This window comes from Triturus cristatus, chromosome 7 (assembly GCF_964204655.1).
Source record: "Triturus cristatus chromosome 7, aTriCri1.1, whole genome shotgun sequence".
Classification (NCBI taxonomy): Eukaryota; Metazoa; Chordata; class Amphibia; order Caudata; family Salamandridae; genus Triturus; species Triturus cristatus.
This window is the reverse complement of record NC_140590.1, coordinates 1390584053-1390656141: the sequence shown is the minus strand read 5'-3', so window position 1 is coordinate 1390656141 and position 72089 is coordinate 1390584053.

The following is a 72089-nucleotide window of genomic DNA, read 5'->3' as shown; positions in this document are numbered from 1 at the left end:
TGATTCTCATTGGATTTCTATATTTTTCAAATTCAGTGTGTCAAATTCATTAATTAAGTTTTTTTGAAATTCTTTTTTATCACCATTTTTTACATTTTTTTTAATGAATTCTTTTAAAAATTAAAAAATAATATTTTTTTTTATTGGGTTTTTCAAACATATTTTTTATATTTTTAAAAATATTTCTTTAACTATATGTTCAAAACTTTATTTTATATATTTTTATTCCATGTTTTTGGATCCGCGCACCCTATGCGCACAGTTCTCGATCCCTACACGTTAGCATCCGCGCATTGTATGCATTGGGTACGTGTTTAGTGCGCGATCGCAATGCGACAGGTATGCGACTCCCAGCCTATACGCGACACGTCCGAAGTACGTAACGCGACGTTTACGTGCTTCCGCGATGCGTCATCTGCCTCTATGACACGGTGGGTGGGCGGATCCCGCAAAATATTTAACATTTAAAAAAACATATATATATATGTATTTCATGTGAATATTAATTGAAGACAAACTCTAAACTAGACTTAAAACTAATATATTTTTACATCTAATACTATAATTTTTTTAAATACAATTTCGTGGATGTGCGCTGGGTGTGTGCTGCGTATGCGCAGGGTGTGCGGATCCCATGTGACCTGCAAAAAAAGAGATTTGATTGGTTCATTACACTTCCTGTTCTAACTATTGAAAGACCCCACCCAATTCAATCATTCTTCTTTGACCTTCTTTGCAGGAGCATCTCTTTGCAGAGAAGATGTTTTAGACTAAGTTTACACTTAGCTCTAACTTTTTTCAACTAAAAATGGCTTCAGGGCAGCAGGTATCACCTGCATCTCCTCATACATCTGAGGATGAATTTTTGGAGGAGGCACCACGCAAAGAACGTTTTTCTTCAGTGGTGTGGAAATGTTTTACTTTTCCCGAGGGGCAGAATAAGACCAATGCCACCTTGGTCACATGCAAGATTTGCAAAAGAGTGCTGTCGCGAGGGGATCCTAACAAGAAATACTCGTGCGGCACGGCTAGTATGATGAAGCACCTAAGGACCCTTCATCCAAACAATCTTGCACGAGAAGAGTGCAAATGGATGAGAAACACTCCTACTCCTGCGCCTTCCAGCTCATCGCAGCCGAGCACTTCAAGAGTGCATCCATCAGCCCAAAACTTGGACATCCGTCCTCAATTTCAATTCTTAAAAGTGCTCTGCACTAAGTGCAATGCGACTTTGTGCTACGGTGAGCAGTCGATCGATCTGATCGGCCGCCGGCAAGAAAGTCACATATGCTAGCTTTTGAATTTTTTTTTTTTTTATTGTTCCCTGAAGTTCATTGTTTGGTTCCTCCTGTTTTGTTTTTTGGGGGGTTTTTTTCCCAAAAATCCACAAAAATCACAAAATTGTTGAAAAAAACAAATAAAAAACAAAAAACAAAAAAGAAGAAAAAAAAAAGTTCTTGTAAGAACTAACTTTCCTGGTTTAAAAAAAGAGCTACATTTCTTTGTTAGTGTGTGAAAGTTTAGATGAATGTATGTGTAGTATGTAATTGACTGAATGAATACATTAGTAGCGTATGGTGAATGTATAAGTGCAGAACTATGAGGAAGTGCTGCAGCATCACACAGTAACCTCTTTAACTGCAGTGTGCTGTAGTACTTCCAAAGCACAAGGATGCAACATATGTACATAAATATGTTGCAAATCTATACTTCTCTCTGCACGGCTGCTTAAACTGCAGCCATGTGGTGACACAGGCACCCTTGCACCATAGTGCAAGGATATCTGTGTCATGTGCTGTTTGTTTTTGTGAAGGAAGACACACCTTCCTGCACAAAAACAATCAGTAAAGGCATTTTTCTCTTTCAATGTATGATGAGCATTGTAGCATGCATTGAATATATAAAAATGTGGAGAAATGAAAACAATTCTCCTTGTTGTGCTTTCCTACACCAATTTTAGAATGGTGTAACATTCACACACATATCGAGATTTATGATTTCTGATAAATCTAGACATGTTTCTTGTTCTATGAGTATTCAGTGCAATCATGCACAACAACACTTATTGAACACCCTTTCAACGCAAAGTGGTGTGCATAATGAGATTGTATTTACATGGAGTATAAAAAGTGCACAGAGTGCCTTTTCCTGTCTTTGTAAATATGAAAGAGTGTCTTGCACAATAACTATGTTACAAAAAGTGACATATTTCCGGTTTTAAAATTCCTTGCGAATGATAGAAGGTAAGCACAGAGTTTTGTCTGCAAAGATGTTCAAAGAAGAATGATTGAAATGATTGTGGTCCTTCAATAGGTACAATGGGAAATATTATGAACCCCTCAAATCTCTTTTTTTGCAGGTCTCATGATATCTGATTATGGTCAGATTTCAAAACTACATAGGTATAAACAGAGTGTTTTTAGAAACGTGTTTCAACTTTGTAGCTTCTTGCAGACCGCCTTATTCTGCATATTGAGACTTAGTTAAACTTACCTTCACAGTAATAGGAATAAAAAATGGTATACATTTTTTTCAGATTTTCATTGCAATCTAAATTCATATAAATTGCTTATTTTAAAATTTGGATCTGTGAAAGAAAAGGAAAAATAAATTATAACATGTAATATTACATTTTTTACAACACAGCATAATTTCCACAAAGTAATTTGTTTGCCTTTTTTGCTGTTCCCAGAATATATTGAATTTCACTAAAAATAGTGATTTCAATCATACTCATCACTTAACAGCGGGCAAAAAAAAACAATCAGAAAGATTGTTAAAAAACAACAACATGCTATTCTCAGAAGAATACCACAAGATACAAATCACAGATATATAAAATGCTTACGGCTAACAAAATTTAATAAGTTTAACTTACAAAAACTGTAAATGTTGCCGCTTTAAAATATTCACCGAATCTGAGGATGCATTTTTGGAGAAGGCACCACGCCCACAACGTTTTTCTTCAGTGGTGTGGACATTTTTTACTTTTCCCGAGGGGCAAACAAAGACCAATGCCACCTTGGTCACGTGTAAGATTTGCAAAAGAGTTCTGTCGCAAGGGGATCCTAACAAGAAATACTCGTACAGCACGGCAAGTATGATGAAACACCTAAGGGCCCTTCATCCGAACAATCTTGCACGAGAAGAGTGCAAACGGATGAGAAACACTCCTGCGCCTTTCTGAGTTTCTTTTCTTTTTCTTTTTTTTCCTTGCATGATTTCTCTATTTTTACGTTGAAAAACAGTATCTGTAAAAAAGAATCACAAATCAATGTATATTAATAACTTTCAAATTTATACTATTCCATTACTGTACAAACACATTTTATATAAAAACTGACTAAAAAACTATAGCCCTGAACCACAAGTGTGACGATGGTTAAAACAGTACATGCATAGTGCATACTACTTTGAAGCAGTTCATGCCCTAAAGCCTACCTCACTAAAAGACTACATGCTAACTGACTGAATGATTACAGTACTATAAGGAGACACACTGGGTGAGTGACAGGGTGTTTGCTAGAAGTGTATGAATACTGATTGGGGAATTGAAGGTGTGAAAGACAGCTGTGTAGGTGATTAGAGGACTGCATCCATAGTGAATAGGCATTTGAAGCAGTCTATGTGCTAAGGCCTGGCTCACTGCATGAGTACTTGGGTACTGACGGAATGATTAGAATACAGCAAGGAGAGTGCCTGGGTGAATTTATAAGTGGTTGGCTTTTGACACAGTGAATGGATTAGTACTTGGTACTGAATGGGTCACTAGAGGAGTGCAAAAGGAGTGACGGGATGTTTGCTGGACTGTATGGATACTGACTAGGGAATTGAAGGTGTAAAAGACAAGTGTATAGTATGTTAGAAGACTGCATGCATACTGCATAGACATTTGAAGCAGTCTATGTGGTAATGTATGGTTCACAACATGAGTACTTGGAAACTGACTAAATCATCAGACTACTGCTAGGACAGTGCCTGGGTAAAACTTTTAAATTTTCAGTTCTGGCACAGTGAAGTGAATAGTACATGGTACTGCACTTTAGTGTCAAACCCTGACTCATTTTATCAATGCATAAGCAAAGAATAGCTTCTAAAGCTACTAAAACTTGACAACATGACCGTTTTTAAAACAGTTATCTGTCAGCAAATACACGATGTTACCAAATGCTTCTATCACAATCCTTACCCAAATGCACACAGGCTCATAGTGTGATTTTAGACAAGCAACACTATCCTAGGAGTTTATCAAATCTCATTCACTAGTCTAGAAGAGGTAAGGGTACTGCACACAATCTACATATTTAAGTACAGCACATTAGTGTCAAAGCATGACTTATTTAATCAACGCATAAGCAAAGACTGGCTTCTAATGCTACTAAAACTTGACAACATGACAGGTTTTAAAATAGTTATCTGCCAGAAAATACACAATGTTACCAAATGCTTCTCTCACAGTGGTTCCCAAATGCACACAGACTCACAGTGTGATTCTAGACAACAACCACTATACCTAGGAGTTTACCAAAAATCATTCACTACTGTGGAAGTGGTAAGGGAACTGCACACAATCTACATATTTCAGGACTGCACTTTTGTGTCAAAGCCTAACTCATTTATTTAACGCATAAGCAAAGACTGGCTTCTAATGCTACTAAAACTTGACAACATGACAGGTTTAAAAAAAGTTATCTCAGAAAATACACGATGTTACCAAATGCTTCTCTCACAGTGGTTCCCAAATGCACACATACTTACTGTGTGATTCTAGACAAACAACACTATCCCTTGCACTATACCAAAACACATTTCTTCATCTAGAAGGAGCACTACATTTTAGTATAGAAACATAACTCATTTCACAAATTCATAAACAAAGACTGGTTTCTAATTCTACCAAAATATAAAAACAGCACAGTTATCTGTCTGCAAACACATGAAAAACAAAATGCTTATCACAGAATGGTTTCTACATGCACACACACTGTCAATAAGATTGTAGAGAAAAAAAGTACTCCCTACACTTTAGCACGAGAAATACATTAGTCTGATTAAAATCAAAATAGTCTACATACATCCCCTCACAATTAAATAACTCACCTTTCAAGTTGTTTTGTAGATTAAGAAGTATATCAGTCACACACCAGATATCAGTCACACACCAGAGTTTCTTATATAGAATCTCTGCACTGTGCACCTCTCAGCAAAAACAAAGAATGGCAAAGTTTCCCTTTCATTTTCCACACATATACATGTAAACATCAAATCACAATCCTTCACACATAAATTCAAAAGCAAACACACATTTCTATTGGTTAAACATTTCAACCCTTTCCAAATGAGACACATTTCAACCCTTCCCCCAATCTGCCTTCTGCCTGTTACCATAGAAACAGGTCATGGAACACTGCACTGAGCACACAGGTCACAAGTTCAGCACACAATGTTGCTAAACAAGACAGCAAGTGTGCTTGACTTTTCAACATATCAGCTTATCATACATAATGTTCCTTACAATCAGTTTTTGTTAACCAATATGAATCATGCGTTTAAAAAACAGAAATATACACCCTACCTTTCAGTGTAGAAAGTTGCCATACAACCAATGATTTCTTGTCTTTTTTCAATTTTTTTTCCCTTGGATCCGTGCACCCAACACGAGAGGATCCGTGCAGCAAACGCAATAGGATGTGCGCACCCTGCGCGCATTTCGCTGTTTTTTGTTTTTTAAAGGGGGCCCCAGGGGGTCCTTCTGGGACCCCTAAGCACCTCTAGAGGGTCAGAGTATTTCCACTCTGCCCCCTTTATATGTTTTACACACTTATTCCCCTTGCTTCTTCAGCCTCGCTTCTAACGAGGCAGAAAATGGCCTCCAACAGTTCCTGTTTTCGGATGTAGACAGACACTCGACAGCCAAATAGCATTCAGTGCGCGATCGATTCAGGGAGGGTGCGCTTACGGTGCGGGTAGGGTCCGCGGATCCTCCCCGGCCATAGATATCACTAACTTTTTAAACCTAATTTTCTCAGGAACTAATGAACAGATTCACACCATTTATGCAAAAGGCACGAGTCTGAACTGAGGACTACCTCTTTGCCAAATTTGGTGTCATTACGTTCAGCGGTTCGGGCTGTAGCTGCGACAACAGATCCTATGGGATATTGCATGGGGAAAACGCGTTTTGGGACCCCCTTTTTTCTTGGCCCCCGCTTTACGAATCACCACGAAGCTTTCAGGGTAGGAGCGGAGCGGAGCTGGCCAAAGGTTTGGAAAATTTCGCGAGGAGGTAGGACCTAGTTTCCATAGGAAAAGCGTTTTTTGTTTTCGCAATAACCTAGGAAACTTTAGACACGGCTACAGCCCGAACTGCTGAACGGATATATATACTAATCAAAACTAATGGGGCTCTCCAGTCCGCTCCTGTATTGAAAGTTTCGGGGTGCTTCATCAAAAAATTTTAAAAATTCAAATATATGTATCTGCGCACCAAGGAGGAGTCGGGACTCCTCCCGAACACGAGCTGACTTCTAATTGGCTGCCAACACTCCAAATCAGGAAGTGTTGGCAGCCATCTTGTGACTCTGTAACTGAATCACAAGAAAACAGTGTAAAAAAGGTTGAAAAATAAGAAAAGGGGGCAGGGTAGAAACACCCTGATCCCCTAGGCCTGCTATCCAAAAAAGCATTTAAAAATAAATAAATCGGCCTAATTCGTGCTGGGTGCCTGAATCCAGCTGAGAAAACAAAAAAAAAACAAAGCACGGGCTCCCGCGCTTCGTTAATCTTAAGTCCCAGGGTGGGTCAGGTCCCAGGGGCAATGCTGCTTTATGTAGCGGCCCCAGGGACCGCCACCTCCCCGGGCTCAATAATTTATGCACGGGGATGTGGCCCCCGCAGCCCCGGGAACTGCCATCTCCCCGGGGCTTTATTAAGATACAGTAGGGGGCCTAGCAGGCCCCCGAAGCCCCGGAGACCACCACCTCCACAGGGCTGAAATAAATAATGTGTGTGGTGGGTTCAAGCCCCCCTACACTGGCCAGGGGACCACCACCTCCCCTGGGCACAGTTTATTTAAATTTGGGGGTCCGTTGCGGACCCCCGGCACCGGGGACTACCTCCTCCCCGGGGCTTTATTAAGATACAGTAGGGGGCCTCGCAGGCCCCCGAAGACCCGGGGACTGCCACCTCCCCAGGGCTGAAATAAATAATGTGTGTGGTGGGTTCAAGCCCCCCTACACTGGCCAGGGGACCACCACCTCTGCTGGGCACTGTTTATTTAAATTTGGGGGTCCGTTACGGACCCCCGGCACCGGGGACTACCACCTCCCCGGGGCTTTACAAATTATGGGAGGAGGCCTCGCGGCCCCCTTCCAGGGGCCCGTGATGGCCCGGGGGACCGCCACCCCCAAGGGCCGGCTCCTGCAATGTCCCGGGTTGCCCACCCCCAGGACTTTGCTGTTTGCTATGACAGGGCGGTAGCACGGCTCCCGCCCTATCATAGCAAACTCCTGCTTTGGTTTTTGGAAGCGAGAGCAGGAAACCTTCTCTCGCTTCTAAAAACCAAAGCAGATTGCTTTTGCACAAGGGGAGCTGCATGTAAGCAGCTCCCCTTGTGCAAAAGCAATGCCGGCTCCCGCAGGAGGCGGGGAGCCGGCTGGGACCGTGGGGGCATTGGGGCTCTCCCCACGGTCCCCAACGGTGTGGCCAGGCCCTAGAGGATGGGGTCCCCGGGGCCAGAAGTGGCCATGGAGAGGGGCCACGTGGCCACCCTCCCGGGGAAACGCTGGCCCCAGGGGATGTGGTTCCCGGGCCATAATTGGCCTCTGCCACAGAACATTTTAATAAAGAAAAATGAAACCGGCAACTCGCCGGAGGCCACACCCCTTCCCAGCAGCACTCTGCAAACGCGCCCCCTGGTGCATTCTAAGTTGGGGAATTAAGTCCCCTTGTATAGTGAGGGTCCCTGGAGGCCAACTAGCCCACCGGGTATCTCCAGTAAGCCCCACACAACTGGATTGCAGAGAGGTGGTCCAAGGCCATGCCTTTTTTACACCACACTGCTGTTGGGGCGATGAGGTCCTCTTGTGTCCTGAGCAGCAGTGCATCAGGAGCTGCGTTTGCAGATTGGTGTAAAAAGGGGGGGTGGCCTCTGACCACTCTCAGCAATCCAGCTGTATGGAGCTTACTGTAGAAAACAGGAGTGCTAGTTGGCCCCCAGGCACCATCAGGAGGAAAGGGGACTTCATTCCCCAAACAAGTGCGCACCAGGAGGTGCGTTTGCAGTGTGGTGGAGAAAGGGGGTGTGATCTGTGTCCACCTCTCAGCAATCCCCCTGTGTGGGGCTTACTGGAGGTAAGAGGTAGTCCAGTTGGCCGCTAAAGGACCCCCAGCAGTGAAGGGGACTTCAATCCCCATCGAAGAGCACATCAGGGAGCTCGTTTGCAGAGTAGTGGGCAAAGGGGATGTGGCCTGCTATGAAAATTTAGCAATCCCGCTGTGTGGGACTTACTGGAGGTAATAGGAGGGGTTTTTGGCCCCCAAGGATGTATTTAGGGGCCAACTACCCCTCTTGTTACCTCCAGTAAGTTCCACACAGTGGGATTGCTAAAACGACTTTGGAGGCCATGCTCCCATTTCTCCACCACTCTTCAAACGTGCCTCCTGGCAGACTACAGGATGGGGGATGAAGTCCAATTTACTCCTGAGGGACTTTGGGGGACAAGAAGCCCTCCTGGTAACTCCTGTAAATCCTATGCAGCAGAACTCCTGAGCACTGGTCGGAGGCCCAGCACCCTTTCTCCACCACTCTGCAAACGTGACTACTAGTTAAAGAAGTGCTTGCAATGTAATAGGTTTCGCAGTTGCGAGAGTTAGAGGTATTGGCGTTGTAAATGTAAAAGTTTTTTACTATTGTTTTTTGGAGTGGATGTACGTTGTGTCTAGTGGAATTATGTGGTATGTTGTGCAGTGAAATTATGTGGATAGAAAGTATGTGGTACTTAGTGTATAGGAATTATGTAGAGTGGGATTATGTGTTATGGAGAGTAATTATGTGGTATGGTAGTCAGTGTTGTGGAGTGGTAACCTCAGGTTTAGTCTTCCTCATTTTCATAGAAGCTCAACTATGAACTCAGTGAGACAAAAAAAGAAGGAATCACTTAGGAGCACTTGTGAACCTAGTCAGAGGTATGAGCAGGGCCACTGGAATTATGCAACTGTTTGGCTGCACCAACTTTCGCACAGTTACACATTATCTGCATTTGCCACATAATTCATCATCTGCTCCCTAATCTGCAGATTTGAAGAAAAAAAGCCTTGTTTCTATCTTAAACAGCTCAAAGGTTACCAAAAATTACAGCGTGGTGGAAGGCCCTTTGCAAACCTAGAATGGTCACCTGTTACTTATTGCTAAATGCTGGTGTTAAATTGATACTAATGGTGTGCAAGCCACTCTTGCTTCTTTTTCCACCTCTCTTGCCTCTTTCTGCATTTCTGTTGCTTCTTTCTGCACATTTCTTTATTTTCCTGCACTTCTCTTGACTCTTTCTGCAAATCTCTTCTACTTTCTGCACCTCTCTTCCCTCTTTCTGTACGTCTGTTGTCTCTTTCTGCAACTCGTTTGCTTCTTTCTGTACCCCCTTGCCTCTTTCTGCACCCTTCTTCCCTCTTTCTGCACCTCTCTTGCCTTTTGCTGTACCCCTCTTACATCTTTCTACACCTTTTTGCTTCTTTCTGCACCTCTGTTACATCTTTCTGCACTTCTCTTCCTTCTTTCTGCACCTCTCTTGCATGTTTCTGCACCTCATTTGCCTCTTTCAGCACCTCTGTTGCTTTTTACTGAAGATCTCTTGCCTCTTTCTGTACCTCACTTGCCTCTTTCAGCACGTCTGTTGGTTCTTTCTGCACTTCTCTTGCTTCTTTCTACACCTCTGTTGCTTCTTTCAGCAATTCACTTGCCTCTTTCTGCACTTTTCTTCCTTCTTTCTGCACCCCTCCTGCTTCTTTCTTTACCTATCTCGCCTCTTTGTGCACCTCTCCTATCGGTTTCTGCACCCCTCTTGCTTGATTCTGTACCTCACTTGTCTCTTTCTGCACTTCTCTTGCTTGTTTCTACAACTCTGTTGTTTCTTTCAGCAATTCTCTTGCCTCCGTCTGCACTTCTCTTCCTTTTTTTGCACACCTCCTGCCTCTTTCTGTACCTCTCTTGCATCATTCTTCACCTCTCCTACCTCTTTCTGCACCCTCTTCCATCTTATTGCACCTCCGTTGGTTCTTTCTGCACTGCTCTTGTTTCTTTCTGCACCTCACTTGCCTCTTTCTGCACTTCTCTTGCTTCTTTCTAAACCTCTGTTGCTTCTATGTGCAATTCTCTTAGCTCTTTCAGCACTTCTCTTGCTTGTTTCTGTACCTCTCTTGCATCTTTCTGCACCTCTCTTGCATCTTTCAGCACCTCTGTTGCCAATTTCTGCACCTCACTTGCTTCTTTCTGCACCTCTCTTGACTCTTTCGGCACCTCTGTTAATTGTTTCTGCACCTCTCCTACCTCTTTCTACACCCCTCTTCCCTATTTGTGCAACTCTCTTGCCTCTTCCTGCACCCTTCTTCCATCTTTCTGCAACTCTCTTGAGTTTTTCTGTACCCCTCTTTCTGCATGCTTTTTGCTTCTTTCTGCACCTCTGTTACTTCTTTCTGTACCTCTTTTGCTTCTTTCTGCACCCCTATTACGCCTTTTTGCACCTCTACTGCCTCTTTCTCCACATCACTTGCTTCATTCTGCACTTCTCTTGCCTCTTTTGGCACCTCTGTTGGTTCTTTCTGCACTGCTCTTGCTTCTTTCTGTACCTCATTTGCCTCTTTGGGCACTTCTCTTGCTTCTTTCTAAGCCTCTGTTGCTTCTTTCAGCAATTCCCTTGCCTCTTTCTGCACTTTTCTTGCTTATTTTTGCACCTCGCTTGCGTCTTTCTGCACCTCTGTTGCCTCTTTCTGCACTTCACTTCTTTCTTTCTGCACCTCTCTTGCCTCTTTTGGCACCACTGTTGCTTCTTTCTGCACCTCACTTGTCTCATTCTGTACTTCTCTTGCTTCTTTCTACAACTCTGATGCTTCTTTCACCAATTCTCTTACCTCTGTCTGCACTTCTCTTTCTTCTTTTTGCACCCCTCCTGCCTCTTTCTGTGCCTCTCTTGCCACTTTGTGCACCTCTCTTACCGCTTCCTGCACTCCCTTGCCTCTTTTTGCACCTCTTTTGGTTCTTCCTGCACTGCTCTTGCTTCTTTCTGTACCTCACTTTTCTTTTTCTGCACTTTTCTTGCTTCTTTCTAAACCAACGTTGCTTCTTTCAGCAATTCTCTTAGCTCTTTCTGCACTTCTCTTGCTTGTTTCTGCACCTCTCTTGCGTCTTTCTGCACCTCTGTTGCCTCTTTATGTACTTCACTTGCTTCTTTCTGCACCTCTCTTGCCTCTTTTGACACTTCTGTTAATTCTTTCGGCACCACTCCTACCTGTTTCTGCACCCCTCTTCCCTATTTGTGCAACTCTCTTGCCTCTTACTGCACCTCTCTGCCCTCTTTCTGCATGTCTGTTGCCTTTTTCTGCACCTCATTTGCTTCTTTCTGTACCCCTCTTGCCTCTTTCTGCTCCCTTCTTCCTTCTTTCTGCACCTCTCTTGCCTTTTTCTGTACCCCTTTTACGTCTTTCTACACCGTTTTGCCTCTTTCTGCACCTCTGTTACTTATTTCTGCACTTCTCTTCCTTCTTTCTGCACCTCTCTTGCGTCTTTCTGCACCTCTGTTGCCTCTTTATGTACTTCACTTGCTTCTTTCTGCACCTCTCTTGCCTCTCTTGACACTTCTGTTAATTCTTTCGGCACCCCTCCTACCTGTTTCTGCACCCCTCTTCCCTATTTGTGCAACTCTCTTGCCTCTTTCTGCACCTCTCTGCCCTCTTTCTGCACGTCTGTTGCCTTTTTCTGCACCTCATTTGCTTCTTTCTGTACCCCTCTTGCCTCTTTCTGCTCCCTTCTTCCTTCTTTCTGCACCTCTCTTGCCTTGTTCTGTACCCCTTTTACGTCTTTCTACACCCTTTTGCCTCTTTCTGCACCTCTGTTACTTCTTTCTGCACTTCTCGTCCTTCTTTCTGCACCTCTCATGCTTCTTTCTGCACTTCACTTGCCTCTTTCAGCACCTCCGTTGTTTTTTTTCCTGCAGATCTCTTGACTCTTTCTGCACCTCACTTGCCTCTTTCAGCACCTCTGTTGGCTCTTTCTACACTGCTCTTGCTTCTTTCTGCACCTCACTAGCCTCTTTCTATGCCTCTGTTGCTTCTTTCAGCAATTCTCTTGCCTCTTTATGCACCTTTCTTCCTTCTCTCTGTGCCCCTCCTACCTCTTTCTGCACCCCTCTTGCCTCTTTTTGCACCTCTGTTGGTTCTTTCTGCACTTTTCTTGCTTCTTTCTAAACCTCTGTTTCTTCTTTCAGCAATTTTCTTGCTTCTTTCTGCACTTCTCTTGCTTCTTTCTGTATCTCTTTTGCGTCTTTCTGCACCTCTGTTGCCTTTTTCTGTACTTCACTTGCTTTTTCTGCACTTTTCTTAACTCTTTCGGCACCTCTGTTTGTTCTTTCTACAATGCTCTTGCTTCTTTCTGCACCTCACTTGCCTCTTTCTGCACTTCTCTTGCTTTTTTCCAAAATTCTGTTGCTTCTTTCAGCAATTTTCTTGCCTCTGTCTGCACTTCTCCTGCTTCTTTCTACAACTCTGTTGCTTCTTTCAGCAATTCTCTAGCCTCTGTCTGCACTACTTTTCCTTATTTTTACACCCCTCCTGCCTCTTTCTGTACCTCTCTTGCCTCTTTGTGTACCTCTCCCACCTCTTCCTGCACCCCTCTTGCCTCTTTTTGCACCTCTGGTGTTTTTTTCTACACTGCTCTTGCTTCTTTTTAACCCTCCGTTGCTTCTTTCAGCAATTCTCTTAGCTCTTTCTGCACTTCTCTTGCTTGTTTCTGCACCTCTCTTGCGTCTTTCTGCACCTCTGTTGCCTCTTTATGCACTTCACTTGCTTCTTCCAGCACCTCTCTTGCCTCTTTCAGCACCTCTGTTAATTCTTTCTGCACCTCTCCTACCTCTTTCTGTACCCTTCCTGCCTCTTTCTGCACCCCTCTTTCCTACTTGTGCAACTCTCTTGACTCTTTCAATACCTCTCTTTCCTCTTTCTGCACCACTCTTGCCTCTTTCTGTACCTCTGTTGCCTCTTTCTGCACTTCTCCTGCCTCTTCCTGCACCATGCGTGCCTCTTTCAGCACCTCTGTTGCTTCTTTCTGCACTTCTCTTCATTCTTTCTGCACCCCTCGTGCCTCTTTGAGCTCCTCTGTTGCTTCTTTCTGCACTCTTCTTCCTTCTTTCTGTACCCCTCGTGCCTCCTTCTGCACCTCTGTTGCCTCTACCAGCACCTCTGTTTGTTCTTTCTGCACTGCTCTTGCTTCTTTCTGCACCCCACTTGCCTCTTTCTGCATTTCTCTTGCTTTTTTCTAAACCTCTTGCTTCTTTCAGCAATTCTCTTGCCTGCTTCTGTACTTCTCTTGCTTGTTTCTTCACCTCTTTTGTGTCTTTCTGCACCTCTGTTGCCTATTTCTGCACATCACTTGGTTCTTTCTGCACCTCTCTTGCCTTTTTCGGCACCTCTGTTGCATCTTTCTCCATCCTTCCTGCATCTTTCTGTACCCCTCTTCCCTACTTGTCCAACTCTCTTGCCTCTTTCTATACCTCTCTTCCCTCTTTCTGCACCACTCTTGCTCTTTCTGTACCTCTGTTGCTTCTTTCTGCACTTCTCTTGCCTCTTTCTGCACCCTTTGTGCCTTTTTCAGCACCTTTGTTGCTTCTTTCTGTACTTCTCTTCCTTCTTTCTGCACCCCTCGTGCCTCCTTCTGCACCTCTGTTGCTTCTTACTGCACTTCTCCTGGTTCTTTCTGCACTGCTCTTGCCTCTTTCTGCATCCCTCTTGCCTCTTTGCGCACCTCTTTTTCTTCTTTTTGCACTTCTCTTGCATCTTTCTGCACCCTCCGTGCCTCTTTCAGCACCTCTGTTGCTTCTTTCTGCACTTCTCTTCCTTCTTTTTGCACACCTCTTGCCTCTTTCTGAACCGCTATTGCTTCTTTCTGCACTTCCATTGCTTCTTCTGCACCTCTCTTGCTTCTTTCTGCACCTCACTTGCCTCTTTCAGCCCCTCTGTTGCTTTTTTCTGTAGATCTCTTGCCTCTTTCTGCACCTCACTTGCCTCTTTTAGCACCTGTTTCTTTTTTCTGCAGATCTCTTGCCTCTTTCTGCACCCCTCTTTTCTCTTTCTGCACCTCTCTTGCCTCTTTCTGTACCTGTTCCCTGTTTCTGCACCATTCCTGCCTGTTTCTGTACCTCTCTTGCCTCTTTCTGTACCTTTGTTACCTCCTTCTGCACTTCTCTTGCTCTTTCTGCCCCTTCATGCCTTTTTCAACACCTCTGTTGGTTCTTTCTGCACTGCTGTTGCTTCTTTCTACACCTCTGTTGCTTCTTTTAGCAATTCTCTTGCCTCTTTCTGCACTTCTCTTCTTTCCTTCTGCACCCCTCCTGCCTCTTTCTGTACCCATCTTGCCTCTTTGTGCACCCCTCCTACCTTTTCTGTAACTCACTTGCCTCTTTCTGCACCCCTGTTCCCTGTTTCTGCATCTTTCCTGCCTTTTTATGCGCCTCTCTTGTCTCTTTCTGCACCTCTGAGTTAGAGGTAGTTTTAATCCCCTGCCCTATTATGTACTAGGGCTTACAGGGGAGATCATGCCAATCACAGGGGTACACCAAGCCATAGTGTACCCTAGTGTATTTAGGTGTTTTTACTGTAGCATTGGCTCCGGGCCTGGTTATTCAGAGTCAGTTACCACCAGTACCAGTCAGTAAAAAGTTAGGGGCACACGATGACTTTGCAACAAGGCCTTTTTCTGCACCTCTGTTGGTTCTTTCTGCATATCTCTACCTTCTTTCTACACTTTTCTTCGTCTTTCTGGGCTTCTGTTGCCTCTTTCTGCATTTCTCTTGCTTCTTTCTGCGCCTTTCTTCCTCTTTCTTCACATTTCCTACCTCTGTAGGCATAGTTAGAAATTAGCATTTAAAAAAGCTTAGAAATTCACTGAAAAAAAATAGTTTTCAGGGATGTTATAGTTAGAAATTATCTTCAGTGTGTCTGTTGGATTCCTAGTTGAAATGTTGAAGGACTTGGTGGTGTGTCTGTGCAGCATTAAAGGAGTAATGGTGAAGTGAAAGTGGCTAATGCCATCCTTGGGATTGACAGAGGAGCAGCCCACAGGTATTTGTCCAACCAAGCACCACAGACAAGGAGCTTGTGTAATGGACGGGAATATAGGCAGCCATTGTAAATGAACTTAGGAGTCAGTTCAGCAGTGATGAAGAGAAAACTCACAGGCATAAACAGGAGAAATTCAGCTTTAGTTAATGTTCTAAATCTTCTTCAGATTCCACCCAGAAACGACACAGACACTGGTTACAGATAACCATGTCCTTAGATCACATTCCAGCGTGCAAGCCAGAAATAAAGTAATCTAGACAAAAAAAGATGATTAGTGGCAGATCTGGAGACGGAACAAATTCCCAGGTCATATGAATCACTATCACCTCTTTGCCCTTCAGAAAGGGTCAGTGACTGACAGATTTCAGACTTGTTTTCCTGGCGTCCCCCCATGAATGACAGAGAACCAACCCAAGTTTGCACTGGTTTCATGTGGCCCTGCTAAATACTCACATACTTATAGAACCCACCCAGGAGTGACAATGGAGCATTCCATAGGCATGCGCTGGGGACAGACAGCCATAGTAGGTGGCCTATGAGAGTTGTTTTTGGCAGCAGGATTGACAATGTTTAGAACTCTTCAGAGTACTAGAGCTGGTAATAAGGTAATGCTGAGGAAAGTATATTAAGAGAATTTTAGAGGAATTAGAGAGAAAGGGGGGAGGGCTGTATGGGTGTGAAAGGAAGCTCATTCTTAAATGTTCCATTCTTTACACAGATGCCTGAGCTGGATGCCCTGGGAGGAAGATCAGAATGAGGTCAGATTATGGGGATGGGTGAGGAGGGGGAGAAGGCAGTATAAAATGTCAAACATGGCGAGGCAGAGAATAAAAACCGATAATCAACAATCATAGTACATATGACCCTGGGAAATGGGCTCGCGTATATTTCACTTCCTGGAAGAAGTTCGATATTTGGTTACAATTAAAAATATGAGAAGAGCGGTTCACTGCGTGTTTTCAGGATGAACTTGGCCTAGAAATGTGAGGAAGACAGGTTCAGGAATCAGGTTGTGGTGTCTCCTCATAATGCGGACAGCAAAAGAGATAGGAAAAGGAATAAGCCAAGACGTATCACACCAATGGCTATGAGGTTTATCTTCCTGTCACTGCCAAAATGAGAGGAACAGGGCCCTAGTAACAATCTGCCTTGCAACATCAGATGAACAGGCCATACCTTTCACAACCTATTGGCATTCTTGATGCATTTTGCCAGAGAGTTTTGGGGAAGAGGGGAGCAGCGCAGACCACTGACTCCAGGTTTGTGTGACAAAGGCCAGTTTATTGAAACAGGTGAACATCACAAAACAACCTTGGCCTTTGCCTTACAAAACTACAACCTCACTATACAAAGTTAATCACCTATGTTAAGCTACAACCCACCCCTAAAATGTCCTCTCCACCCCAACTTAATTCAGCAATATCGTACAAGCTCCAGAGCTGGTCAACTGCAACTGAGACGTTTAAACTCCCTTCCCTCTTTACTACACCTATTAACCTCTTAACCAATGACACTTCCTACAGGACCTTAAACTTCCTGGCTTGTCCAGGCATAACCTTGCCTACCCGTTCCCTTTCAACCTGAATTACCACTGACAACAACAATAAACCTCGGTAAACCATAGCAGCTTCTCTGCCAACAGCCTAAGCACCTGCTTCAAACGACAACCTTTACAACATAACTCCTTTGCACACCTGTATGCAACAAAACTTGGGCAAGAGGACGATGTATGAGAAAAAAGGGGAACCCCCACCAGAAAACCAGAAGTATAGGGACAAGAGGGTGGGACAAAATTGCTATCTACCAGGTACCAGCCACCGTGTCACCATGATAAGATGGTAGCTGGGACCGTAAAAAGGCTGCATATATACCCCTGGGCTACATAAGTAGCCCAAAAATATCCAAACCCCGAGCAGTTGTCTGACTGCTCCACTTCCCCAAAATCGCCAGGGAGCAGATCTCCCTGTGGTTGGCTGCCCCCCACCAGTTCCCTTTCAGCCTGATTTGCCGCTTACAACAATAAACTTCGGTAAACCATGGCAACTTCTCTGTCAACCACCTGCCAGAAGAAGGAGGCCCACTAGTGCGTCCTTTTCTGCCCCCTCAACCCCTAGGGAAAGAGTTTCAAACTAATGGTTGTTGAGTAACAACAGCATCTGTAGCTGAGGCAGGTAAAGTTCAATGACTATGGAGGAGAACCAGAACCTAACTCCTCGAAAATACCACATCCTCATAATGAAGATTCGAATGCTCAACTCTGGCCAGGACAATGTCCTTGCAAAATAGGGGGGGGGGGGCGTATTTCCTAGAACTGCTTCCCCCTAGCCATGACTATGGCTGACATTCCCACACCGAACCTATCGTGGAACAAACTCAATCCACAAAGCGTGACAACCAGCCCATGTCTCATGAATCTCCCACAGGTACTTCTTCATGGAGTTAACACTGACCAATCCTGCTAAAACACTGATTCATTTCCACCTAAATGCATAAGCAGTATAGCAGGACACTTACCTCCCTTTGGTAGTCTAATTACAAAGGGAGGGGTATTCCCTCGTGTCCCCCCCCATAGCAACCATTCCTGAGAAGGGCGTCCCTGCTCATACCAATGCCAGCTTTAGCGGGCCTCCTGCTCATATCGCTCAGGCAGGACTCCAGGCACCGACTCCAGCTTAAGGTGGGCCTCCCCGCTTGTACCGCTCTGGAGTGCCTCCATGCTCAGATGAGTCTCCTTTGCCACCCCCAGCATAGGCCCCCAGCATAGGCGGGCCTCCCACTTCTATGAGGCTCCTTAACCTCCTCTAATAAATACCCTGTATGAGGTGTCTGCCCTGCGTCAGCTTACCTAGAGCCAAAGCTGCTGCCTGCTCCAGGGCCCACTGCTTCCCCATGCCATTTTGACGCATGTTTCCACCACTTCTGTATTGAGGGTGCCGAGAACCTGTATTCTGCAAAATATTACTAGCATATGGATAAATAGTACCCCCTGCCATAGCTTCTTTGTTGGCAACAACTTGGCACCTCCTATTGTACCTCATCCTCACTCTCAATTGCTCTTCCTTATCTTCAGGCACTCGCATGCGTATGTCTTGTTTCACCACCGGAATTTGTTGTAACCAACTTATATTGGGGGCCGTCCCTGCCCTCCAAACCTATCTAATGATGCCAGATTACTCATCCTGTATGCCAGTCTAGTTGGGGCTGTATTGAGCCCTCCAGCGTGCTGCATCGCAGAGGCCACACAAGACCTTCATGGGGTGATGATCTTGTTGTCCAACGTCCAGCTGGCCACACGGGCCGTGCCTTCTCTCCCCTCTGGCCCTAAGCCACAATAAGCTCTCCCGAGTCTGTCACTCCAGTTACACTGTCACCCTGTGTAAAGCCATTACAGACCCGGTGTGCTGGTACCACCTAAACAGAACGCCTACAACTACACTGTCCTAAGCTTGATAGTCCCGCCAACTCCACCTTCTTTATGAGCCCGCTACACCCAACCCCATAATCCTCCCCAACGTCCTCTGTCAGGCTCCTACCAGTCCCTCCCTGTCCACTCAACGTAAAACACCTTCAAAGCAGTCCTCCTGCTCCCTGTCATACCCCGGAGCCCTGATCCCAGCTGACCCTCCTTCAAGGCCACTATCCCTGACCCAGTCAGGGTCATTCCACTAGCTACCTATACCACCAGCTCCACACCCATGCTCCTAAAGGTGAGGGGCCATGCTATTGGTGCTTCTCAGAGCGTTAGTGGAATGAAAATCTGGGGGTCTCCAGAAGGGGGTGTGGCCTATGTAATTAAGGGGCATAGATCAAAAAGCACATAAACAAAGCTCCTGTGCTTAGCATGGTGTGTCGCCAGATTGGTATTTTGCTGCTGCTAGTACTACATCCATATATATAGTACAACAAGAAACATTACACCAACAACAAGCCAGGGCAATGTGAGGGCTAAATTGGAGAGCCTGATAGGGACCCATATTTGAACTTACCTGTAGCGCTCCCTCCCTCCTCCCAGCCCTTTCCCAGGGCTGCCCATTCTTCCTCCATGGCCCCGCCCACACCACACCCTGCGAGGCCCCTACCAACTAGCAAGAGTCCTTCCTTTCGCCTAGTGCAGCCCCCGCATCCCCGCTACACACTGGAGCTGGAGGCCACATGATGGTGCGCCGCCACAGTCTGGCCCTGCCCGATTACGGGAGCCCCACAGGGAATCTGCGACCTCACGGGGCCACTCTCCGAGTGCGGGAGAGGTCCCGCCCTCCTTCCTGAAACACTGCCTTCCAGGGAGCCGGCGCAGTGGTGAAAAGGCCCAATCTGCCACTGAGACTCAGTCACCCAGGGTTTGTTTGCTGTCCTTCTCCCCTCCCAACAATGCGGCGCACTGCCAGCAGCCACAACATCAGGGCCAGCTTGTCCTCACTGGCCACGCTGCCATCACAACCCCACAGGTAAGGTAGTCTTAAACCTAATGCTACCTAAGCTTGACTAAAATGCTATCTCTGACTAGCAATTAATGCTCCTTTGAATTGACAAAATTGTTATCTACCAGGTACCAGCCACTGTGTCACCAAAATAAATTAGGTGGCTGGTACTGTAAAATAGTTGCATATATACCCCTGAGCTACATAAGTAGCCCACAAAACACCCAATCCCTGAGCAGTCGTCTGACTGCCCCACTTCCCCAAAATCCCTGGGGGGCAGACCTCCCTGTGGTCGGCTGCCCCCCAAATCCCCCTTCTATGATGACTTCAGTGACAGATCCTACACAATATCAATACAAAACAACTGGTCACAGGGTCTAAGGGAATTTTAAAGACCTGCGCAGACAAATCCCCAAGTCACTTGAACAAACACAACAAATAGAGTCTGCGGGTCTGAACCATTCACTCATAAGAAAAGAAGCGACATGTCAGCACGTTCAAACGAACCAAAAAAGAAGTCCTCATAAAGAGGGCCAAGTCCCATCACCCACCGAAGTGGCATGCTTCATCATCTGGGACCTCCCATAACTACACCTGGTGTAGTTATAGAGCTACAACTCCTTCGATTACTGTAATAAGGAGGAGCTCAGGGATGTTTTGGTTCCTATGATTGGGAGGATGGATTATCTCAGCATGAGGAAGACAGTCTTCCTCATGCTGAGATAATCCATCCTCCCAATCATAGGAACCAAAACATCCCTGAGCTCCTCCTTATTACAGTAATCGAAGGAGTTGTAGCTCTATAACTACACCAGGTGTAGTTATGGGAGGTCCCAGATGATGAAGCATGCCACTTCGGTGGGTGATGGGACTTGGCCCTCTTTATGAGGACTTCTTTTTTGGTTCGTTTGAACGTGCTGACATGTTGCTTCTTTTCTTATGAGTGAATGGTTCAGACCCACAGATCCTACACAGACAAAGCAATTAGAGGCTTATTGTCGAGCCTCCTGCACCACCAGAGTGTCACTTTTGGTGACGCTCCGACAGCACAGATGCAAAATAATATCTATGAGGCGAAGCAAAGCCACTATGTGTGGCTTTGGATGGCCTCATACATATGGAGTAGAGCAAGGCAGTGCAAATTGTTGCGTTGCCTTACTCTGGGAGGCTTTCCATGGGGAGTGGCGGCCACCACAAACAAAGGGTGGTGAGTGAGGGGAGCGCAGGAGGGAGAGCGTGGGGGGATAGCGGGGGCATTAATAATATTATTTTTTTTAATGGAACTTACCTGATGCTTCCGCCCACCTTGTGTGCCGCGTTACACCTCCATGTGCTCTCCCTGGTCTCCGAATCCCAGCATGCACTGGGACAGACTCCCAGTGCAATCCCCGCGTGGGATTGGCCTGAGCGGACTGAAAAGAAGCTCCGCTTAGGACAGGGAATCTGTGCAGTTTCTCCAGCCCGGCTGCACAATACAGCCAGGTTGGAGAAACCTAAGTGCGCATGTGTGTTTGGCCGGCCTGAAACGGCCGGCCAAACACACATGTCCACTTAGAAGGGCACATAGGACTCCCCCTCCCCCCTCCGATGCCCCTGCCCACCTCTCCATGCACACGCCAGCTCAGAGCCAGCATTGTGGAGGAGCCACTCCTGTCCATGGGCGATGCATGGGTTTTCGCATGCAACACCCATGTATTTTGATGCTGGCTCAGATTTACAAGATCATGTAAACCTGAGAAATTGCCAAATCCTTACACTTCCCGAGGTGAGGCGTAACGAGTAGAAATATCTTTATTTCTCCTTTTTTTAACTCTTTGTGTGTGTGCTGCTTTCTGTAGCACACATAGAAAGAAGACAATGCCTCTTAGGATTGTTTCTGTGCATGAAGGTGCCCCTTCCTGCACTAAAACAAGCCTGCCGCCAACACAGGCCCTTGTACCATGGTGCAAATGTGCCTGTGTTGGCCCTAGGCTGCCAAAATGGCTCCAGCACAGGGAGAAAGGCTAGGAATGCACTGTATTACATAAATATGCTGCATTTCTGCCCTTTCACTTTGGCTTAGGGCAGCACGGAAAGGTGACTTGCTGCACTGTCCTACGCCAAATCCTTGTAATGAAGGCCTTAGTTTCAAGACAACTCATTGAAACCTTTAGGGTAATCTACTTTCATATTCATGACACACAGCTTGTGTTGTCAGTAGGGTGACTTACTTACTCCTGGCCATTATGACACTGTCTCCAGCCCTGAACTTTTCACTTACAATTCATTGATTTTATGTGTGTTAGTGTAATTAGGTCAAAAGAAGCAAAACAAGACTACAAAATTCAAAAATCATTAGGCTATTGCACAAAATTCCAGAACTGGAAACAGTGTCTGTAATGATCTAGAGGGAGGTGGCCAGCCAAGTTGTTAGTGTGACAATGTAATTCCAATTGATAATCGGTTATTTTTTTAGCCCTGGTTGAAATCTGCATAATTAACTTTGCAGACGTTATTTATGCGAAATCCCTAAAAATTCATTCACAATGACATATGATTATGCAGAATACATGCTCTGGCATTTTGCAAATTTTTTAGCTCAAAAAACTTCCCTACATCCATTTTTTCGTAAGAGAATGCATATTGTGTTAAGAAAAAGCACAAAATTGTGCATGACATTGAAAAGCAAAATTGACAAGTTAAAAATGTACTTGACATTAATTTTGCATTTCCAGCTTAAGGATGGGTTGGAATGCTACCCGGAGCTATTACCAGTGGTTAGACAAATTGCAAACATTCCTCCCATCACCTTGTGTGTTTTAAGTGGGAGGGGCTCACCATCATTCATTATTGGGGCCGGCACTTATCTTTCATCACACATTTTTTTTCCCAGTCTTTCATTTTCCTAATTTTTCTAAAAAAGAGTTTGTGTGTGTGTGTGTATTTGTATTTTTTTTTTTTGGGGGGGGTTGTTGGAAGTTACCTAACAGCTGTAGGTAGAAATTTAGGAATTGGATTAGGGACTGGATATAAAAATAATCCTTGATACTACTTAAGTGCCTATAGTCAATGCAAACTGTGTAGTGAGCTATAAATATTGTGACAATTATTTATGAAGGGCTTGCGCCACCATTGTGTCACTTTTTTGTGATGCTGCAGCGGCGTAATCAATGCGACACACTGCACCCTAGTTACACAGTGATGCATCTAGGCAGATGTGTCACTTTGTAAAGGCCTACATTACGTTATACCTGCATCAGATATAATGTATGCAGGGTGGGCGTTCCCCAGTAAAAAAGCCTTGTGAAAGTGGCGCAGTGAAAATTTTTGAGATTTCACTACGCCACTTCTACGGCTTGACTGCATCAAAATCCTTATGCCTGCTTCAAGCAGGAAAAAGAGTGGTGCAAGTCTTTTCACATGGGACTCGCCCATGGGTTATGACACATTGCTGGGGTTTTGTCAGTTTTCCCACACACTCCAGCAATGTGTTATTTTTGCGCCCCCAGATACGTCAGAATTCCCGGCGTATCTGTAAATCTTTGTGCCATGGAGCGCCGTATTGTAAATAGGGCGCATCCATAGTGTCGTAAGGATAGCGCTATGAAAAGTGATACAGTGTTGTTTTTGGCCAGCGATGCGTCACATTTCATAAATGAGGTCCTGTATTATTTATTTATCTCATATAGACAGATCCTCCTCCCTGTTACTTGTAGCAATGCCCGTTCTTGTTGGCAAGAGGTTTGAGGGTAGTATGTGGTAAATGTAAATCTCACACCATACATAAACAGTGGAATAGGAAGGAGGAGTCAGCAGTACAAGGCAGAAGGCTTCTAGAACAGGTGAATATTTGTGCAAGCGCTTCGTCAACAAAGGGTTAACACTTTTATTTCCTCGCGCGTCTTATGAAGTTGTGTTACGATTATGGGTCTGTGTCTGCCAGAACACTTGTGACTGTACCAGAGGTTACAGACACTCCTTTTTAGCATCTCTTTTTATTTTATTCGCAGGCTATGAAGTATAATAGAGCCCCATTTTGTTTAAGTGTCACAATAAACTCAGCGAGATGGAACCGACAATGAGAAGCCATTTTCCTTCGGCGTAAAGGCTGGGGCTGTTTAAGTCTTTATTAACCTATAGAGAAATGAGCTCCCAAACTGCTCCAATAAAATTCTAGATATGGTGCTTAAATGCACCCTGGGATTGAATTGATCAGATGATGGATAAGGCATGTCTTTCGTCTCTGTAATGGGCTGAATGTGCAGGCAAAGCAGTTGTCACGGGCCAAGACTGCGCGCGAGCCCAGGGCCTTGGAGCAGCTGAGCGTTCTAATGAGGGCGTGGCCTCTGCGCTTACATTTAGGACAAAGGGAACTATTTACAAGCCGCTTGCGCCGCTGGAACATCCCTTTTCCCCATGTTAAAAGTGACTTACCGGCGGCGCAAGGGGTTTATAAATCAGCCTCACAGTGTGTACCCCACACCGTGGCTCCCAGGAGTTACACTAACATTCAAGTTGGTGATGTGACTCCCCGCATCGCAGGGCCTCCGGTGAAATATATTCCATGAGGGCATCTGGTAGGCCGGAAATATAGCGTAGTGGACTAATCCTTTCATTAGAAAAGAGTGCGGGTACCCGCAAGGTCACAATGCTGCACACTTCGCCTTTTACCTTTCTGGGGTCGATAAAACTCGATGGATACTGATAAGCCTGCCATTGGCACCAAGAGAACAGACAAGATGTAGTGTGTCTTTCATAGGTGTATAATTGTTGTCTGTGGTGATATGTTGGTGCCGCACATTTTGAACAGTTATCCTTTTTAAAATGTTACTGCGTTTTAAACAGATTAACGCATTACACATAGGGGCAGATTTATGAGGTTTTGCCGTAGGGAAGCGCAGCAGGCCTTCCTGCTGCGCTTCCCTACGGCAAAAGAAAAGGGCAGGGATGCGCCGTATCTATAAAATGCGGCGCATTCCTGTCCTTTTCCCCTGCGTCGGCGCACAATGGGCTGCCTGCGCCAACGCAGGCACCTCTGCACCATGGTGCAAGGGTGCCTGCGTTGCGGAGATGAATATTTTTGTACAGGAAGGGAAACCTTTCTGTACAAAAATAATCACAAGAGGTTTTTCCTCTTTGTATGGGTGCTGCAGAATGCAGCGCACATAGAAAAAGGAAAAACGAGGAGAAATAAAGATATTTCTCCCCGTTGCGCCTCCCTTACGCCTCCCCTGGGGAGGCGTAAGCTTTTGGCGCTGCCTCAGATTTACGATTTCTCGTAAATCTGGGGCAGTGTCAAAAGGCCATGGGTGTTGCTGGGAACGCCCCCAGCAACACCCATTGCACGCCCCTTTAACGCAGAACACTGCGTTAAAGGGACTGATGTTTATGAGGCAGCATTAAGCCACAAAAAGTGGCTCAGTGCTGCCTGATAAATGTCACGCAGGCTTCTGCGCCACGGAACTTCACAAAAAGTGACGTTCCGATGGCGCAACGGGCCTCATAAATCTGCCCCATAATGTTTATTAAACAGAACTCTCTAATACATTATTATGCAACAGTGCCTGATATTATGTGACACATTTACAGCTGATATCGAATGATATCAAGCTAGCAAGGGCCCATCCCCGAGTGAGGAGGATGTCGCGCCAGGATCGAAGGTAAGAGTATTTTTTTATTATTTGTTCAGAACGTATTTTTTCCCTCCCGCCTCACTGACCTTTTTACATGCCAGCCGCCACTGCTCAAAGTTGCTCTTCGGTGACTCGTTACTGATCAATCAGTCACTCTTGGTGCACCCCCTCCCTAATTTACACTCTGCTGGAAAGGCATTTACACCGTAAAACGCAAATCCAGGGGCCAAGGGGTTTGGGGAGGCTTAATTAGCAGGAGGGCTGAGACAAACCCAAAAACACCACAAACTGAAAGCTGGAGTACACAAACCTCCTTCCCTCGACCCCCACCCATCTTAACTGACGCTCAGGCTCAGGGTGTTTGCTTGCACTTTGTTCACAGGGCCCAGTACAGTATCCTTTTCCAGGACAGTTAGAAGGGTTAGGTAAACAATCAGAGAAGCTGTTTGTTAACCCCTGCGTTATACTGACCTCCCTCTATGGTGCCCAGGCAGGCAAGCAGGCTCCAACGCTGCGCGAACAGGAAGCTGCAGTAACCAATTCTGGTGCTGCTTTCATGCAATATGAAAGCAGCGCCAGGATTGGAGGGAGCAGTATCTCTCCCTGCTCCAGAGAGCACTGAAGCCCTGGGCAGTCTCTAACCCAGCTGTCTTAAGACAGTATGTCTGTTTGGCCGGCCATCTTGTGACGGCCTGCCAAATATACGTAGTTTAAACATTAGTGCCCTGCAGCAGAAACCAAAAAGCCCCGACCCCGGTCCTGACTCTCAGCTCAGGACGTGGCTTGGAAAAATAAAATGGTAATAAATGAAGTTTATTACCATTTTATTTGTCCATATCTGGGGGAAATATGGTTAGTGGATCAACGCTCCCCCCAGGGCCATTTCTAGGTGTTTTTCTGCCCTAGGAGAGAATTGAAAAATGCTGCCCCCCCCTTTTACCCGTTTCAATGTCCATTGCTTAAATCCTTACAAAACATAAGTAGTATAGTTTAAAAAGACAACATCCCTGAACAAAGAGCAGCAGTACACATTTTATAAACTAAAATAAGGAAAAGAGCTGATAAGGATCATGTTAAAAGTTTTCCACTCCAGTCATCAACCAGGTATTGCAGAACCTCCAGAAATGGTGCACTTCCACACCCGGGAAAAACAATGCTGTTCAAAGAATGACGAGAAAAAGAAAGTAGCGCTTCACTGTCAATCTCCGTAAAGTGGCACTAATGTGTTTGGGTGAGAATAAAACCAATCTGGCCACTTTGCAACCACTCTGTAATGCTTCATTTTGTTATTTATTTTTCGTATTTTGCGCCTATTTTTCTCTTGGCCCCGAGGCTGCACTTTGGAACAGAAAAATGTAAGAAAAAGAGGATATTTCCAACAAAAGTGTTTCTTCCATCTTTGGATCTATTTCACAGGGGAACGAATTAAGGAAAGTAGAGGAAACAGAGTAAGAGATGTTTATTGAAGCTGGGATCGGGTGTTTTATGCGTTTCAAAGGCGGGTCTGTGAAAGATTTGGAGAGAGAAATGTAATCAACTGCATCTGAAGTGTGGTGAACACACCCGTTAGCTACATTAACTGCACGACCAGAGATGTCCCCGGGGCCTGTGGAGGAAAGGGCGGCAATGTGGAGTGAACTTTCGATGTCCCGGCAGTGCGGTTACAGGAACCTAGACTCTGTTCAACTGAGGGTATTTCTTTGTCAAGGGCACCCATAGTATTTATTGGATAGTTCGATATTGAAGAACTGGGCTTACCTTGTGCCTTAGGTGTCAGTAACTAGCGCTTCCCTATTGTGAGTGTTGAGGGAGAAGCAAGGGGCCAAGAGGGGGGCCCAGCCTTGTCTGGCCGCAGAAGCCTGGCACACTAAACTATGCTTGCCGGTCATTGGCGCCTTCCTCCTGGGCTCGTGCTGACAGCTAGAGGCTGTAGTTCCTGAAGCGGCCCCTTTGGAGAAGCAAGTACGGCGGGAACAGGTTGAAGCTTGGTTTTCAGCAAGTGAGGAGCTGCGAGAGAGAGACAGAAAGGAAGGGAATAAAAGGAAGAAAGAGAGGGGGGCAGCTGACAGCGGCAGAGCAGGAAAAGTGGACACTTCAACCACTGATCTTACCTTAATTAATACACCTGCTGGACACCTAGGGACTCCCACGTGCAACAGGAGCAGGCTTCAGGGTAGGCCAACCAGTCCTTGCCTTGACGTTCCTGACTCCGCCTCTCTCGAGCTCCAGACGACAGCACTCTGGGTCAACTGCGCACCCGCCCCAAGGCAAATGCATGGATTCAAAAGTGGAAAACACAATGACAGGCCTGCCTCTCGTGAGATCATTATTCCACTCTCTCTGGGGGCAGGCCAGAAACAAGAAACATGGCCGTCATAAGTAGCGTGTTTGAGCTATGAATGATTGACGGCCCTGATTTTTACAGACATCTGTGGGCGCCACAGAAGCCACAAATTTTGCACACACAAGGGCACACAAAGGCAAATGTCCCAACTTCCTTTTGCCGCCCTAGCCCTTTTGCCGCCCTAGCCCTTTTGCCGCCCTAGGCGGCCGCCTAGTCTTGCCTAATAGTAGAAACGGCCCTGGCTCCCCCGCCTTAAAGGAGGAGCCGCCCCTGACTTTGAGGTGTTAGCAGCCCAGTAGGAGTTCGTTGTTGCCTGAAGGTGTAAATACCAGGCCTGGAGCTACCGAATGCAGCCACTATCAACACACAGTTACCACCTGTTACAGGTTACCGGGTGAGGACTTGGGGAAAGCATGTGGTACCTGGATTTGCCAGGTCCTTTAACGTTTGTGGGGCCAGACATATCGGTTGCAGTTTGCAAATGTACTCGGTTTGTTGACCTCAAATGGCTGAAAGACTAAGTTAGCCGTGCAGGAATTCAAATATATGATCCACTGTGTACATACAGATCCCAGCAAGAGGAAGCTACTTTACTGAAATATTTGACTTCCCTCTCCAACCTGTCCTAAGGGATTGCAGCCTGTCTCCTGGAGGGTAGGTCAGACCGCAATAGGCACAATAAACCCATAAGTTATCTTCCTTTATGGACATATGTGACCTGTACAGTACCCACTCTTCTCTTCAGGATGGCAATTTGCCCACCTGAGCTATCACACTGGCACTGGGAAATATTTCACACTGATATCAAAAACAAATTGACATGGTATATTGCTGAGAGTGGAAACTGTGACATGTAGGTTACAAACATATGTTCTGTTCCTAGAGATATAGCAGAATTCAGCGTTTTACAATTCCTTAATCTCTTGGCGCTATGTGTAAACTTGGACTGCAGTTGTAATTCAGATGGAATGTAATTCCTGCACCACATATGGGGCCAGATGTAATAATGTTTTACTTAACAATGTATAGCAACCGCATCTGCTGTGCTGCGTTGCGCAAGGGGAATACACCACGCCAAGCTATATCTTCTAAGATGCACTGCTGCTGGTGTCATCCTTTGCACTCACACACAGGCAGGACGTCTTTTAAATTCTCATTATTACTACTTACCAAGTGCCGGAGATATGTAGACTGAAGCGTAGTGGAAAGCTGAAGCATCTGCAATTGTGGTGTGTGTTGAGGGCCCAATAGTCATCTGTGTTGGTGCTTGAGTAGATGTAGGGTTGTCCTCAGTGTACACGAGATGGAGGGAGCCATGGGAGAATACTTCTGTTCTGTTACATTGTTAGTAGAAGGCAGTGGGGAACATTAGCCCCCAGAGCCCCTGTGGTGCGGGGTGGGGCCTGAGCTCCAGTGGCCCACCTCTGGCACTGTGCACGTGCAGCGGACCCTGGCCTGAGAGCTCCTGACTGGGTCCGGAGTGTGGGGGGGCCCCTCCATGTACTTTTCAGGGGGGGCCCCCTCAAGCTTTGTACAACACTGGTAGAATTGTGAAGTGCGCTGGTTTTCAGCTTGGTCAACTGTGCTGATGTATCACTGAAGCAGTTGCCTTACCCCCCCCCCCCCCAACTACCCACGCCCCACCAGCCTTGATTACATTATTCACACTCATAAACCCACAGGTTCTAAATGACTCTCTGTGTCAGAAGTTCGATCACCTGAGTTATCTTATTGTGGTTAAAAGTGTAACCTGCAGAAATACCCAGTTTCATGCACCATTTCTTGCCTGCCTAGCTATGCACAGCTTGCCTTATTCTTGCAATAGTAGATTTCAGTCAATGGGCAGTCAGTGCAGACTTGCACTCTGAGAGCCCTCCAAAAGTCTCAGTATTTAAATATTATTACCAGGTATAGCTCAAGTACGGGGACATCAGTGCAAGGGACATGCGGTAAAGGTGCATTGGGTGAGCAGCTGATGTCTGAGTAATCGGACACACATACAACTTTGGATTTCATTACTAATTTTCTGCTAATGGGAACTCTAAGCAGCCCTGGCAACTTTGTCAGACCAGCTCCTGGTGGTACGGGGGGAGGGGGGGTTGTAAGTGTGCGCACTGCTGCTTTTGTTACTGGGAGCCGATACTGCAGAGCCACTGCAAAACCGGCCCCCACCGCTGCAAAACCAGCCCCACCCTTCCAGCCTCCCGAGGAAACGCCCGATGCCCGGTACAGCCAATCCAACTCTGGAGCGAATGATGCCACACAAACTCAGAAACAGGGTCACAGAAAAACTGTTGAAATATGTCTTGCAAGGGACCTCCAAAACCCATATGAAGACACTGGACAAAAAGAGACAGAGTCAGAGTAGGAGGCAGGCAGAGAGGTTGAGATATGGAAATAGAGGTGAGATAGTGAGAGAAAGTTCACTTTCAAGGTGGCACCTTGGAAGGGCATGGGGGACCTGAGCGATTGCCCACTTTGTCCAAGCCTTAAAAAGTCTCTGTGTTGGAAGGCAAAATGTGTTCTGATTATAGAGGATGGCATGTGGTGCTGGACTGCTGAGCTGTACATAGTGCTTTGTTAGAGTCATTTGAATGTCTCAGGGATGGGTCCTTAGCTGCTGATTTGTATTCATCCAATTAAAATGCATTGAAATTAAACTGAAGATGTGATTTGAGACTCCTCACCTACTGGACCATGACTAATGAAGATGTGTGGCACTCCAACCTCTACAATATTTTGGACCCAATTACTCCTCTACAGTAAAGGAAGGTAGTTTTTCACCGGCTGATATGGTTTGCTGCACTTACTGTACTGTAATATGAGATTGCCTTTTTCAGGGGCTGAGAATCAGGGAGACTTTGGAAAGAACATTTTAAGACTTGAAGGGAGACTTACTAAAATCTAACACAACATAGAGCAGCGCAGTAACCAATGTTGACAACAGTGCAATGCCTGCTTAGGTATGGAACTGCTGCTCTATTCTTTAGCTCTATTGCTCTTTTAGGATACCTAGCACCATGCACAAACCTTTGTACCATAGTAAAATGGTGTGTGCATGTTGTCTACCATATTTTGCACTGGAAAAATACTCTTCCACTAAAAATATCGATGCTAAGACATATTTTAAAGCTTTTCACGCACTGTTTGTGCTCTTTACAGTGCAGTACACCCCCAAAGTTTGAAAAGTTTAGAGAACTAAAACATTTCTTCAAGTTAACTAACTCCTGCCTCATAGAGGCATTGTTTTTTGCCATAAAGCCTTGTCTACAGGTGTTAGCTGATAGGGCATTACATACAAAATTCTGGATGGGAGCGTGGGTACCCACCATGGTACGACCCTTTGACGTAAACTAACCTAAACTAGTGCAAAATACTACTATCCCTTACTTTTAGACAACTTTCTAGCACAAGAAAAAGTTTCAGTGGAATATACCAAATTAATACTTTACATCAGTTTGTGTCACTTTGGATGACTTTGGTGATAACTCCGCCAGTTCTGTGTGTGGGTGTGTGAACATAAGCATGGGCACGTGTGTGTTTGTGTGATTACAAAATGTACAGCTTGTGCCCTCTGAGATGTCACAAAAGCCCTTTGTAACATTGTAACACTACTTACAGATAGATCAACCTATGTAAAAAAAAAAATACACATTTATGCTAATTGTATATCTTATTTGGCTACATTCTTACCATCTCCATTACCTACACCTAATTTAGAACGATAGCAGTGGCGTGAATGAGCTAGAAATAATTGATCAAATTACACTTGAAATACTGATGGGGAAAAAAACAAGAGATTACAGTGGACTGGAAGCACTGGAGGGAAGCCAGGTGCAAATAACATTGGTGATAAAATTAGAATCCATGTCAAATGTTCATACCTCCTAAATTCTGACTGCAACATTTATATAGAACCATATACTGCCCATTTACTCAGCCGAAGGCCTCTGTGTAGAAGGTGAACGGTTTGTTTGGACAGCAACAGTCTCCACCACTGGCGTCGGATTTATGTATTTATCATAGGCCTATGAATTTCGCTGCTGAGGTGATCTCTTTGCTCACTCCCTGTTTGGAGAGGGAAGAACTGCACCTCACAACCCCTCCAAAAATACATTTTTTGACACAGCCTTCCATAGAAGCATCTTAGCTTCTTGGCGAGGAGGCCGAAACAGCTCAGCACCCTTTCCTCTCTTTACTCAGTTTTCGAGACCGACTTATGGACCTTGTTTACAGACGCAATAGAAGAGTAAATTTACGCTTGAATTTATTACACCTGTGGCTGTACTGTGGGAATTACATGGATTCCTAATGAACTTGTGCAGAGTTTCAGAAAAGGAATAGATACCCTTAGAACTATACTGGGATGCCTGATGCAGTCTTACAACACAGTAGTATGAGATGTTCCAAACCGCTTAAATTGGCAATGGTTTTGACTTCATCTGTGGCTTCCTAAAAGGATAAAAGAAATTCAGACATTATATTTCTACAATGTAAACATATATTTCACATATTATACTTTGCCGCTCCATTTAACCATTGCTCCCCGAAACCTTCTAAATTAATTCTTTGGTGAGAATAAATGCTGCGCAAAGTGCAATCCACATCCATTGGGTACATAAGATATAAAATCACGATTAAAAAAAGCAATCATGTTTCCAGTGCATCAGACAGACAGCTGTTGAAAGCATTGATCAGAGCGGATTGAGTAAGTAAGTAAGTCTTTATTGCATAATTAATAAAAACCTTTGTAATATGATACATAATAAAACATCAATACAATGCGCATAAAATGACCCAATTCATCATAAAAAAGTTAGCTGAAACTTATTAAAAGATATTTGTGTAACTGTTAATAATAAAGTGTAAAATCTGAAAACGGTACAATCATTAATAAGCATCAAGAGCGTTAATGTGCCGGATGTCGATTTATAAAACCATTTTTGAGTGGAGTGAGTACAATGTAGACATATTTAGGGCAAAATAGGAGGTAATGTCATCTTAGTTTGACATGGAAAGCCTGATACGTAGAGGAGACTGAAGTGACAAATGTTGAGAAAACAACAGAGTTTTGGTGCAGTGACTAAAACAACATGTGTGAATCTATAAATGCAAAGTTTCTCACCAGCACACTGAATCAGTGGTTTTGGCTTGAGCAAGACTGGACCTGTGAAATAATGAAATCCCTCAGTACAGTAGTGATTCTTTTACTTTATAATGTACTTGTATAGCACACTGCCACCCCCAACGGGGGTATCCTGGCGCTTGTACTCATACCGCTGTGGAACCCTTCCTGGCCTTTCCCTGTGAAATGTCCACTCCTGGGCACCCCCATGGTGAAGCCAGGCATCCCAGCACTGCTGGGGCCGTTGTGGAGATTAAGCAAGCTATTGCCCAGAGTTGCAGCATGGGACCCATGATTAGAATAGGCACCGAGGCGAGAATTATCAGGTCCGAGGAAATTGAATCCAAGACCCGCCGAGGCAGGGGATTGAACTCTGGTCCCGGGCCAGAACTCTGCATCAGGGTCTGCCGCTCTAACCATTTAGCCACACTTCTCCATGATGGCTCTAATATGCCTAGGAAGGAGGTCTGGTGCACATTATTTTACTGATTCTCCTACTGAAGGCCCTGAAACACATTATGATATTGAATGGCTTGTGAGTTGATACTTGATTCTCACCATTCACCATTCTAAGAGGGAATACATGGGCACTCAGTGGCACTGAATGACCAACAGCGAAAATACTGCTGTTCATCATGGCACTGACTAGCATACAGGGAGGAATCCGAAGGTACATTCACCCACGCACTGACCGAAGTGGGCACCTCCTGAGCAATGTCCTGGCATTCTCTTGCTAAAGGAATGTGCCAGGCGAAAACTATGATGTAAATTAGCCAGCAGTGATAATCTAGGACTGGCCATGGTATTAGCTGGTCGATAAAGCGGATTTCTGTAGACAGATAGGTAACGACTGACCCATTAAGGCCCAAATGGTCATATAAGTGCATTGATGACCTTTAGTGTGCACCTGAAATAGATTATGGGATTGAATACCTAATGTAGATTCACTGTAGAACATAATGGCCTTGACAGCCCAAGTGGATGCCTTTGGTACATAATGCCCTTTGAAGGCCTTTGGGACATACTTCAACACAAGAAGGGACTGACTGGTCAGTGGTGGGTCACATGGGACATGACATGACCTTTGGTAGCCTTTATGAAGGCTACCTGACTGCACATTCGGCATGAAAGAGAAGGGCAAGGGGCCTTAGAATGACATCAAATATTAAAATCTGCATTCATCACATAAATACGTGTAAAGCACCAAAGCAGTTTTGGATACATCAGTATCAAAGAAAAGGAAAGACAATCCTTTTAGAAAAGCAGAACTTGCCATCTGAGAGGGACTCGCGGTTTAAGCCCCTGCTCAAACTTTGGCTTCCTTTGGCCCAGCAGGAGTAGATGGAATTTAGCCTTTTGCAAGTTTATATAGTTTCTGTTCAGGTTGGAAGAATTGGTTGATGATCCAGAGCTTTTCTCCTTTGTGGGTGAATTTGTTTACCTGTACACACTATGAAATGAAATGATGCATGGCTACTTGTTTTGTCCCCGATTCCCTTTCTCTCCCTGTGGATATTTGTTCAACAGCATCTTTGCCTGGTGGATATTGCTGCATGTTTTACTGGGCCTTCTTTGATTACCTCCCATGTTGGATTACAGGCACACAGCATTCCACTGCCCTTGTGGCTCAACTGTTTAGTCCTTATCATAATTATAATTTGCCTGCCTATTTTTCACATACCCTGGCCCATTACTCCAGCAGACTCCACATTCCATTACATGATAACCGCACCTCGATGGTCATCACGCATTACATGACAACATTTCCCATATAGACGCACAATAAAATCATCGCCCCCCCCAACCAAACACCATAGGCAGTGTAGTTTGCTACCCATGTAGGTAAAGGCAAAATATGCCACATAGGAGGAGTAAACGCAATACAAATACTACAGTACAATACAGTGTTCCTGACCCACTCCTAGAATTTGGTAGTAAGTCAGGAACACTGCAGGATTAACAGCTAAATATTTGTGAATGAAGCTCTTTGAACCAAGACTTGAAGTTTTTAGCTATAGATGCATATGCAGCAATCTGAATTTCTACAGCTGGTAACCTATTTTGAAGGATTTATAATATAATTGACGGGCATTAAAATCAACATGTAGTTCTGCCTTCCAAACATCTATGACACTTTCATTTCTTCGCTGAGATTCCTCATTGTTGGTGGCGCAATTAGATGTTCCCACAATTTTTCTCCTTTTGTAAGTTAACAAATATATTGTAAAAGTAGAATTTCTTCAATGAGAAAATTACACTTCTGTGACCCTTTTTTTATATGCAATGAACAATTCTCCAATGGCCACATAAGGAACTTGTGAATTAAATTACCAGAATGTATATCGTTCTCATCAACAGAGGCCAAGAAGGATGTGCCCAAAGGCATTGTATAAATACACCTATAGCTCAACCATGCTATTGATACGTAGGTAGTTACATGTCATACTATAATTAACAAAATATTAGTTGGCATAAATATCATGTTCTAGAAATTGTTTAAACAAATTTCATTCCGTCCGGTGTAAAACTGCTATTATTATGCCAGGTTTTATAAACATTTAAGACACAATGGGGCCGATTCCGATCCGGGTCAAAAAGCACTCTTACAAAACGGATCCGGGGTGTTTTCCGACCGATCCGGACTCCTGCAGTCCGACCAAGCGAATACGATGCGGCCGTATGCTGTCGGACTCGGTTCGGTCGGACTCCCATAGAAGTCAGTGGGAGCCGGTCGTACGACGCGTACATGGGCTCCCATTGACTGAATGGGTACATCGCGGACAAGGGCGCCCCCTACAGTGGGTATGCGTCGCTGCCATCCGCACCGTACATGCCTTTGTTGGGGAGACCCATGGGTCTCCCCCTGTATCCGAGTCTTAAGGCTGTGGGTGACGGGGGGTCCGACGCGGACACCCGAAGTCCCACTCCGGGAGCTTTTGCGAGCCGGATGCTCCAACTCGATCCGGCTGTCCGAATCGAGCATCGTACTAGCTCGGTCGTGAAACGTCTCCATTGTGCGCCACTGTTTGCTTGCCACCGAGTCATACGGAACGGTTCGGAGCCGGAAACGATTCGGACGGAGATTTCACACTTGTTCGCATCGTACTTCGACGTCCGGACCCGTGTACGACCCAGACGGAAATTCAGCCTCAGAATCGGATCTGCTAATGCCGAACCCGATTCGGTGCCCTACCGACCGAGATCGGAATCGGCCCCTAAGAGGCATATTTGCAAGAGAATGGCGGAGCGTTGTGTTAAGCACAAAATGCTAACGCCACGCTCCACCATTCCGAAAACGCAAGGATGAGCTGTATTAATAAAGATACATCACATCCCTGCATTTTCCCTAACGCTGGCGCTAAATTAAGCTGCCTAGCACCAACGCAGTCACCCTTGCACCACAGTGTTGAGATCATCAATCATAAAATGGCGATATGCAACTTCTATGTGTGCTGCATTGTGCAGCACACAAAGAGAAATTGAAAATCGTAATTTTTTTAATGATTGTTTATGTGCAGGAAGGGACACCTTCCTGCACATAAACAATCATTTATGGCGTTTTGCTGTTTCTATATGTGGTGCACAACACAGCACACATAGAAACAGAAAAAACGAGGAGAAAGAAAGCATTTCTCCTTGTTTCGCCATGTTAAGACCTGATTTTCCCCGGCCTTAATTTTGGTGCTGCCTCCTATTTAAGCCACCCTTGTAAATAGCAGACAGCATCAAAATCAATGGGTTTTCGGCCAAACGCCCACTGCAACACCTATTGCCCACAACTTTCACGCTAAGTATAGCTTGAAACGCAGCCTTATTTACAAGGCAGCACTAAGACACATTCAGTAGCTTAACACTGCCTTGTAAATAAGGCGAAGTCCCTATCGCCACAGGAAAATCCTTAAAAGTGATGTTTCTGTGGCGATAGGGGCTTCTACATATGCCCTAATATGTATGCCAGATGTTATGCAGTCCATGCAATTCTGGGATCATACAGGTGGAGAACATAATCAAATATAAAGGTTTTTTTTTTTTGCTGTGACAGGAGCTTATGGGGTTATAGGTAAACCATTGAGGTGGTATAAAACACCTAAGTTCGGACCTTCACCCACTTGGTGTGCCATGTTTTGCCATGATGCCTACCCCTTGGTTGCAGAACTTTTTTATGTCTATTGTTAAAGTTTTTCAAAACCTGTAGAGGGCGGTGATAACCAGGATTTACAAGACGCCTCTTCACCCGGCGGTGATGCTCCCCGCGCTAATCTTTTCCTATTGCTCCCTGGTGTGCCTTTGTAGTCATAGATTTATGTATAGAAAATGCATAATGTAGCCTTGAACAAACTGCGCGTTATTCCCAAAAGTACAGTGTATGTGGAGGTGGCCTATGTGTCCTTAGTGTGTGCATCTCACTCATTTATTTACATGCACAATTCTGAATGGAATTGTGAAACTTGCATGAATAGAGGAATGAATATCAGTGGATGGACTAAGGACATGTGTAAATTTGGTGCACAATGACAAAGTAGTAGCTTAGTGGATATTGGTGTTTAAATGCAATTGTTGAAATGATTTGAGCCCGAAAGTACCTAACAGAATTTATGCAGAAGGTGCACCAATCAATGCAGGAAGTCGCAGCTGTGGATAGTAAGGGGTGCATGTTAGAATAAAAAAAAAAAGGAAAAATACGATGCATATAATTTAGGAATTGATGGATCACCCTTCGAGAAGGAGAATGAAGGTTCCTGACGCCTCTCCTAGGTCCTAGGTATAGTTTAACTTGCCTGACTCTCCAGTGGTGATGATTTCCTTCCATGAGATGACCAAACATGGTGGACAGGACATCCAATGTCAGGAGAGTATGGCCAGTGTCCAAAAGGTAAATGGAGTTGAGGGTAGGTGGCTTCATTGAGGGCTGGTGTTTCCTGGGTTGGTGCTCCATGGAGGAGACTCCTAATTCATAATGGAGGGTCACTGCAGGGGGTCGTGCTGCCAGGTGGGGTGGAGCTCCATGAGTGAATGGTGGTGTGCAGGGCTAGACTGGCCGTAGCGGGCACAGAGCGTTTCCTGGGTGGGGCCGGTTTTGGAACACTGGAAGCCGTTTTTGTACAGGGGCCGGTTTTGCATCATAGTTGCAATATCAGCCCATTGTATCAAAAGCAGCAGCGGTGAGATGGGAGTGGTGATTCCAACTAGCACCCCCCCCCCCCGGGGGCTGACCGAGCTGTTTGCTAGCGACACTTTCAGTTCAGAGTAGTGGTGTGGGCTCACTGCAACACAAGTGATGGCTCCAGAACTGGGCCAGTCCACCTGCTGCCCTAAACAGGAGCAGGATCCGTTTACTGGTACCGCGAAGAGTTGTTAAAACTGCTGCCTTTTCAACCATTGTAAGCTTATGAACCTTTACAAATCCAAGCAAAGTTGGGGGTCACTTGATTCTCATCTTTTCGCATCCCTTGAAAACAGTTGCAGGTACCAAAGTATGAGAACACCACAACTTATACATGTTTCATTCTCTCTTCATACATACCCACGAATGACACTCCCATGTAGGGAATTAGAAAATATTATACTTTACACGTAACACTGCATGTACATTACATTTTGTGCAACATACTTTTGTATTTATTCTTTGTTCTCTACAACAGTAATCTTAACATTCAAAGAAGATTGTCTAACTGGTTTCCCCATTCAAGTGGGTTCCGGCTATCTGCTTACACATACTGAACTATTGACTGTCTGGGGTGTATGTACAAGGAAAAGCCACAGCGAGGCGCTGCAGCAAGTTTTGCAGGGCAGCGCTGCGCCATTACCAAAACACTTGGATGCGCTGTATTTACAAGCATACAGCACACCACTGTGTTTTCCCTAGCGCTGGTGCTAAAAATAGCTGCCCAGCACCAACCCAGACACCCATTCAAGGGTGCCTGCGTTGCAGGTGTGATAGTTTATGTGCAGGTAGGTGTCCCTTCCTTCATATAAACAATCAACAATGGCGTTTTGGTCTTTCGATGTGTGCTGCAGAATGCAGCACACATAGAAAAAGAAAAAAAAACGAGGAGATATAAAAGTATTTCTCTTTGTTGTGCCAATCTAACACCTGCTTTTTCATAGTGTTAAGTTTTGGTGCTGCCTCAGATTTACACATCCTTCAAAAATCTGGGGTAGTGTAAAAAAACAATGGTTATTGTGGTGGAATGCCCCGAGCAACACCCATTGCACACCCCTTTCACGAAGGACACTGCGTGAAGGGGTACCATATTTACAAAGTGGCGTTAAGCCACAAAAGGTGGCTTAACAACACTTTGTAAATATGGAGGAGAGCATTGAACCTTCAGAACATCAGTAAAAGTGACGTACCGGTGGCGCAATCCTTTTGTAAACATGCCCCCCTATGTCTATCCTGGGCCTGTTTAGTTTCTGTACAGCTTTCATCTCAAGGCATTTAATTCCTTTTCTGTGGACAAATCTCTTTCTAAGGTAACTACAGAGCTTTCCCCTTTCAGTGCTAGACTCTAAGGCTTAGGTCTTCAAACTGGGTGGGGGGGGGGGGTTGAACCCCCCTTACAGAGGCCTGAATTGTTCTCAGGAGGCTGCCAAACTCTGGCCAAGAGGAACATCATGCTGAAAACAGTGCTATGTTTCTAGTGAGAAAAAAAACCAGAGAGGAGGTGAACCACTCTGTGATGGCCACTAGTAGGGGCATTTCACACTCACGTACTGGCTCAGAGTAGGTGTCATGGGGGCTCCAAGTTACCCTAATAGTTTGTACCCCATTTCTGATAAAGAATCACACTGTGAATACTTCTATGCTTTACGGAGACCAGGCAATCAGTAGCGTTTTAGCAATCGTGTATTGACTGCATTTTTAAAAGGTTTACCTAAACATAACGGCAATGTTTGAAGTGTTAAATATGTTTGTAGCTGCCAATTTTATAGAAGAATTGTAAAAAAGTTATGCTTAACTTTCTGGGGGGGGGGGGGATCATTTTTTTACACAGGGCAAGGCCACAGAATAAAAAAAAATTGGAGGCCACTGCTCCACGACAAGGCAATATGACATGCAGGGCCGGACCAGCTAATCTTCCACTCTGGCATATTTTCTATTTCCTGTGGGCCACAGGGCTGCTTCCAGAGCTCTATGGGCTACCATGATTCAGCCATGAAAGCCCCCATGGCCCATCCTAGTCTCAGCCTGAGGCAGTGCAGGGCTATTTTGAACATTTTCGTTGGCCAGATTTTGGTTTCGACTCCAGCTCTTCCTATTGGCCAGATTTGGTTGATTATTAACGGATGAGCTGCGAAATGTCAAATAGGCGGAAGGGTCAAAATGTCTTCCACTGCTCCCACCTTGGAGGGCTTAAACTGGAGAACAGAAGAATCAGTCTGAGCTGCAAAGTAATATAATATTTGTAATACCGACTGGAGTTTTGCTAACCAATTCTTGTCAATTCTCCCGAATGAAATAAGCAAATGTTTCTTTCTAGGTTCACAATTATCTGTAACAAATTCATGTAGGGAGGGGGAGTGAGTGGCTCAGTGAGCTGAATGTTCGCAGCTAATGAGTTTTTAATGAAGGTCATGGCTGATTCTAGGTAAGGCAGTCTCAGCCCTCCATCCTTGGGAGGTGGGCAAATTAAGCACCATAAACTAGGTAATAGTAACATCTATTATTTGCAGAGTTAAGAAACAAGTGTGACGTTTAGAACCATAGATATTTTTTTTAAGTCGTTAACTTCTTATTTTAACAGGCAGAAATCAAGAATTTCAGATTGTGCACCCTGCCTCATGGCGCTCGCTGCTGGCAACCCTGCTTGAGAGCTGGCTGCAGATTCCGAACCTCTTGGCTTTGTGCCGATGCTTGCTCATAACCTTTGGACTTTGCCAAAGGGCTGTTTGTTTCCAGAGAGGCGACGAGACAAGTATTCCCTCGATAGACCAGAACACAGGAGGTGTGAGATTTCTGTGGAGGTGAACACTTTTCTAGCTGCGCACGAGCACACGATGTGGCTGCCAATGAATCTGTGATTTATTTAAAGCAATCGTTGCTCCGCATGCACGGTTAAACCTGACACATAGCAGAAATGTACGCCTTTTCAGGGAGCTGAAAGCTTAGTCCCAGATAAGTAACACTTCCACTCCTATTGGTTCATTGAACTCTCGCACCTGTGCTTGCATGTTGTTCATGAGAGAACAACATTGCAGGAAGTTAGCAATGCCATGTTATTCATTGCAAACGGTGTAAAACAGATTCTGCAAATAAACAATATCTACCATATTGGTTTGTATAACTCATTTTGGCACAGTCCTATGAAACAAAGCGTATGACCATGAGATGACGTTTTACCGTTTTACGAAATCTAAATCACTGCAGGTTGTAATGTAAGTTTTTTTTAAAGTTTACATGATTAATCTGTAGTACATCAGAAGTAATGGCTCACTCACCAGTGCAATTAAATCATATAACTCGATTGTATTTTTCAAGAGCATCAGAAGCTAGCCTAGAAATTCCAGCAACCTTTGCAACAAAATAAGCACAAAAAAAAAAACAAGAAAGCAAGGACGGGTGATCTTAAATCTGACGGAGTACATTTTGCGATAGGCCGATAGCTGCATGTTTAACTTCCAAATTCCCTCTTTTAAGGTGAAATACAGGGGGAAAGCTTTAACAGTTTTATGACAAGAAAAAGGGTAAAAAAGGCACGATGTAAGTGGCGAAGCACATATCCTTCTTTAGCCAAGTGGTAATACCGTGTTGTATAAAGTGTGTATTCTGTGTAAGCATAGAACACTGATCACCTTTTGCAAATGGCTGTGTCACCATTTTGGGTTGGGAGCCACTCCATTCCCGAAAACATGATTTAAGGTTTTTAGGTCGAGCCTGGGCAGCACATGCGCTGTTTTGTGAGTCATGCTGTATTCTGGTATGGACTTGAAGCTCAGCCTACTCCCCGCCCATATTTTTCATTTGCTTGTGTCATTGTCCAATGTAAACTGTGGTTTTTATTTGGTCAATAGGCTTAGTAGTACCTCCTTAGTACCTCCTTGTCTAATTATGTAACCTCCCATGAGGACATCCCCCGTTACGTGTGTTGTTACTCGGTAGGCTTTAATTACAGCTTCTGAGCACTATTTTCTCATATAGCTTTGTCCTGCCTGCACGCTCTCTTCTCATGCTTTTTGAAAATGCTTGTTTTTAGAGTGTTGTGATCAGTGTGAAATATAACACAAAGGCTGTCATTGAGCTTAGTCCAACTGGTTTGTGAATTTATAAACATTTATAGTAGGCGCACAACGTGACATTCACTCTTCCCATTTGCCCAAGGACTCTCAGAAACAGAGCGTGTTGTTCATGGCGTAGCCTTTTATTCACGAACAGGTAATTCACCAGTGACCAACACGAGAGTAACATTATCTCTTTGGATATAGAATTATCAAAGCATCACTCTTTAGTGGTATTAACTTGACGAAGGCTGCCGGGCAATTAGGCACAACATTACACTTGAACTTGAGCTTGGCCGTTACACTTGAACTTGAGCTTGGCCGTACACTTTAGTGGCCTTGGCCTGTCAAAGGCAGTAAAGAAGATATGCACCAGATTACATTTGAACTCTTGAACTTGGCCATACACTTGAACTTGGCCATCTCGGCCCACCAAGCCCCCACTCCGCTGTGCACATTGTGCCAGGAGGCCCCAACGCGCTACAGCGAACAGTTGCACTTCTTGTAAACCAGGGCCCCTCATGGCACACTGGCATGCCCACTGGGGTACCTGCACTCAGGCAGCCTCCCCAGGGTTCACCATAGGTTGTGGGTTAGGGCAGAAGAGTCAGGGACCACCAGCAGGCCAATCCCCCCTTCCGCCTACCCTCTGCACATGTGGCTCCTACCCCTTTCTGGGGGCCATCCAGTTGTTTTACCGCCATTGTTGCGCTTGCTTGTTAGCTGTCACCGTTCCGCCTTCGCTCTCTTGCCGGGTGGGTGGGTGGTCGACGATGTGCCCCTGCAGCTTGCCGGAGGTTGGAAGGGACAAAGAGGCTGAGGATCGCAGGGCGCAGATTCAAATAAGCCTTCCAGCGCGCCCTGACGACGTCACTTCGTTCAGCCCCCTTTTCCTGCCCTGGGGGAAGGTCCAGTCCCGTGGCGCTACTAAGGGCGCCCCGCCTCTAGGCGCGGGGGGCACCGGTCATAGTAGGCGCACAACGTGACATTCACTCTTCCCATTTGCCCAAGGACTCTCAGAAACAGAGCGTGTTGTTCATGGCGTAGCCTTTTATTCACGAACAGGTAATTCACCAGTGACCAACACAAGAGTAACATTATCTCTTTGGATATAGAATTATCAAAGCATCACTCTTTAGTGGTATTAACTTGACGAAGGCTGCCGGGCAATTAGGCACAACATTACACTTGAACTTGAGCTTGGCCGTTACACTTGAACTTGAGCTTGGCCGTACACTTTAGTGGCCTTGGCCTGTCAAAGGCAGTAAAGAAGATATGCACCAGATTACATTTGAACTCTTGAACTTGGCCATGCACTTGAACTTGGCCATCTCGGCCCACCAAGCCCCCACTCCGCTGTGCACATTGTGCCAGGAGGCCCCAACGCGCTACAGCGAACAGTTGCACTTCTTGTAAACCAGGGCCCCTCATGGCACACTGGCATGCCCACCGGGGTACCTGCACTCAGGCAGCCTCCCCAGGGTTCACCATAGGTTGTGGGTTAGGGCAGAAGAGTCAGGGACCACCAGCAGGCCAATCCCCCCTTTCGCCTACCCTCTGCACATGTGGCTCCTACCCCTTTCTGGGGGCCATCCAGTTGTTTTACCGCCACAGGGCGAGACGCTCCCTGGCGCGCTCGCCCTCCCCCCGCGCTAACTGTGCCCCCAAATGGCCCCTAGCATTGTTTGTATGAGCCACTGCCCGTCTACCGAAATTCTGACCTCCATCCTGATTCCACCTCTCTCTTTTGTTATCTGGGCCGTCCTGTGATGCATTACCTGCCCCCTTTCAGTGACCCTCGAGTTGTGAATAGCCTAGTTTACACCCTCTCCTGTTTCCCCAGAATTAATCCATGACCCCCTGCGAGGAACCTGTCACCAGCTGTATTTCCACCACCGTTATCCTAACGGGAACTACTATCCCAGGCCCTCCATCAAATTTCCGCCCGTACGGGTGGCTAGATGCTAGCGCAATCCAATTAGACTCCCCTTGTCTCCTGGGACAGCGGAGGAAGTGTTGGACCCGCTGCCTTCCTCTTACTGATCGCCCGTATCACTGTCCTCCCAAGCTTGTCCTTGACCTTAACCAGAGCCCTCTTAACTTAGACTGCCTGCGTTATCCTACCGATCACATATAGAAACTTCCCTTCAGACCATTGGTCCCTGAGCGGTGGCGTAATAACGCCCCCTCTTACAGCCTTGTGATAATTTACCAGGCCCAATAATGCGTTATATAAAGTATCTTGGCAACTAACCTCAGTAGCAGGCACATTGTCCAGAAACCTCACTTAATGCCCACCGAGCTGGGAAGGCCCAACACTATCTCCCGTTTTTACATTATGACATCCACCTCCCTCCCCAAGGAAACTAATCCCTTAGGGCCTCAAATAGCAAATCTGCCCACCGGGATGCCTGCAACCTTAGTGCAACCCTAAGTGTACTCTCCCGAGCCTCTCCGGTATGCTTCTTCGATATGCCCAAGAAGTCCAGGACCTCCAGGGGTCCGAAATCTGTCACCAGCCAGGTGACGTCCGGGACCACCAGCAGGTCAGTCCCGTTTGTCGCCAGCCAGCCAAAGAAGAACTACTGCCCCATACCGTTACCTGCTGACACCAGTCATAATTAACTTACCAACCAGGCACCTCCTTGTGCCTAGAAATCACTCAGCTATGCTACATATTTTGTGTCCATCAACAGACCTTCTTGAGCCGGACTTGCACTGGGCTGGACTCCTACACTGCCACCCTCTGAGCTATTGCTCCACCCACTGACCAAGGCTGCTCCCTTTGTGAGAAGTGTTGCTTTGCCCCTTACTGTCTAGGACCTGTGATTATAGGCCACCACAGGGGTATGAAAGGCTGGTTTTGATTCGCCCCTTACTGTTAAGCCCTGTGGTTGCAGGCTGCAACAGGGGTATAAATGGCTGGGTTACCATGATAATGCAGCACCTGCCGGGTAATTACCCTGTGCCCGAGGTGAAATTTGTAAATTGTATTCCATAACCACCTTTACCAGGGAGCCTCCGGTTACCGTATCCTCTGCTATGTGCCTCTTTATTATAAATCCTCCCACCCCCTCATGGCCAACACTATGTGAAGATGGAGTTGCCTTTGGTCGAGGGAAGCAGCGGCTGGATGATTAAATTTATTGCAACAATACTCACCGTTCAGCCCCTACACTGACTATTGGTTATTATGTCCCTCGCAAAAGGCCCCCTACGTGAACGGAATAAATACTGTTCCATATCGGCCCAAACTGGTGATTGTACACATGGGTTTTGTAAGGGGTCCTCCTGCAGCAAAGGCTTTTTTTTTTTTTTTTTTTTTTTTGCACTGTCTCCCCACACTTATTGGCATCACCGCGAAAACATTACAAGAAAGTACGTCCATGCCAGAATAGGCTCCCCGGCACTAGCGGCTCAAGGGTAATTGTGAGCAGACAAAAATGTCATCTGTTTCCTGACTTCATAGCAGCAGCATGAGCACCCGATGAGACGTTCTCCTTCAGGCTAAGGCCAAGGCTGATTCCCCCTATACTATCACTCCAGCCATGTGATTCTGTTGGCAAGACAGAGTTTATGTCCCTTATGCTGAAATAACCATAAAGTTTCACAGCTAACTGGAAGAAGGTATTTGGCTGTGTACCCTGGGGAGATTATCTGGTCTTTTGGCTACCCCTTACCCTTTTCCCTAGGAAGGGGAGGGTTGGGGTTTGTTCCCCTGCCACCGAAGTGACGCTATTAGCGTCCTGCGCAAACCTTGCCACTGCAGCAATAGATATGGTTTTGCGATGTTCTGTGATAGGGTATTAAAGCAGGGGTTCTGACCATCTGCTTGCTGCTATAGTGCTCAATATGCTGACAATTTAAGCAAGCGAGGGCAGCAGGCACTATCTTGTCTACTTTCCGTCATAAAGATTCCCAGTCATGTAGCTGGTAAGTGCAATTGCGAACCAAGCAAAACCGCTCCCTTAGTGACGCACACCTAACGGGGAGGCTCTTGTGCCACCAACCATTGTCTACCTCCGCACCCTAAGTAGCTGTAATCATAACATAAATAAGCCCACAGATGGCAAGTGCAACGCAGTGCTAAGTATTTTTTAGTTGCTTAACATAGATAACCTTTCACGACTCAGACGGTCACCAATCTGTAGACAAATGACATAAAACAGCGCTTTGGAAAGCAGAAGAAAAAGGGGGTGTGGACTGACACTAATCTGAAGGCCCATGACATATAATAGCGCCATAGGGAGCAGTCGCGAAGGGTGTAGATCACCACATTATTTCCCCATAGTAGCCTACATAATTGTGCCCACTCTAACCTGCCCATTGCTTACCAGCGAAATAGTTGTTTGTGATGGGAGGAAAACCTTGTCGCCCCTTTGTAAGTCAATGAATCATACCAAACGGTCAATTTGTGGATGGGAACCCCTGAATATATCAGCAGGGAAATGTTGTGCCTCAAAGCTGTAACCACGTTCAAACCCCCGATCCCAAATAGCGCAGGGTTACTACCAGGATGCCGCAGCCTCTCAAATTTGACGTATGGCATGACTCTTATGTGCACTTCCACTCCCCAAAAGTAGGGTGCATCTTGGCGTTAAATCCCAGATTGAATGGTGTTTAATTTGTCTACCTCCCCCAAGATGCAAAGCTAAGTGTGTCACGCCGGGAACGGCGCCTGGGACCTTAAACAATGCAAATTTACAGCATCCGTGGCTGGCCAGGGATGCAGGTGCAGCTAAAATTAACAAGTAACTCCCCATGTAAATTGAAATGTAAATAATAACAACCTGACCCCTTAACTTCCTAATGATCGATGAAGCAGGTAATTTGACGCTGTATGAGTGTGCTGAAGCCTACGTTGCAGAAATGGGATGAACTTCAAAGTGCAGCGCATGCCAACTGAGTGCGCATGATTGACCAGTGTTATTACGAATGGCACATTTAGAGTACCCAATCATCTAAGACGGATGTAGCGTGCCAAATAACCGCTCGGAATAGTTGTAGGGCTCTCCCAATTCAATTCCAGGTGAAACAGCTAATTCATGGACTTGGAGTGCGCAAAATGATAGTACCTGCGGCACTTCTACCAATTCAACCCCATAACCTGGATGTACAGCAAGTATAGGAAGCAGACGACATGATGCCCAGCAACGACTTCTGATACCCTGAGATACAACTATGATCATTATACATATTGCTATACTTGTTATGCTAATTATTCTGATATAAGCAAGTCACTGTAAATTCAACCACCGTTACAAAAGTTACAGTTCACCCGGAATATCATTACAGCCAATACAGGAAGCAGACAGCATGATGCGCAAGGACTTCTAATATCATGTGATAACACTACATCTACGACATATGTTGTAATACAAAAGCTTCGCCAGCCAGAATACAGATTGCAGGGGAAAAGAACAAATAACCGGTCTATGATGACTATGATTCTTGTATGAATCGCACTGGCAGATTTTAATGGTTCTTTAACATGCGGCGCATTGGGAGACCAAAATTCCCGATCGGAAATAGTAAATATATCAAGATCCGGGCTAATAACCTTGAGCTGAAATGCATTCGATCCCTACCCGCCGTCCCAGCTCCAAAATAGCGAGAGCCGCCTTTCACCGCAAGCCGCCTCCCTCCGTACCTTTGAGCTAACGTCTGGCTTTTTTGGCGAACCGCGCCGGAAGTGGGAGGACCCTAGATGTGGAGACAATAATGAGGGGGCTGGTGGACAGCGAGAAAAGACTGCGCCCCACATGCTATGACACGAGGTAAATCACCCTCGTGTACAACAAAAGACTGTTCCAAAGGTGTTTTTTACCTCGCCTCATCCGGTTTTAGTGAAACATCCTGCCGCGAGCCGCTCCCAATGCCTGGCGGGGATATGCGAGGGAGTGATCAGTAGGTAAAATAATACGGCAAGCACCGTATGAAGAGATGTAAAGAGGTATAGCCGCCGTTTCAACAACAATTGCACCACCAACTGAGATTTCGAACGGCCAAAATGTTCCAACCCACTGCACGAAACCCCTCGCAAATAATAAACATCACATTGCCTTAACAGCTAAGCAGTAACTCATTACATGTATAATTATTCCGCACCATCTAAGCTAAATCATCTAGAGATGCTAATAAATACATAGATACATGAACAATAATGCGTTATGCGAAAGAATGAAACACGATGAACCACAGAAAAGCTCTTGTAAATGTCTCTAGTCATAACCAAACGGGAACGTTCGTCCTCCGCAGAATAGCAATACGAAACCTCCAGAGCTTTGCAAATTTAAGACTATGGGATAAAACAGGATACAGCTACGAAAAAGCTGCACAGGAGATAACCCCTCATTGTTTTCTTTGTGGATTTGTAGAGTTTGAAGCTGAATACCCAACATAGATCACCAATAACAATGCAAATGAAATTCTTGAAAGACACATCTCAAAAATCATGAATTCCCTCTCACGTATGGTTGCTCACACAACGCGCTCTTTTATATGGAATTACACGCGAAACAACGGCGCTTCCCCCGCATGTAACACTCCATAATGTGCACGCCGAAATATTATTCAAAACTTTTAGCGCGAATACCCTCAATAATAAACCACATTTGTAGAGCACGAACAATTACTACAACTAGGGAGGTGGATGTCCCCTCGCATATCGCAGCAAGACGCCTCCACTATGAACAGTATGATCCCTATCACAACGTGGCCTTCATAGGAAATACCCGCGAAACACTCAAAATGAAATTAGTTAATTAAAATATCCGATCGCAACAGACCCCAAGTAGCTACGCCTAGGCCCCCTCAAACCTCCTGTGCCACACGCAACACTCCGCCGACTCGACTCCCCCGACGTCGACGATGTGCCCCTGCAGCTTGCCGGAGGTTGGAAGGGACAAAGAGGCTGAGGATCGCAGGGCGCAGATTCAAATAAGCCTTCCAGCGCGCCCTGACGACGTCACTTCGTTCAGCCCCCTTTTCCTGCCCTGGGGGAAGGTCCAGTCCTGTGGCGCTACTAAGGGCGCCCCGCCTCTAGGCGCGGGGGGCGCCGGTCACGTGCTGAACTGTGAGCTGGGAAACGAAAGTTCAGTGCAGTGCTTCCTTCTAGGCCTACAGATCTTATGTAGTGAAGTTGTAGTCCATTTTCTATGTCATCTGCTATATCTCAAGTGATGCTTTAATTTTATTTCACCAGGTCGAGTTTGGGGTTGCACTATCCTTTCTTGCAACGCTCATAATTTGTAACCACCGTTTAGACTTCATATAGAATGAATGTATTAAAACAAAAAGGAAGTATACCTTTAATATCTTGGCATAATCTAAGCTTCCGCAGCCTTTCTGGTACAGTCCCTGGCCCAAGTGTAATGTTACTGCATTTTGATGATCCCTCTGCAAGTGGGCGCAGACTACTGACCTCCACAGTGATGCCAACTGCTGCTTTGCCCCACCAAAGGGATGCTCCATTGCAGCTCCATCAACCTCTAATGCTGCCACTCTGCTGCCTGCCCCTCTCCGAGTGCTACCAGACTGATGAACCCTCAGATGCCAGGGCTTCTGCACTTCCGGTACTCTGGTGACACCAAAGCAATGCTTCCCTAGCTCCAAAGTGCTTGCACCCTGCTTCTTCCAATGCCTTGAATTTTCTGCCAAGTCATACGGTCAAAAAGTCCTCAACAGTTATCGGATGCAAGACTAATCTCTCACAAAACTAGGTAGGACTTCCAGAATTCTGCCGTCACACTCTACTAGTTCTGCTCTCTAATCCACATGCACCATTAACTTCATTCTGTTCGTCGACTTTGATTTCACAGCACCTCACTGCATGTTGTCGCTTCCTCACCCGTATTGCTTTGAAACTGCTGGTCCTACCTCCCCTATAATGCTGGCAGGCAATTGCTTGCACCTGTAGCCAGAAAAAAACTGTTCCCATACAAAATCCAAAACGATTGCTTTTGTCAATGCTTGTTGTTCTCGGGTGGAAACCTGTAACTCACCTCTGCTATCAGAAAAACTGAACAGTTTCAAGGGTAAAGAAATTAAAATGAATGCGAGAGAGAAGTTTGGGTCCCGTTTAGTGGCCTGGTACAGCGAAGCAAAGATCTCAATTTAATCCTTGTCAAGTCGGAGATGCTAAACGACTATTGGCTTTTAAGCTAACACCACCATGCATCCTGCTTCTTTTTTGTTTTTTTTAAAATAATTTTTATTGAGCAGAGCAATAGGTTCAAGAAATACATAGTATACTACAGATCATTTACATTAAAGTTAAAGCCAGTTTCTACAAAAAATCTCAAAATGACAGCCTCACAATACTTAATAAAGAACGACAAAGAACTAAAAGTATAGCAGCTAATTATGTACTTATTCACAAAGCAAAGTGCAAATTTATACTAAAACAGCAGCAAAGAGGAAAATTCCTAATACATATAAAGTGCAAATGCCGATAAAGTGCTAGTGCCATCTTCTCGCCTCAAACCAACATAAATACAACATTTTATTAACCCCTTCGCTGCTGCGGACATTCCGCTGCAGCGTTGGGGGGGGCAGGGGGGCAGCGCGGCGGGCCTGTGCTCATGACGGAGCCGCTCCGTCATGAGCCACGGTTGACCTGTGCTCATGACGGAACGGTTCCGTCATGACTCCGCCCATTTGCGTTGTCCCCCCGCACAGGCGGGGAAACAGCGCCGCGTAGGCGGAGCGGCCGCCAACGGGCGTGTCATGACGGAACCGTTCCGTCATGAGCACACGGCAACCGTGGCTCATGACGGAACGGTTCCGTCATGAGCGGGGAAGGGGTTAAAAAAATTTGTGACTATTGCAGTTCCTCACATAATTGACCAAAGTACCGAATACATTCTATAATGTACTAAAACAATTAAAGTGCTGGTGCTGCTAAAGTGCAATAAGAGAAAGTGTTGATGCATTTTAGTAAAATGCTGCTACATTAATTTACCAACCCTGGTGCTATGATCTCTCTTATAATTTTTCCAGTTCATTAAAAAACGTTTAATTTTTTTCACATTTTTTAGTAGCTCCTACCGTCCTAGCGTATGATTCCTTGAATTTTCGGGTTCTTTTCATTTTATGAAACCATTTCAGATGAGAAGGTGCTTCACTGGATTTCCAATTCTGCAGAATTAGGGAGCGAGTCACCATGCAGGAAATAAATACAAAGGCTTTTTCGGGTTCAGATAGTATCTTGTCATCTTTACAGATACCAAACAAGGCAGCTTCGGCCTTGAGCAAAATATTCTTACCGATTGCTTGGCCAATATCCAAAAAAACTGCCTCCCATAAAAGCCTAAATGCTGAACATGCAAAAAAAGTATGGTGCCACCCGCCCTCCACATCTATTTGGCAGCGAAAGCACGTATTTTCTGCACCTGGAAATCTTTTTTGTAAGGCTGCCGGAGTTAAATAGGAGAGCCATCGTGATAGGAAGGCCATCCTTTTCAAATTTGCGGCACGCAGGGATTTACTTCCTAGATGGCACATAAATTCCCTTTCCTTCCCATCTAGCCTACATCCGGTCTCCCTAGTTATTTTTACCAGGTGAGCCTCTATCACAGAAGCCTGTCCCTGCTTATAAAGTAGCCTATACCAGTTGCCCACCCCTTTAATCTTGGCTCCGTAAAGGGCTACCACATATTGATTAGCGGTGTCCAAAATACCGCTGGTATTTGTTAGCATATGGACAATGCGTAAATATTCCAAAAAGGTCGGCTTCCGATGGCATTCCGCCCGTGCCGTTACTTCTTGCCAGGAGATCGGCCTATTTTGAACTATAAAATACCTTAACTCAGACAGTCCACAGCCTTCCCAAGTACTTATATCTCTTAATTGCAGCTGGAGGCCGAGACTCATACTTTCTCTTAATTTTAAATACTAGAGACCAGATGAAACCGTCTTTTTAAACAAGGACTGGAGTCTAAAAAAATAATATTTTAAAGTCTTGCAACGTGTCTTTTTTGGAAGTTTTTAAAAACACTCGGGTTAGTGATCCGATTTCTTGTGTCATTATATCTATAAAAAAGCTGTCACTGGTACAATTGGATCCTAACAAGCCAGACACTAAATCTAAAAAGGTGGCCTCATAAGAAGTTCTCAGATGAGGCAGTGTTAAACCCCCTTGTACTATTGGTAATTGGACCACGTTCAATTTTACCCTCGGAGCTTTCTTACCCCAAATGAATTCTCTAAATAGAGTATCCATTTCATTAAAGTATGAATGATTTATTTTAATCGGGACATTAGAAAATAGGAAAATAGGCAGCGGGAGTATGGACATTTTAATCAATGAAACTCTACCCACTATCGATAGGGGGAGTAATGTCCATTGTTCCAGCAGCTTCTTGATCTTGCCCTTCATTTTTACATAATTCAGCTCGAATAACTGATGATACTGATTAGATACATATATCCTGAGGTATCTAATAGGATCATTTTTTGTTGCTTGTGTCTTTAGACAAGATCGATAAGAATTCAAATCAGCATTAAGGGCGAGAACCTCGGTTTTATTAGCATTTAATTTGTACCCGCCTATTTGCTCAAACTCCGAGAATTCACTCAGAGCTGTTTTGAGGTTCTCTTTACCGGGAATCAAGTATAAAATAATGTCATCAGCGAAGAGTTTTATTTTAGCCATACCAGGTATCAGGGGTTGGATAGCAGCATTATTTTGTATCTTTAGAACCAGAGGTTCTATAAAAAAAGTAAGAAGTAATGGCGAAAGCGGGAAGCCCTGCCTGGTTCCACGGTTTATATTTATGGTTCCTGCACAGTTTGAATTAATTATGACCTGGGCAGTAGCCCCCCGGTAGATGTTAAGTAGCATATTAACAACCTGTGCAGGAAACCCGAACCGCCGCAAAGTGAAAAACAAGGTTTTCAAATTCACAAGATCAAAGGCTTTCTCCGCGTCAACCATTACAATACTAGCCGGGATGGAATTTGTATTGAAATAATCCAGCGCATGTATTAAAAACTTGGTATTGGCCGCCATTGATCTACCGGCTATGAAGCCGGTTTGATCTCTATGAATTATTTCTTGGGCGGCAAATAAAAAACGTTCTGCCCATACCTTCATCAAAATGGGCCTATATGAATTAACATCTTCCAGGTTTCTATCTTTTTTAACAAAATAAACAATTATTGCTTCTTTAAAAACATCTGGGATTGCGCCACCCCTTTTAACAATATTAAATACATTTTTCAATGGAGTAGCAAGTTCTTTTAAGAATACCTTATAAAACTTGATTGGAAAGCCATCCTGCCCACAAACTTTTGCCCCGGCTGTTGATTTAATAGCTGCTGAGATTTCGGTAGCTTCTACTTCCCTTCCCAATTCACCAATCCGGTTATCTGATAGTTTGGGGACATTCAAATGTATAAAATATTCCTGGATTTGCCCCTCCTCCACTAAATACTCAGTAGAGTACAACTGGTGAAAATGGTCTACAAAAGTCTGTGAAATATCACTACTGTTAACTATTTCTTGACCGGTCCGTGGGTCTAAAATTCTGGTTATTATAGCTGATTCTTGTTTTTTCCTTGTGACATTTACTAAGAATTTGCCAATTATCTGGCTCTCTTCATAGACCCTCTGTTGGAATATTCGTGAGTTGCAAACCTCTTCTAAAACAAAAAAATTCCCTCAACGCTGTTCTTGCCTGCTCATATTTGTTGGGAAGAAGCTGAAGTTGGAGATCGTATTCCCGATCTACTCCAGTTTGCAATTGGGCTATCTTAGTCCGCCGGGTATTGGACTGGGCGGCCGAATAGGCTATTATCTGTCCTCGAGCTGCTGCCTTAAACCCCCCGCCACACTGAAAAGGGGGCAGCCGTATTTTCATTAGTCTTTAAATATTCCAGAATCCACTTTCTAAATCTTTCGAACCGTATCCTCATTTTGCAAAAGGAGACGATCCAGCTGCCACCTGGGACGTTCCCTACTTCTTCCCCCAAGCACCAATTCTATCCCAACGTAAGCGTGGTCTGAAAAAGGATTACAGCCCATGCCAGCATCTTGAATCTGAAGGGATCTGGAGGTAAGAAAAAAATCTATTCGAGATGCTGTCCGAAAACGGTGTGAACAGCAGGTGTAAAATTCCTTATCAAAATTGGCTTTCCGCCATTGGTCCACCAATTGATATTCTTGTATAATGGTTCCCATTATTTTTTTTGTATTTGGTTTTAGTTGTTTTTTATTTTTATTCGAAGTATCTTTCTTTATGTCCTGTATGAACTTAAAGTCCCCACCAAATACCACCTGCCCGGGAGATCCTATCAATAAATCATTAATTTGAGTCAAGGGTGCAATGTCATCTGAGATTGGACCATAGTAATTTATAAAATTTACAATTTTCCCCTGTAACTTGGCTACTACCCATAACCACCTCCCATGTATATCCCTGTGTACTTGAATGAATTCCCAGGGAAGTTTACTGGAGAAGTAGATTGCTACTCCTCTAACCGCAGCTCCTGAAGATGCCAAAAAAACTTTAGAAAAAATCTTAGGTATAAAAAGTTTTGGAAAATTAGATTTCAGGTGTGTCTCCTGTAAAAACAAAACTTGGGGATTTAATGAAAATAGCCATCTAATAAGAGCGCCATATTTCTTTTTATTGAGTATTCCATTAGTGTTGACTGATAGGATCTTGCATTTACTGGTTTCCATGATTAATTTTTTCTTGTGCTTTTCCTAAACTTTCAGAACCTTCTGCTCGTGCTCTTTTTCCTGCTGTGCCGCCTTTCACACCCCAAAAAGAAACCCACCCCTTGAAATGTGGAAAAAATCCTACCACCCACGCTAACCACATTTCACCCCTCCCGTCTAACTTGTTGGGTGTCATGGAGTTACACCCCGAGTGACCCTGCTAGCCCGAGCCCCCCAACAAGGAAAAAGGAAAATCAACCTAAGTATATGCCAGAGTCTATACACTAGATGTAGGGGGGACCCCTTTTTTTCATTTACCGAAAGGTTGATCTAAATAAGAAAAAAACAATGTCATCAGTACTCTTAATTACAAATTCACAGTTGTCTATCGGTAAATACATCTCTTAGCCAATCCAGCTTGTATCTCTGGTGAGGGCACCCTTAATATTGCCATGGCTGCTGGTAACTCTATGTATATACCAATTTTTCAGGCGCTAGATCCTGCTCAAATCTCCTTTAACATAGCCTGGGCCTCATCAAGGTCTGAGAACATAAAGAACTTTCCTTTGACTAAAACTCTCAGTTTTGACTGCTGAGCGATTGATGCTTGCGCGCCATGAGCTTTAAACAAATGCAAAATTTTAACAAATTCTTTTCTCCTGTGTGCAGCAGCAGCAGTCATATCCGAGAATATGCGACACTTAGTAGTCTCATTCACAAAAAACTGTCTCTGCTGGATAACTTTTGTCAGAGTCCTCTCCTTTATATGGAAGTCTGCGAAGTTCAGCAAGATAGTTCTTGGTATTGTAGAGTTTGGAAAAGATTGCACTGGGACTCGATGGGCTCTTGTAATAGTGAGGTCGCCCTCAAACTCGGGTAGGACATGCTGTTTGATAAATGAGTTTACACATGGGAGGGGTTGGGAGCCTTCTATCCCTTCCGGAACCCCGACAATCCAGAGGTTGGACCTCCGAGAGTGATTTTCAAGCTCCTCCAGTTTACTCTTGAGGTAGTTCTTCCTTTTAGCCGCCTCTTTTGCCTATCCCATAGCCATATTCATTTGATCCTCCAATACAGATATTCTAGCTTCCGCTTCCTGCAATCTAGGGGGGAATCCGGTCATTGCTTCTTCGATTTTCCCCAGTCTCTGATGCAGAGCAGCGATTTCCATTTTCTGTGTTTTTTTTATTTTGCGGACCTCTTCCAAGATTAAATTCAGCATATCCCTGATATCTAACTGAAAGATCCCCTTGGTCTCCATATTCTGACAGGAATTACTAGCGGGTCATCAGTTCCAATACTTGTATTTCCCACCTGTGTGTCCGTCTGGGCCGACACAGCTTCTGGCAGTGCTTGCCCTTGAGATCTCGATTGAGGTTGAGGCTGAGATTGTAGCAGAGGCTGGAATGACATCAAGCTCACTGTGGTTTCAATCGTGATCCTTCTGTCTTCGTCTGCCACATCTTGAGCCTGGATGGAATTTAACCTAGGCATAGCTTTTCCCCCTGTACTCCTGGAGCTTGTAGATATAGAGGGTACCGCCGGAGCTTGTACTTGAGTTAGATCCTGCTGTTGATACTGAATTTCCAAGTGATCACTTTCAGAATTTCGTCGGGTTATAGCCTGATCCTGATCTTTAGGAGGCAGTTTTTCTGGCGATCCTGATGAGACCGATCCTGACCCCAGCGGTGATGCCCTCGATGGTTTAGGAACTGAATTTAAAGTTGATGAGGAGGACTGTGACAGTTGTAGGATACATTTCTTTATAAACAGCGGAAAGTCCTTCATTCCTTTTCCAGCTTTCCTCGGATCGTCCTGAGCTGGGCTGCTTTGAGGAGACATTGTTGAGACAACGGCAGCTTCAGTCGGCTCCAGTGCAGCACAAGCCTGGTCAACCGTTAATTCAAATGGCCCCTCGCGTTGTGAAGAAAGAGTGATGGAGGGGGACTCGTCCTCCGAGCTCACGAGGGTGCTGTTAAGACCGGAGGAGCTGGAATTACTTCCCTTATCCTTTTCCTTATTGGCCTGGAGTGCGGCTTTTTTCGCCTGAGCCTGGCATGTTATGGCTTTAAGGCGAGCTGCGGCATCTGCTTTACTTGATTTTACAGCAATCCTTGCATCCTTCTGGGGATTTCCCATTGTTACCTCTGGGGTTTAAACAAAAAAAAAATTATTGTTCACCTTTATTCCTCCCAGATCCAACTCTCCTTTTTTTTTCCCCCACGAAAAAGTCTCCCAGAGTCTACAATCTCCACTTATTCCTTTCCTCTTCTATTTAATCCCCCCCTTTAAGCCGCAAATGCCTCTGAGTATGCGAGTCTTGAAATTCCTGCAATTTCAGATACTTCACAATAAAGAAGGGTCAGGCCGATGTTCAAATGATTGCACCCGACATTAAGTCTCACAGCATCCCCCCGCGGCAATCCCGGCTGTCGTTTTGGAAAAAAACACTTGTCTCCCCCTCACCTTCTCGAGCACTGCTGTGTCAATCAACTCCCCCGGTGGCCGCCGAAAAGAAAACGCCCGGCAGACAGACTCCAGGAGGGCTCACTCAATCCTGTCGCCTGGCTGCCTGCCTCGCTTCTCATCCAGAATCCCGGCAAGAGACGCGATGAAAATCACACGGAGCACCAAACGGCAGCACACCAGGTACGAGTCACCATGTTGGGGGTGGGGCAGCGGTCACCTACGGCTATCCGGAGGCGTAGTTCTCCATAGCCCCTGTAATCATTCTAGGTTGCATTATGCTTCTTATAGTGCACTTTCCGCAATATTTATGGATTCGTCAATTAATGAATTAGTTTGTTTGTTTGTCTATTCACACACGATATGTGCGGTACATAACAACAGAACACAGTACAAATCACATTTTAGCATAATTGGATGGGTGAATCATTGGCTCCTCTCCAATCAAATTCTCTGTAATCCTGAGTTCATCCGGCTAACAAAACCCTCCTAGCTATAATAACCGATCCGCTGGGTTCCGTACCTTTTAGTTGTAAGGCCCCACCAGTGGAACTCTTTTTAAGCCTGGGATTCGCTCAATCACGCTGCTCTCAACAGTTAAAACTGCTCTCAAAATCATTTTAACTAATACATCCATACACAAATGTGTCATCATAAACTTGTGTGTGTGTGTGTGTGTGTGTGTGTGTGTATATATATATATATATATATATATATATATATATATATATATATATATATATATATATATATATATATGATAAATCTATGTATTGCCCTGCCTTGTCATTCAGTTGTCTTCCATATCCAACTCTCATCGGTGTTTAGATCTCTAAATACAAGTCATAATAATCTTCAAAAACAACAATAAAAATATAAATACCTAACTGTTGGAACTACTGGACCCCAGGAACTTTATCACTTTTCTAGCATGTTAGATACATGACACTGAGCAGCCCTAACCAGAGCACTATATACATGTGATTGTTGCAGATTTTTGAGTCACACTTTTAAAGTTGACAAAACAATGTTTAAAGTAAGTTAACACCTAATATTGCAGTTCAGTAAAGGGTGTGATAATGAGCTCACAAACCAATTGTGAATTTTTATAATTATATACATTAGAGCTAACCCTTTGTACATTAGATTCACTGAAAAAACACAGACTAAGGTTAGTTATTGTTCAGCAAACACACACTCAAAAAAGCCCTGACATTCAACACACCCAGCCCTTAAATGCAATGCACAAAGCACATCATAACTCAGGGCATGCGCCATGTTTTGCTCTTGGCTCTAAGGCTTTTTTCCACAGCACATCGGAAAAGTGGTGAACTGAGCATAGCGCCCGGCGTGTATCATGAGGTGCATTGAGAGTTGTATTCCATAACTGGCAAATTTGAGGTGTTTTTCAGATTTGTGTCCGCTAAACCATAACTAACTTTCAATTGTAATTTTTTTCTGTGAATTTCTGTGTTTTTTTATGCTTTACTGCATTCACTTGCCATGTACTGGTTCCACGTTGTAAGCAGGCTATATCTGTAGGTAGCAACGGGTCTTCTGCCAATCCTCTGTGGGTGGACATCTCCTTTGTTCCAGGCCTTTGGCCAAAAGCAGAAGGAATGGGTTGAAGGGCTGGGCCTAGCCTAGCATGGCCTGTTTCGAAACCGTGCGGGTGATCAACCACAAGACAAACTCCGTGGCCCATAGCCTTTGCTTAGGCCCAAGATCTAGCCTTCAACAGCCAATGAGTTTCACTCCTCTTCAGCACGCAAAGGTCTGGGGCTTTTTCAAGACTGTTGGATAAGGTGTATGCATATATCAAAACATAAATACTGTTGGAAACATGCCAATCCATTCAGACATGCCATAGCATTGTCCGGACCTTCATCTTAAGATGACCATGTAAACAGCAAATAATGCACACTGCAAACATAAGTCCAATTTGTAGGCAACAGACCAAACCTTATGCCATAATCCCATGAACGGGCATCTCTGCTGTTTGAAAACGTATTCACAGGTTTGGGTCACCAGGCCAGAAATGTATGATGAAAAACAAGCTCTTTCCTTTCTCATTTTATTTAGTCTTGGACCTCGAACTGTCCTCAAACATGAGGTTGAGGACACTTTGAAGATTTTGAGTTTTAAATTTGCATTCTTGAACCAGAGATCGAGGTCTCAAAGTTTATGAAACTGATCATGGGGTTCACTAATACCATGATAAAAAAGATGTTTTACCGCAAAGAAGAACTCTCTCATGGGTCAGGGGATGCTCTTCTGGTCTCTTTATGGTGCTTTAATAATATTTTTTTACAGCAGGACACTGGGACTGAGCTCCCCATACTGTAATGCAGCAGCAAAATAAGTTTTTTCTGCAGGCCAGCCAATCAAAGCCTTCAAGTATGTATATACTAAATGGACGAAGAGAACAAAAAGTCCTCTTGTCCTATTAATTTTCCATATTTATTTTATTGGGTCCTCGAACCGTCCTGGAAATGAGGTTCAAGGACAGTCTGAGGACTTAAGCAGATCTGAAATTTCTTAATGTAATGCTTCAATGACTGCCCAACACTTATTTCAAATGCGAGTGTCTCAAAAACTACTAAATAGATTTAGACCAAACAAAAAGGCATGCCTTCTGAGTTAAGCTTTATTTTCATGTCAGGTTTAGAGTATACCTATTCAGAGTTTTTTGCTATAACAAAGAACAACATTTCATTAGGGAGCTAAATTTTCCACTCTGTAAATTGGTCCTGGTTAAAATCCTTGTCCTGAAACTCGATATGCCAAACATTAGCCAGTTTCTGTAAGGGTGTCCAAAATTTCGAGCAGGCTTGTGGTACTGTGTCAAAGATATTAGCAATGACAAAAATCCATTTTCAATACAAAATAGAAATGGCGGCTGAATAATAACCATGGAGTCGCCTTTTGGTCTGTAATCTAACAATTATTATACCTCTTTGCTTATGTATTAACTTATACTTTTCACGTGGAAAGCAAGTTTTACTGTTCCATATTTGAATTCATTCTCTTGCCCTGCTAACACTTGTTTAACTCATTATGGGTGTATCTTTGAGATTTTCCACTGTGGGTGAGTCTGCACATGTTCTCAGATTCCTGTATTGTAAAGGTCAGTGTGTGGTCTAACTTGAGCAGACTATTTTAAATAAAAGGAGGGATTGAAATTCCAGCATAATTGTCAACTTTATTCTGTTTAAATAGAATATATTTTATTTACAGGTGCTTCTTGAGATGCTACGTGTCATGATATGTTACAAGCAGACATGTTCCTACACTCTTGCACTGTTCGTTCAGTCCTTATTAGATGGTAATTCTGCTAAGTACTTTCACAACGATACCAAATTTAATATAAATATCTTTGCAACCTTGAACAAGTCACTAAAAATAAAAATGATCATTATCACTACAAGTGGTAAAAATCAGCCTAGCAGAAAAGAGAGTAAAGGAAACGTGGGAAACCCAATATACCCTTGGAGGCTTGGGACATGTGATAATGGATAAGTGAAGATGCCTACAAGGGATTTATTTTGAACAAAATGAATGAACACCAATAATATGAATCAATCTGTTGTCAAGTCCTCCACTAGAGACTGACTAAGAAACAATCAAAATTCTAAATTAACTTATTTTTATCCTGATAAATCTGCCAATAAACAATTTGAACACGGGTGTGTATATATCAAAAAATCAACTTATTTAATGTAAGTAAATGAAAGGGAACTAGGTAGTATAACTACATACAAGAACCGTCATAACATATTGTTATACAATGGTTATAACCTCAGGGGCAAGTATGTAAACATCCATTCCAGAATATTAATATATTGAAAAATGAATCTGAAACAAAGAAAACAATTCTCAAGGAGACTGAATAGCTGTGTAGGTAGATGAGAAGGTCGACGTTTCGGTCTCTGTCGCTAAAAAGTCAGTTGGACCATCTTCAGGACAATGAGTAAAAAGTTAAACAATGACCCTTATGTCTGGTCAAACATGGTATTTGTTTAACCAGCCGAATTTCAAATTATTTGTAACTTCCTGGTAACTGACACAGGACTAGTTACTGACACTCCAGGCCTAATGTAGTTGTTAAAGCACAGTAATCCAAGGGATTTGCTGTATCACTCGCTGTCGTCAGGCGATATCTTGGCGTTGCTCCTCTCACTAACCGCTATCACTGCAGACCGTCTACTTAGTACTCTTAGCCAGATATATGACCGGTACAAAATGGGTTGAACCATTGCCTCCGGACTACAGAGAATGGATAGCCTTGGTACATACGGCTTGTATTTGTGACTCAAAATATTTTAGTCTTAGCAAGAAAGAAAAATATTGGTCTCTAATGATTGAATGGCTTACTTCCCAGTCTGAGTGGGTCCAATGATTGCAACGCCTTACTGTGCTGATGAAGATAATGTTTGCAGAGTATGACTGAAGGTGTGCCCAGCAAGAAGAGCAATGGTTTCTCTATTGTTTGATGGTGGGCTGTTGTTGCTAACAGACGTAAGGTGATGAGGAGAAAGTGGAGGCGTAACGAGGATAAATATATCCATGACGCAAGGGTACCTTAATTGGTGCTAGGCAACCAAAAGTGCACCAGCACAAGGAGAGGAGAGAAATGCACAATATAATATTAAATATGATGCATTCCTGCCATCTCGCCTTTCACGCTGCAGTGCAGCAAGGTGTCTTGCTGCACTGCGTTTCATGAAATGTTGAGAAATCTGCCCCAATGTACAGTGCCAACCAGAAAATAAACAAAGGGATACATGTTTTTATCTTACATATCTCCTCTGTTGCCCAGGAGAGGGAAGCCTGTCTGGATCTGGTACTCCAATAAATAAGCCTAAAAGAGGGAGTAAGAATTCTGTTTCTCCAAAACCCCTTTTTCAAATGTATCTGGTTTTATTGAAAATAATGCTGGTTTGCTAGTACCTTTTTAGAAATACTAGATTCCTTAAATCTCCTTTTGCAGCTAGCTATTACATTAGCTTGCATGAATTGTGATTTCATGTTTAATGCACTAAAATGACACACTTTTGTGTCTGGTTTGATAGAATTTCAATTAATAATTTTCCCAAATCTGCTGTTTTCTTTAAAGGTCTTCAATCTCTTACTTTTTCTTAAGAGACGAACAAGGCAGGGGTGTCCCTTTTGTCCCTTTTGTCTCTTTTTCTTATTTTGGCTAAAGTGAAACAACATCCTTATATTAAGGACTTTAAATGTGGGATGCATGAGATTAAATATTCTGGGGCAGATTTACAAGGAACTGACGCATCTGCATAGATGCCTCAGTTTCCTTGCACCAACGCCAAATGTCCTTGCGCCACCATGGATGCGCCGTTTTTTACAATACGGTGCTTCCTGGCGCACGGATTAACAGATGCGTCAGAAATTCTGACGCATCTGTTTGCCCAAAAGTGACACATTGCTAGAGGTGCTAATGAAAGTGACACAACTCCAGCAATGCGCCACAACAGATAGATGAGTCCCATTCCAAAAGCCCTGCGTCATTCCTTATGCCTGGTCTGAGCAGGGATTTTGACGCAGTGAAGGCATAGAGTGACGCAGTGAAATGTAAATTTCACTGCGTCAGTTCTACATGGCTTTTTGCATGGGAACACCCACCCTGCATACATTATACCTGACGCAGGTATAATGTGATGCAGGGCTTTACAATGTGACGCATCTCCCTAGATGCGTCACTTTGTAAATTGGCTGCATGGTTTGCGCCGCCATTGTGTCAAAAGAAAGTGACGCAGTGGTGGCGCACAAAGGCACAAGGGGCTTGTAAATCTGCCCCTCTGTTTAAGCCAATGATCTACTTTTGTACGTTAATTGTCTTGATTCAACTCTTCATCCTTTTTTTGTCAGAAGTACATTTATGCTCACAGCTGTCAGGATACATGTTTAGTTTTACAAACTCAGATGTGTGTCCCCTGAATAAATAGTGCATTAAGTAAATGTTTCCAATTATAATGTAATATGGTGTCATTCAAAGATCACATTTTGAGGTGTTTGGTTTTCAAATTGCTTCAGGGACTTAATCAAATTTAATCTAGATGATTAAAAAAAAGAAATCTATTAATTTTACTGAAACTGGTCTCCTCTGCATTTGTATTAGAGGGGTCCTTTAGATTTCATAAAAATAATAATAACCTTGTAAATTTTATATACACTATCTGTGTTACCAGTGTATTCTTCCTAAGGTGCCTTTTAAAGGTACTGATGGAATTTTGTCAAGGGTTTTGTGGAACGTCCGGAAATTTAAGCATTTCATTATATAAAGTTAAACTCTCTAAAGAAGATGGAGGTGTTAAATTTCGAAATTCTACTTTGTATCAGTTAGCCCTCTCTCTTCCCAATTTGGGCAGAAACTGAGAAAAAAAGAATTACACCTTTTCTTTCTAAATAACAGAACTGCCATTCACTGTTTCTTCCCATAATACAGAATATGTGTAGATTATTGCATTCTATTGTTTCTATGCTACATTTGGAAGAACAAATACCTTAAAATTCTCCAATATGTTATAACAGGAATATAAAGTTCAATTGGAAGACAATGTTTTGGAAAAAATGGAACGATTAACTGATTTGTTTATTGCAAAATATAGTAGATGATGATAATTGGTGTCCTTTTTCTAATTTGCAAGATAAATTTGGCATTTATCATTCAATTTCCAATCAATATACAAATATTCAAAATACATTTGGTGACTTTTAACATTCTAATTCCTAAGAGGTGTCTAATAGTGGTTCTGATTTAGTGCATTTGTATACTCCTCCCACAACTACTAAACTCTAGTAATCTTTAGTCTATTTGGATTCCAATAGAGACAAAACTAAAACAGAGCTTGAATGGGGAAACTACCCTCTTATTAGTTGGTGAATTCAAACATGGTCTTGTAGCTGGAAGAAAACACTTACTTTTGTTACAACAGACTTTTATGTAACCCTATTCTTTTACGCAAAATGTCTAATTCTACTTCTCAGCAATGTTGGTCAAGCGTGGCATATATAGGAATCTTTTTTCATATGATTTTTGGGTGTAATAAATGTAAACCTTATTGGATTCAAGTTTGGAATAAAAATATAAAATAATGTAATCTTAGAAACTAATGCCCAGCTTTCTCTCCAAAACATTTTTAGATTGCCTAATAAATGATTGGTAATATCTACCCCTTAATTGTAAATTACTGGACATTTTTATTGCAATAGAATTTATTTAAATAACATTAAACTGGAAAAGTAATTCTAAACTATCTGTGCTTAAGACATGAAAGTAATGTGATTAAATGCTCTCCTAAACAAACCTCAATTATATAAGTATTGATATGATCTTCTCTAGTTGAATACTTAATTTCCTTGATGTGTAACTCACACTTCAGATGAACAGGTAGAGGTTACTAAATCTCTCTTGTAGGAAACTGGACTCTGTTGAAGTCTCCCCCCACTTTTTGCCTGGTATCTGGTGCATCTTTGACTGAAAGTGTACTGGGTTCCTGCTCACCAGATCCCCAGTACCAGTGTTCTTTCCCTAAACTGTGCCATTTATCCACAATTGCCACCCCTTTAGGACCCCTGTAAGTCCCTAGTAAGTAGTACCTCTAGCACCTTGGAACTAAAGAGGGTCCCTAAGGGGATGCAGCACAAATTGTGCCACCTCACCTGCCTCTAGTGAGGATGGCTCAGGTCGCTCAAGGTATACTGAAGATCTCCCAGAGGGGGAGATCCTTCTGGAGAGATTGGCCTGCAGAATAGCCCTGAAGGACAGGATAATGACCATAGAAAGGAAAAGGGCAGACACCTAGGAATGGTAGCAGGAACATAATAAATAGGGACTGAGAGGAAACCTTTAACCCCAAAATTCCCGAAGGGATTCTCCCAAAACACAGAAGGTGATGACATCACAAAATGGTTTGCAGACTTTTAGAGAGCTTGCAGTATGGGGAAGGTCAGCCAGAAGCATTGGGGCTCTCTCCTGTGGGAACTGTTGTTTGGTAAGTGCAGGATAGACTGCTGACACTGAATGAGGCAGAGGCTGAGTCCTATCACCACATGAAGGGTACCCTTATTGATTCACCAATGAAGAATATCAGATTAAGTTCAGGGGGACTCAAAAACCTCAAGTCAGTCCTTGGATGATTTGGAGACTTTTCAGTAAAGACACTAGGTGGTTGGTTGGCCACGTACACAACTAGGATGGGCTGTATAATTTGATTATGAAAGAACATCTGTTGAGTACTTGTGTTTCTGGAAAATTGCCCCAATACCTAGTGGATCTATGTCCAGCTTCTTCCATAGAGATGGGAGGGTAAGGCTGATCGCTAGGTGAGAACGAGAGTTTCCAAAATAAGTCATGGAGAGGGTGACCAAAAGAAGGAGTCCAAAAAGCCCCAACCAAGAAAAAAAGGTGGACCACTCTAAAGATAATAAAAAATGAGTCCTCTGTAGGCCCCCAAAAACCTTACCAGGAGGGTGGGCCCAAAGACTCCTAACAAAACAAAACTGGGCACCATGGTAAGGACAGGGACCACAAGAAGGCGTGGTGCCTTAACTGTAAACACATAGATCACCAGGCCAAAGACTCTTCCTATCCTAAAAACAATCCCACCCTTGTGATTGGCCCAGCTGCTTTGATTTTGCTTCTGCCAGCTGTTTGTCCCTGACTGCGATAAGCATCTTTGCGCAGCACCCAGCCCAGTCGACCTAACCACTCTGCACCCGAGCCGCCCCGCCCGGGTCTCGACAAACTGGCCGTGCTCCCATGTTCCAAGACCCCATGTGGCTCAAGCCCCAGTTTGAGAGCTATCAGACTTGTCCCCAAGTTCCCCTGTGCAGCCTGTTTTTGGGTGCCCCTCTTCTCTGTAGAGCACCATCTACCAACTTCACCAGCACCCTGCTCCCAGCAGAGCCCAGGCAGTTCCCGGAGAACTGCTGGTTTTAGTTTGGACCTTAGCCCACTACAACTTAGAATCCTGAAGGTGAACCCATGAAACCGAATATGCCTACCTTTATGCAGCTCTAACCTTTCCTTCAATGGGATTGCATTGTGCTTAAAGGTGCACAACTTTAAAAGCTTTACTTATATGTACGAATTGTTATTGAAAACAGTACTTACCTTTAAACGAAGTTCTTGGGTTAAACATATATAAAAATAAGTGTTATTTTGATAATTTGGTCTCTGATTAATTCTTTGAGTGTGTGTTACATTTATTGCCTCTGTGAGTACAGCAAATGCTTAGCACTACCCTCTGATAAGCCTAACTGCTTGCCCACACTACCACTAAAGAGGGCATTAGTATTGTCTACTTTAGCCTCTGTAAACCAATCGGAGACCACTGCACTCTCTGTACAGTGTACTTTTTTTTAGTACACTATATGGTGAGCCAATTTCCTATATCTCTGAAATCTTTTTTTTTTTATAACCAATGTTATTGATTTTTAAAACAGTGAAGGTAAATACAGCATAGAAACACTATATTACTCTGAATTCTAAAAGCAATTTCTACCTTTTTATTGTTTTAAAATGTTTTAATTATTAGCAGTTCATATCTATATTCTTATTGTATATACTTTTTTCAATATTTCGTATTGCAGTATGAATGTACCTTATGGACATCTTCCCTTTCTCTATTTTCTCCTTCCTTTTCTTTCAACTCTCTCTTCTTCACAACAAAGAAACATGTTCCCACTAATCTAATAGATGTCATTGCAATCTTATATTATACACGTACATTTCTTCCCACTGTAAATTGTTTGCCTCAAGCTTCCTCAAACTTTTTTTGATTGCTCAAGGACATTCAGTATTACTTTAAACACTTCTAATAAAACGTTTTAAATTTCAGAATTTCGTTGCACATTTATAGTCCTTTGCATGGTTGTATGACTTTCACCCATACTTGAACACGGATAAATATAACAACATGAAATGTTTCAATAGCTATGCAAACTGGTTCTTGCACACATCTAATTCTAATAGGAAGATGTTTTCTACTATGCAATGGAATGGACTGTTTCCTTCATGTTGGGACAGTTTACTCTGATTAACAAGCCATGGGGCATATTAGCAAGTAAGGGCGATAATTATCGCCCGTGCCAAGTATCGGGAGTTTTGTTATCGCCTCCTTTCCCTGATTATTTTCAGCTTCTTACCGACGTATTATCAACACGTCTGTGAGAGGCGATAGTGTCAGGGAAAGGGTGCGATAACTCCCGCTAAGAGGCGATAGGTTTTCAGGCGATACCTTGAGATCGGCAGCGATCGGCGCACAGACACCAAAGAGATACTTGGCTTGGGTGATAATTATCGCCCTTACTTGCTAATATGCCCCTACCTCTTTGATGTCTGTGGGTCTTCTGATGGGGATCTGGCTTTAGCCAGGTTTTTAGCAGGTGTTAAAAACCTGCGTACATCGGGGGTTAGCGCGAATTATTGTATCGCGGGTCATCTTTGATAATACAGTGAAGTGCTGTTAGCGATTTTTACTGTGAAATTTAGGTAAGTAACGCCTACCTTGCATGCCATTAGCGATACATATCGCTGGCATGCAAGGCGATGAAAAAAACGGCAGCTAACGCCGGAAAACTTGCGCTAACGCATGTTAGTGCAGGCTTGCTAATAGGGCGATAAAATTATCACCGCTTTATCGGCAAAAAGTGCCGCTAAAGCGGCGATAATGCCCTTGATAATATACCCCCATGTTCCCCTATTTCAGAGCCCTTCAAAGTATCAGTTCAATCGAGATAACAATTTCGATACTAAAAGACCTGAACATTTGGGTTGTGTCTTTCTTCCTAGGCATAACACCATAGATTAAAATCCACTTCTTAATGGTTAATTAGAAAAGGGATTTAAGATATGGTGCACAGCTATATTTTTAACAGGGGATTTATGGACCAGAAGGATTGTAGACTAAAGGCCCAGTCACTCTATTTCGTGAGGGTTATGACCCAAGAAATTTCTATTTTAAAATTATTTCATACAACAAACTACATCTATTTGTTTTGTTATTCTAGCATATCATACTTTAGTCTTAGCACCATTCCAAAATTATTCAGATGTTCTCAATTCAAAATGGAGCCGGCCTGTGACAGCATCAGAGGTTAAAGTGTTACTAGCAAATGGTACATTTAGCACAATAACAACTTAATTGAGAAGGCTTATGGATTTGTAATTTACACAAAAATGACTGTCACTAACTTGTTGTCAAAGGAGCTACAAATCAATCAACAAAGTGTTTGCCAGATATATAGTAAGGTTCAAATCACAACATATAGGCCCTCATTATGAGAGGCTCATAAAGTCTAATGGGCCCAGTAACAAGAGTTAGAGAGCCTATAGGAATTCCAAGTTTTTGTTTTTCACAAGGAGAAAGCAGCAAAAATCTTTCTGCGAAAGACTGAAGAAAAGTAAAGCAGAAATCTGCAAGGAAATACCGATTTCCACGTGCTATTTCCTAAAATGTAATTTCTCGTAACACCCCATGTCTGGATTTCTGGATTTCTGGGCTCCCATGTAGTATCAATTCCGGGGTGGGAAATAATAACACAATTTCTGACACACTCGTAACAAAGCCCATAATTTGGGTAAATGAGTCCAAATATGGTCTCATGGGCATGAATTATCTAGTATCACAAAACACATTGAAGGGCATATGTACAAGGATTGGCGATAATTATCGCTAACCTCAGTTAGCGTGCGTTTTTTTTATCACCGTGTACCGCGTATTCACAACACGCCAACAGGTGATTGTTTCCCTTACCGGGTGAACTTCCCGGCGTTAAGATTAGCAGCACGGCGATAAACATCCTCATGCTAACATGAAAAAAGTGGCGATGGGCCAATAAGCGGCCAGAAACGGCACGCTAATTAGCGGCAGTCCATTTTTCTTCACGTAAGCTGGGAAAAACCACTATAAAATGCCCGCTAAGTGGCCCAAACACAAACAAAAAAATATATAACGGGAAAAAATAGAGAAGCACCATGGAGGAAGCTGAACCCAGTATTGAAGCCAACAACAACCCCCCAAACACCCAGGATGACCAGGATGAGAGCCTGATTGCCTCACTGGACCTGCATCTGGAGCCTGGATGCCTTCCTATGCCTGCGACTGGAGCCTGGATGCCTTGTTGGACCTGCGTCTGGAGCCTGGATGCCTCGCTGGACCTGCGTCTGGAGCCTGGATGCCTTGCTGGACTTGCGTCTAGAGCCTGGAGTGGGATGCGGAGGAGCTGTGGAGTCAATGAGCCGTGGCAGTAGACATTGAGGTGCGGCGACAAGGTCGCATGGAGACACGTTGCTGACCTGTATGAGAAGACCGCCATGAGCCCCTTGGAGCTGTGAATGGCAGAGACGCACCAATGTAGGGAGGTCTGCATCGCATACTATGATGCACCACTACACCGGGGTGCACGGAGGGGATTACCAACAGTGGGCGGCACCTCTCTGCATCACAGGCCAGATGATTTTGCGCTGGCCGGACTCTGTGGAAGGTGAGACCCCTGAGCTGCGCCGACCTTGTGTTGCAGGAGCGCTGCAACTTCACACCTAAGAGGGCCCTGCTGCATCAACTGCATCGAGAGGTTTACCAGCGGACTTGTCGGCAACTGTTGTACCCAGGCTTGTGAAACCCCACCTGGCTGATGCTCCTGCTGGCTGAATCACAGATTTGGAGAGAGTGCTGCGGATTGTGCCACGGTGTCAATGTCCAGGTAAGGAGAAGGTGGGACGCGTAGCGGCGGAGGCTCGGGGGTCGAGTCGCCCAAGCCTGGCACTTGTAGATGGTGCACCCCCAGTGGCGGCTCATCCGCTATAGCGGATGAGCGTCGCCCCACTGCTCTCAAGCAGTGCAAGAAGAAGAAAAATCAACACATTATGATGACTTCCTGATGTAATCGTGCTATGTTTCCTTTTGGCAGGGCTGCTCCACTCACGTAGCAGGGCAGGGGCGGAGTGGCATTCCCACTCAAGTGCGCAATGACTGTTTGGTCGGCCCGCTCAGGCGACCCATAGCAGTCATGTGCACTGTCCTGTTCACAATGCAGGCTGCATTAGAACCTACATGGAGAACATGCCCACCCCTCCAGCTCCTGGCTGACACCTTGTCCCTGCGCCAATGAGCAATCCCAACGCCGCATTGCAGCGTTGTGATTGGGTTAGTGGAGGGAGCCTAGCTGCCTACTTCCTGTTCCTGGAAGCAGACTCAGGAGAGCAGGAGCAACGAAGACAGGGGACCCAGCCTCGAGGTAGGATTTCTCTCATTTAAATATTGACAAAACCCACTCCAACACACACCCCCGCATCCCCGCCCCATCCTGTGTTGTTTCCAGTGTTTCCCACCTGCCAGCTGTCCAGTCCCCCCTCGGCAGCATTCCCAATGGCGGACGCTGTACGTCCATTCGCAGCGGGCGTACCACTGGTGTGCCAAAGGTATAACTAAAGTTACAACGCATACCATTACATTGCATTCCAATGCATACTAATACTAGGCATATTGCAACAGTTTCAAGGTGTTGGATAGCGAAGATGTAAAAATTACTATTCCCACTTCAGTGAGTGCAACCCTAAAACTAACTCTTGCACCCCAAAACACACCCTGAATCCTAAAATTCCTGTTTTATCCCCTAAACACACCCTAAAAATCTCATTTGACCCAAGTGCACAACCTAAATTTCATATTTGACCCAAATGCACACCCCAACTTTCATTTTTGACCCAAATGCACACCCCAAATTTCATATTTGACTCAAGTGCACACCCCAAATTTCAAAATTTACCCCATTATACACCCCAAATTTTGTCACCTACACCCGAAACCCATACCAACCCTGAAACTTGAAAACACCCCATTTCTGACCTCACAATGCGTTGTGATTGAATACGATGTATAGGCACCTGCTATGTTGGAGTTGCATTGTAAAGGCATTACAATGTAATGCCTGCATTGCAATGGACACCTCCCATGCCAAAGGCAAGCCTGTCTGTGTCCGTCTGCCACTGGACCTCTCTCAGCACCAAGGACCCTTCCTCTCGGACACTCCACTGCTACGACGCCAGCACCCTCCACGCCATCAACCCTGGACGCAACATCGCCTGCCAGGACCAACCACTGATCCGGACCGGACATCGCCAACGCCAGTACTGACGGCTACTATATCACCCGCAAGGACCACTCTGACCGTGCAGGAGGAGGAATTGCCATCACCTACAGAAGCACACACGGACTGACCACGCACTCTAATGACCCAATGGTGACAATGGAACACCTCAACCAGATCCGGACCAATTGCAACCCCATCCTCTGCTGCACCCTCATCTGCAGGCCCCCAGGGCCATGGACCCCCATTCTCCGATACCATTGTAGACCTCGTTGCACCCCAGGCTTTCACATCCACCGACGACATCCTGCTTGGTGAACTCAAGTTCCACCTGGACAACCCCAGTGACCAGAACACCACTCCCTCCTAGGGAAGCTCTCCAACATCAGACTCAAGCAGCTAGTCACTGCAGCAAGCCACATAGCAGGACACATGGTCAAGCATGTCTCCTCCACCAGCGGGAACTTCAACTCCAGCCACACCACCGGACTCTCCTGGACCGACCATCATTGTATACATCATGTCTTCACCATGCCCACCATACACCACCACCATCATCACCCCCCTCACAGCTGGATCAAGGCCACCGAAAAATGTCTCGTCAACTCCCTCAACGCCACCACTCCGCCAACGCTTACAGACAATGATACTGCAGCGCACAGCCGCCACCGATGGATCTCAAACTGCGCCAACACCCAGGCACCCCTCAAGAACAGACCAGGCAAAACTAGCACCACGTATGTTATGTTATTGACATTTATAGCGTGTACAGATACTCAAGAGTGACCCGGCACGACACCTAAAT